This window comes from Canis lupus, chromosome 5 (assembly GCF_048164855.1).
Source record: "Canis lupus baileyi chromosome 5, mCanLup2.hap1, whole genome shotgun sequence".
NCBI lineage: Eukaryota > Metazoa > Chordata > Mammalia > Carnivora > Canidae > Canis > Canis lupus.
This window is the reverse complement of record NC_132842.1, coordinates 40,734,164-40,806,252: the sequence shown is the minus strand read 5'-3', so window position 1 is coordinate 40,806,252 and position 72,089 is coordinate 40,734,164. Positions and strand designations below refer to the sequence as shown.

Sequence of the window (72,089 nt, the reverse complement as noted above, 5' to 3'; positions counted from 1 at the left end):
GAATGAGTTCCCTGCTTTCTTGATGGCTGCCACGTGGGAGCTGATCTGAGCTCTTAGAGGCCACCAGTCCTATCTTGCCACATGGCTCTCATCTCAGAGTGGTAGTTTGCCCCTTCTTGGCCAGCAGCAGAATTGCTCTCTGACTTGGAGTTTCTCAAACTGCTTTATAGATCTCACCTGATTAGGTCAGGCCCACCCAGATTAGCATCCTTTTTGATCGACTCAAAGTCAACTGATTATGTATCTTAACTCCATATGAAAAAAAATCCCTTCTGCCACATAAGAAAAATATAATCATGTGGTGATATCCTGTCTTATTCATGAACTTCCTCATGGGGAGGGGGGATTATATAGGATGTATATGCCAGGCAGTGGAAACCCCAGGTGGGGGAGGGGTGGAGCATCTTAGAATTTTTGCTTGCCACAACTGCCTATCAATTTTTGTCCACAGGCAGGCCCCTAAACCTACGGAGACTATTTCCTAATTTGCAAAATGGGTATATCCTGTATAACCATTCACAAAATAAGTATATTCAGTCTTGTTTATCCCTATCCTTTTATAGTCTCAAAGGATGAGGTACTTGTGGTTTGTGAATTATCAAGTGCTGCGTATACATGAAAGATTGTGTCCATGGAGACCACGTAGCTTTTTGGATGTGATTTTTAAAAATTGGTCTTGCCGGTTCTTCTTGTCCTTTTTACGTAACCAACTTGAAATGTAGAAGTTTTGGAATACATAAAACATCCACAATGGCTGAAAACGTGGAAGGTACAAAAGAGTAGGCAGTAAAATGGGAAACTTTTCTTTCTCTTTCAGTGGAAAATTGATTTTGGATCTTTAAAAAAAATTGAGTGACGTGCAACAGGTATTAGTTTTAGGTGTGCAGCATCTCTGTATGTTATGCTGTGCTCACCACGAGTATAGGTACATCTGCTACCATACAGGGCTAATATCACTGACTGTATTCCCCGTGCTGTGCCTTTTATTCCTGTAAGTTGCTCCTTCTGTAACTGGAAGCCTGTATCTCCCACTCCTCTTCACCCATTTTTGCCCACCCCCTTCCCTCTGGCAACCATCAGCTTCTTCTCTGTAATTAGAGGTCTGGTTCTGCTTTTTATATATTTATTCATTAGTTGTTAAGATTCTGTACACAAGTGAAATCATAGAGTGTTTTTCTCAGTCTGACTTACTGCAAATACCATAATACTCCCTGCGTCCGTCCATGTGGATGCAAGTCCAGGACCTTGTCCTTTTTATGGCTATATAATATTCCATCACATACACACACGTGTATACACACCCTATCTTTTTTTCTCCACTGGTCTATTGGTGACTTGTAGGCTGCTTCTGTATCTTGATGGTTGTAAATAGTCCGGCAATAAACATAGATGTGCATATATCTTTCCAAATTAGTGTTTGCATTTTCTTTGCATAAATACCCAGTAGTGGAATTCCTGGATCACAAGGTATTTCTATTGTTAATTTTTTGAGGGATCTCCAAACTGTTTTCCAGAGACTGCACCAGTTTGCATTCCCACTAGCAGAGTGTGAGATTTCTTTTTTCTTAAAATGGGAGGATTTTTCTTAGCCCTTTTCCTAGCCATCAATTTCCCTTGGCCTAGGCATTATGTGCCATTTCTCCCCAATTTGGGGATCGCCCTTGCTGCTCCATTGCCTTTAGTTTGCTCACTGACTGTTCATTAAACCCAGCTGTGTTCAGAGAAAACCTATCATCCATCCATCCTAATCTGAAAAACAATTGGGTTTTAAAAACGTTAGGGTTTTAGTGGCTGGTGATGTGCTATGCTCTGCAGCTAGTACTATAATTAATAGAGGTTTTCAATTCAAAGGGTTTTTTTTTTTTTTTTTCTTTAGGGAGGCCTGGGTGGCTCCATGGTTAAGCATGCCTACCTTTGGCTCAGGGTGTGATCCCAGGGTCCTGGGATCGAGTCCCACATTGGGCACCCTGCAGGGAGCCTGCTTCTCCCTCTGCCTCTTTCTTTTTGTGTCTCATGAATAAATAAATAAAATCTTAAAAAAATAAAGGTTTCTTTTTAATGTCATAATTTTGAAAAGCATTATAAAAGAGCCATTTTTAAAGGGGAAGCAAGATGACTATAATCCTCTTGAGTAGGCAGTATAGAACTCAGTAACCACTCTATGCCTTGGCTTCCTCATCTAATAAATGGGGATGCTAATATAATATGGCAGTATTTATCCCATAACACTTTTATGAGGATTGAATTTAGCTGATTACTATAAAGAATTGGGCAAAGCACCTGGCGCATATTAAGTTCCCTTGTTTGTAATTATTGTAATTAACATCATCACAGAGTTGGTGTCTATATGTGCCTGTCCCAGGCTTGCCCGTTGAGTCGCTCTCTTTGCTTCTGCATTCCTAGAGGCAGGCACAATTTTCACATCACCAGTCAGGATCCAGCACTCCTCATTTGTCCTTAAGAAAAAAAAAAACCCAAGTAATGATGAAATGTCAAGATGGCTCTTGAAAGTAAAAAGCAGTTGAAGGCACTTGCCTCTGGGCTAGCAGACAAATATAGATAGGCACATCAGAATACTCACACCCCTCCCCTCACAAAGTGTCACCTTTGTGCTGTAGAATCTCTTCTTGATACTTGACAGACCTCGAGCCCAACCACAGTCCTGTTCTCTCAGAGCTCCTGGGCCAAGGGAGCAGGTGTCAGGAGCCACTCCTGAACTCCACCGTCTGTGTGAGCAGCCACTTGGAGCCAAGGCCGTCAAGGCCTGGCTGACCCAGCAGTTGTAGTAGATTAGATTTGAGCTCACTGATTTTTACTCCTCGGAGACCAGGGATAAATTCCAGCCAACATAGGCAAAGCAAAATTTCAAGCCGCCTTTCTTATTCATTTTCTGATTTTTCTCTTGGCTTTCTGTATGTGCTACAAGCAGTGCTGGGCTAAAGCATCCTTTATCTTACTTTCTGGGAAGGAATTCTAATCATTCCGCAACCTTTGTACCTGTGGGCTGAGGTAGAAGATTTTACTGCTTTTTAATATCACTTTAATTGAGAAGCCAGATCATGACTTAAATTATGGTTCTCCTGTCTTCCATTTCCATTTTCTGCCCATAAAATGCTCAGTTAATAGCCAGAGATCATAGGTCTTCCTGAAAGAACAGGAGGAGCTGGCTGTGATAAAGAGGTTATTTCTCCAAGTTGAGGTGATCATTCAAAATCTCATTAAGAATACATTTCTTGAAAATACTTCATAGTTCCTGAGGAAGAATATTTAATAAAGAAAACACACCTCTTCATGGGTGGTGGTGGTATAAGTATGGGTAGGTTATGAGTGAGACATGAGAGGATGATACTCGTGTGCTCAGTAGAACTTCTGCCGATTGCCTGATGACCTTATAGAGACAATATATTTGTGGTAATTAGACACTTCTGTATAACGTACCATGTGCAAATGGCTTCCAAGTCGTGTGTAAAATATATCCAAGAATTTTTCAAAAGGAAAATGCCACCTTTTCTGTATCAGGGTTGATGGTTGGTTTTATTGCATCAAGGGTACACAGAATTGGAGGAATCCTAAACATTAGATCAGGGCGCATTTTTGTCATTTGCTCATCTAGGACCCGTGTTTATTTAATTAGCTCTTTAAAAATAGGCATGAAGGCGCCTGCTTTGCAAATACAGGGAATTGCAAAAGGGCCAGTGTGGCTGGAAGAGTGTTAGAAGATGAAGTCCAAGAGGTGGCCTGGGGGCCCCACCTCTGCAAGACAGAGTTTAACTATGTGAGATGAACAGCCAGTGGTAGGGGAAAGGAGGGCTGCTAAGAGAATTGATTTGGTATAAACTGTTCTCAAATGACCACTGTCACTGTTACTTTGAGAAGAGCCTTAGAATGGGGGAGAGGTGGTTCAGGGTTGACCTAAGGACAGTAGTTACTGGGCTATTCTTAGGATGCAATTGAGAAAAGGTAGTGGTGTGACCTGGGAAGGTTGTGTTGGCAGTGATGAGTGGTGGGTGGTTCTGGACACATTTTGCTTGAAGTTTTACTGAGTTGTTTGGAAGATGGGGAAGTCAAGACTTTGGTAGTCCTTTTAATTTTGTAATCTGTATATGGTCTTGATAGTAACTCCAAAGTATTCATTTTGAGTAACCATAGGTTACATTTCCTTCCAGTGCCAGAGACTGACAGTGTTATTCAGAATGTTTTTCCTTCAGTGCACTAATTAGCTCACTCTAAAGGTTTGCTTAACCAACCAAGAGAATTACAGTTACTTACGTTAGGTTTTCTGTACACAGTCGATTCCAGTAATTCTGATTAGAGAAACAAAAGACTTTGGGTGTTTGTTGGGACTTTTTAAAGATTTTATTTATGAGAGCGTGCATGCACAAGCAGGGGGAGGGGCACAGGGAGAGGGAGAAGCAAACTCCCCGCTGAGCAGGGAGTCCAGTGTGGGGCTTGATCCCTGAACCCTGGGATCATGACCTGAGCTGAAGGCAGATGCTTAACCGACTAAGCCACCTGGGACCCCCAGGACTTTGTTTATGATCGTTTTTCCATCTTTGAGGAAGGCTAAGTATTATTATTATTATTTTAAAAGGTATCACATATGGTATGTGATCTGTGACTCATTTATTTATTTGTGATTTAAAAATATTCCAAATTCATTTAGCCAACATGTAGTAAGTACATAATTTCTGATATGTAGTGTTCATCAGTTGCATATAACACCCAGTGCTCATCACATCACCTCATGCCCTCTGTGACTCATTTTTAAATTTGTCACTTTGTTTTTATGGTTTATCCATGATAATGTGTACAGCTAGAGTTTATTCATTCGTACTGGTGTATAATAATTGTACAAATATATAGCAAATAATTTATTCTTTTTTTTGGCAGTGCTCATTTGAGTTGGATGCAGATAATTGCTGTTAAAAACAATGCTGCTGTGACTGTCTTTGTACATGCTTTGTGATGCATGTGGGCAAGACTTTCTTTTGAATATGACTGGTGGTATAATTGCTAATCATAGAATACATTAAAAAGTTAATCTTTAAAAGTATTGCCAGATTATATTTCAAAAGCAGTTGTACCAATTTATACTGTTGTCAGCAGTGTTTAAGAGATAATTAAGCACTTGTCAACACTTGATTTAGTCAATATTATCAACCTTTGCTCATCTTGTGGGTATAAAATGTCACATTTTTATGCACTTCTTGATTACTAATGAGGTTGATTATTGTTGTATAATCATACGACATTTTCTTTCTTCTTTTATGGAATGCCAGTTACTAAGTCGTGCTCATTTCTCCATTGTATTGTTTATTTTTTTTTATCATTGATTTGTAGAAGCTATTTAGATAAAATAACTCACGATTTTTGTTGCAAACACCTTTTCTCAGTTGTAGTTTGATTTTTTCACATTCTCTTCAGTTGTCTTTTGGTGAAGAAAATTTGTTAATTTTTATGTACCCAAGTTTATATATTTCTTATATAACTAGTGCTTTTAGGGTATTGATTTTGAAATAATTTTTCACTTTGACTTTGTAAATACATTGTGTATATCTTCTAGAAGCTTAAAATTTTGCCTTTTACATCAAGACTTTAGTTCATTTTGGAATTTGTTTTTGTGTATGAAGTGAGGAATACAGTTTCATGTTTTCCTCTCCTATACCGAACCATTTATCCAGCACTATTTAATGAATAGCCCTTCCTTTCCATAATGATCTACAATGCCATGTCTATAACCTATCAGATTTTTTCAGATACATAGATCTATATTTTGGCTCTATAGAGTGTTTTCTTGGTCAATAAATTGTGCCTGTGCCACTTTGTTTCAGTTACTATGGCTTTAATTTAGGAGGTCTTAATATCTAATTGCAGAGTTGATTTTTCTTGCTTATCCATATTCCCCACTAGCTACCTTGTTCTTTCTCAAGCGAAGTCTTGCCTGATCTCAAAGAACTTCAGATTCCATGGAAACTGTACTGAATATATAAATAAATTTGTGGAAAATTGAAATTTTTATAAAATTTAGTTTTTTTAAAAAAAAGGTAGTTAGAAGCTTTGATTGCTGATCCACAGAAATAAAATAGATTTTGTATATTAATCTTATATCTAGCTATTTTATTAATTCTCCTATTTTAAGTAACATGTATATTTTGGATTTTTAAAATTGCAAACAGTTGATATAATGTTAAATTAGTTTCAAATGTACAACATATAGTGATTTAACAATTTTATACATTAAGTGATCATCACTGTGTATTTACCACATTATTAGAACATTATTGACTATCTTCCCTATGCTTTACTTTTCATCCTCATGACTTAGTTTGTAATGAGAAGTTTGTATCTTTTAATACCCTTTCTTTTATTTTGCCCACCTCCCCAACTCCTCCCATCTGGCAACCATTGTTGCTGTGTTGTCTGTATTTGTAGCTCCGACTTTACTTTTGTTTTTCACTTTTTAAAAGATTCTACATAAAAGTGGAATCATGCAATATTTGTCTTTCTCTGCCTGATTTAGTTCACTAAACATAATACCCTCCAGGTCCATCCACGTTGTTGAAAATTGCAGATCTCATCCTTTTTAATGGTTGTGTAATATTCCACTTACGTATGCCTCACCTTTTTTGTTCAATTATCTATTGATGGAAACTTAGATTGCTTCCATAGGTTGGCTGTGGTATATAATGCCACAGTAAACATAGGGGTGCATATATCTTTCTGAATTAGTGTTTTCATTTTATTCAAATAAATACTGAATAGTGGAATTCCTAGATCATAGGTTATTTTGGTTTTTAATTTTTTGAGGAAATTTCATACTATTTTCCACAGTGGCTGTACTGATTTATATTCCTCCAACAGTGTTTGAGGGTTCCCTTTTCTCCACATTCTTGCCAACACTAGTTATTATCTTGTCTTTTTGATTTTAGACATTTTGACAAGTTTAAGGGAATAATTCATTGTGGTTTTGTTTTGCATTTCTCTCATGCTGAGTGCTGTTGAGCATCTTTCTGTGTGTTCACCATTGTATTCATCTTCAGAAAAATGTCTATTCAGGTCATCTGCCCATTTTTTAATTAGACTTTTTTTTTATATTGGGCTGTGTAAGTTCTTTGTATATTTTGTGTATGAACCCCTTAATGGATATATCATTTTCAAATATATTCTCCTACTCAGTAGGTAGCATTTTTATTTTGTTGATGGTTTTCTTCATTGTGTGAAAGCTTTTTATTTTGATGTAGTCTCAAGAGTTTCTTTTTCTTTTGTTTCTTTTGCCCTAGGAGGTCTTATCCTTACAATCTTTGAGTTAATTTTGGTGTTACTTTTCTTGCTTCCTTACATAGAACATATAATACACTCATTTTTTGTCATCCTTCTTTTCTAATATAAGGACACAGATTTTTTTCTGCCATGTACCAGATTCACATAAATTAGTGGTTTTAGTCTATCCTTTATTGGTTACAATTCAGTTCTAAGTATATTCTAATGGTTATTACTCTTTATTCTTTGGATTCATGCATTAGTTGGAAGTGTGTTTAAAAAGTTAAAAATGTGTTTTTTTGTTTATATTTTTTTGCTCTTGATTTCTAATTTAATTGCACTTGGCCACATTGAATTTGATATCCCTTCTTTGAGATTTGTAGAGATTTACCTTTAGTCTGTATTTTATGACCTATATTTTACAGATCTCTTAGGTGTTCTTGAGAACAATGTGTATTCTCAAATTTTTGAGTGCAAGCTTTTATGTATGCCCAGTAAATTAAAAGTGATATTTATATTTTTCAAGTATTTTTTTTGTTTATTTGAATAGCTTTCTTTTTTCAAGGTTGCTATGGTAATTTGAGGTCTTTTGTAGTTTCATACAAATTTTAGGATTGTTTGTACTGGTTCTGTGAAAAAATACGGATGGTATTTTGATACATATTGCATTGAGTGTGTAGATTGTTTTGGATAGTATAGACATTTTAGTAAGAACAACAGCACTCCTTAATCCCCATCACCTATTTAACCCACCCCTACCGACCTCCCCACTGGTAATGATCAGCTCTGTGTAATTAAGACTTTTTTTCCCCCCTTAAGTCTGGCTAGAGATGATTAATATAGTGATTTTTTTTTTCTTCAGAGAACCAGTTCCCAGTTTCACTGATCTGTTCTATGATATTTTTTATTTTTATATCATTTATTTCTGCTCTTACCTTTATTATTTCCTTCCTTCTCCTGGTTTTGGGTTTTATTTGCTGTTCTTTTTCTAGCTCCTTTGAGGAGGTTAGGCATAAGTTTAGGTTATTTATTTGAAAAATGTTTTTGATTCTTGAAGTAGACCTATATTGCTATAATCTTCCTACTCAGAACAGCTTTGGCTTTTGGACCACGTGTTTTCATTTTCACTTATTTCCATGTATATTTTTATTCTTTTATTTCTTGGTTGACCCATTCATTGTTTAGTGGCATGTTATTTAACCTCCATGTATTTGTGTTCTTTCTGGATTTTTTCTTGTAGTTGACTTATAGTTTCATAGTGTTGTGGTCATAAAAGATGCACCATAGGACTAATTTTTAAAATCTGTTCAGGCTTGTTTTGTGGCCTAATATGTAATCTGTTCTGGAGAATGTTCTATAAGCACTTGAAAATAACGTATATTTGGTTGTTTTAGGTTGGAATGTTGTGTGAATATATCTGCTAAATCCATCTGGTCCAGTGTGTCACTCAAAGCCATTGTTTCCTTGTTGATTTGGTGTTTAGATAATCTGTCCATAGATGTAAATGGAATGTGAAAGTCCCCTACTATTACTGTATTATTATTTGTTAGTTCCTTTATGTTTGTTATTAATTGTTTTATGCATTTGGGGACTTCCACGTTGGGGGCATAAATATTTACAATTGGCATACCTTCTTGCTGGAGTCTTCCCTTGATTATTATATGGTGCTCTTCTTTGTCTCTTATTACAGTCTTGGTTTTAAAGCCTAGTTTGTCTCCTATAATGATTGGTACTCTGGCTTTCTTTTAACATCAATTTGCAGGTAAATGTTTCTCTATCCTCTCACTTTTAATCTGTAGGTGTCTTTAGGTCTAAAATGAGTCTCTGGTAGGCAGCATGTAGATGGGTCTTGTTTTTTTTTTAATCCATTGTCACTCTATGTCATTTGATTGGAGTGTTTATTCCACTTACAAGCTAGTTACTGATAGTTACATATTTATTGGCAATTTATTTTTTGTTTTGTGTTTGTTTTTCTGAAGATTTTTTTCTCATCTTTTCTTATCTTTCTCTCTTTTATGATTTGCTATTTGTGTGGTTTGCCTCAAGGGAACCCAAAGTTAGAGAGCCAAGGTCAGTCTCTCAGATATCTTGGTGGATCTGCAAACTTTCACAGTATAAAAGTGGACCTCATTACTGGACTCACTTGTCTAGATGCCTGGAGTCTTTTTCTTAAATTAAAAAAAAATTATTTATTTATTCAAGAGAGACACACAGAGAGAAGCAGAGACATAGGCAGAGGGAGAAGCAGGCTCCCTTGTAGGGAGCCTGATCCTGGACTCAATCCCAGGACCCCATCAAGGTGCCCTTAGATGCCTGACTTCTATTGAATCTCATTTCAGTAATCACTTGATCTCTGGTTAACTCCTGGATATTATTTGGAAGTTCTTCTTAAACATACTTTATTAATTTTTAAAAATTGTCTTCAGTGGGAAGGCTACTCCAAATTACTGAGCACCCATTAGCAGATATGGCAGCATCATCTCTTACCTCCTCATTTTTTTGGTATCATTTTTTTTATTCTTTTCTTTGGGGTTCTCATTAGATATGTTTTAAACCTTCTCACTCTATCCTGAATATCTTCTAAGTTCTCCACCATAGTTTCTATTTCTTTTTCTTTCTGTATTGTAATTTTAGCTGGTTATTTAGTTCGATCTTGTGGTATTTTCCTTCTTCCATCCCTTTTCTAATCTGCTGTAAGAGCATTCTAAATGTCATTTCAAATAATATTTTTCATTCTTTTTCAAAAGTATTCTTCATACTTGTTTTTTGATGTTCAATATTTATTTCTGTAGACATTTTGCACACAGTGATTTTATATTTTGATTCTGGCATGTGAAGTTGATGGTGGTCTGTTTTCTGTTGTTTCTTCTAGTGGTTTATTTCCTTATGTGTTGGTTGATTTTTTTTTTATTGTAAACCATATTTGGTCATCATTAATCTGGGGCAAAGTTGGGAGTCTAAATTGAGAGTTTCTTTCTCAAGGAGGAAATTATTTTTTTATTCTCCTGAAAGTCAGGGTGTGCTATTGGGCAATGATTTTATTCCCAGTCCAAGTGAGTCAATATGTGTCTCAGATTCAATTTCTCTACCTTGCGTCTGGGACAAAGCTTAGATTCTACATCACAGTTCTGAGATAGATTCTTGTCCTCAGTGTAGCCCATGTCTTTGGGATGTAGTTACCGCTCAGCATTCTGATACCAGCACACGGTTTACTCCTTACTTGTAATTTTTCTTAATTTCTAAAACCCCAGCTGTGCAATAAAAATTAGATTTTATCCAGTTGTAGTTATTCTGTCATGCACAAAGCCTTCAGAATACCTAATGTAGCATATTGGAAGAAGCAGAAACTTCGTTCTAAAATTTTAATTTGACATTGAGAGTCCATTATCAAAATAAAATTCATTGGATGAAAATGTTGACTTTGCAAATGATTTAGAAAGCTAAACTTAAATTCAGATTCATTTTCTCCCAGTTATTTAGACCTGGTCTTTGTAAGTATTTAAAAAATGTCACAGATGATACTGGGGGAAAAATGTCACAGACAACAACATGTGGAGTATGGTTCTTTGTAAACTCCTAAATTTGTTCACAGTAGGGCTGCATTCCATTGGTACTCTATTTTTATTTAAACTCTTTTTTGAGTACAGTTCACACATGTTGTCAAATTAGTTTCAGGTGTTCACACAGTGATTCAACATATCCATGTGTTACATTGTGCTCACCAGAAGTGTAGCTATTATCTGTCACCATGCAATGCAATTAGAATATGTTGACTGTATTCCCTATGCTGTAATTTTTGTTCCCATCATGTCCTCTCTTTTAAAAAATTGATTACTAGATCAGTAGATTTTAAACCTACTACATATTGAAAATACCAAGGAGGACTACCAAACAAATTCCTTAAGCCTAATCCATAGCAGCTCAAATTCTTAGGTGATGGTGAACTGGAAAAGTGAGGCACAGGAAATTGCCTTAAAAAAATTTTTTTTTTAGAGATTTATTTATTTAGAGAAAGAGTGAGAGACTGTATGCAAGCGGGGGTTGGTGGAAGGCGCAGAGGGAGATGGAGAGAATCTCAAGCAATCTCCCTGTAAGCACAGAGCCTGATCTCATGACCTTGAGATCACAACCCCAGCCAAAATCAAGAGCTGGGTGCTCAACCTATTTAGCCATCCAGGTGCCCCAGGAATTTTCATTTTGAATAAGGTAATAGGTAATTCTAATATACAAACAAATTTAGGAGCCATAGATGTAGGAAACATCTGCTTTGCTTTTGCTAGTAAAAGATATTTAAGGGTTCTTCTATCTCTGGCATCTTAAGGGTTATTCATTTATCAACTACTTTCCCCTCCTCCCACTCTTCATGTATTTACTGTGAACACGAAAAGGGCTACAAAGGACATAAGATAAATAAAACACATCTTCAAGGAGTTTATAGTCTAGATAGTAGGATTAGGCACACATTCATGTATATTGCATAAGGTATTTGCAATATTGTTAGACAAAGTTCAGTGCTGGAAAGGAAGCAACTATGGGAATTCCTACAGTTGTCATCAGGGCTATTGGCCAGAGGTTGAGACTTGAATAGATATCAGAAGCCTTAAGAGATAAGAAACATAGAAAAACAGAGTCCTTAAAGGCCTTGGGTCAGTTAGAAATTTAGTGAACAAAACAAAAGAGTTTCCTTTTTGCTAGTTGAGCCAGATGTTTGAATTCCCTGGAAATGTATAACAATATACTCTATCTAGGCTTTGTTAGATAGATGTAAAAAATGGCTTTCAGCCTTGAATAGCTGTATGGTAATAGAACCTTCAGGAGCGAAAAGATGCCTTCTTGCCAATAAATATTTACTACTGAGGTTTGGATTTAGGGCAACAATTACCATCTCCGTGTTGATTCTCTGCTAGTAAGTTAATGATTTCCTCACCTGTACTTGGTGTCCCCTAGCTATTTTGGTTCATCATTAGTTGGAAAGAGTAACAACCTGTAGGCCGAATCAATCTTTGACATATAGTTAGAAGAGGAAAAGGACAAGGAAGGAAAATGATGTTGCCTTTGAAATACACAGTCACAGCATACTTGCTATTATAGAATGAAGACTAATGATTCTTGTAGGTTTTAGCTTTACAGTCAGCTTTAGCAAACTCTTTCTTACCTGTTCCATGAAGAGGTTGCCTCTGTCATTTTCTATCATTTCACCCAAGTTATTTCTTTCCTTAACCACAGGTTACAATCATACTTTATTTTTTTCTCCTTCTTTAGCTCTCTCACTAGAATGTACCTATCTGAGACAACAGATAGTGTCTGCCTAGTTCTACCTTTGCATCCCTAGAGCCTAGAAATGTTGAACACAGTGCTTGTTAAATATTTGCTGAATAAATGAAGTGCTGAAGTGCTTTAACACTGTGGAATGCTGAGTGTCTAGTGAAACAAATCCAGATTCATGGCACACGTCCTCATTCTTTTATTTCACTTTGTAAGTAATCTCCTTTGACATTTTTTTGGGTGCCATTTAGGACACATATTTTAGTTACCTCTTTTGTTAAAGCAAAGAAGGCATCTCTTAGCTGGCTTCTGATAGTCTCTGCTTGTAACCCACCCTAAATGTGGATGCTAGACTAATTTTTTTAGAACAGTTTTTTTCTGTCATGCCCCTGAATAACACATGATTATTTGGAGAATACTACAGAATATTCATCAGATCTCTTCCTCTACTTTAATTTCAGCTTTCTTTTCCAATGTTACTCCTCATTCTCCCTTGGTGAAATTTCTACCTCATTCATACTTACAGGCCTGTCTTCTCCAACAGCCTGGCTTCCTCCAAATATATCATGGATGATCTCACTTGATGGCATGGCTCATTCCAGCTGGTATGCTATTCATTTTTCATCCATCTGTTAAAATCCTATCAATTAAAAGACTCAACTGCCAATAAAGGCTTCCACATTAGTCTAGCCCACGGGATTATTCCTTCTTCTTTATTGTCCCAAAGCCCAAATATCCCTTTATTTTTCCCAGTGACATTGTATGCTTATTATCTGATTTTCACATATAAATTTTCTTGTATATATCAAAGTATCTTATAAGTCCCCCCGTTTATATTCTTGTGTATTTCTCTACATCTTTACTCAGTTCCATTGATAGAGTAGACACTCAAAAAGCAATCGCTGAACAAGTAAATAAATTAATAAATCTTGCAAGAACAGTATATCTATATCTGGTATGTTGGATAACACTGGTCTCCTCTTTTGATAGTGATTGGTTGATATTGGATACTTTTTTTTTATACTGGATACTTTGAGCACAGAGTTGAGCATTCTTGGCTCAGCAAGAACAATATCACAATTCCTATATTTGCCCAGGAGATGTAGAGGAAGTGGCATATTGTAGGCAGTAGGTTCATTTGAAGTGCATAAAATTGACTAGTTCGTAGGTAGAAAATGGTTAGATATTGGAAGGTTAATATTATTTAACCTAATATTTCCTGATCTTAATTTTTATATTATTTCAAACTTACTCTTTTTTACCTTGTGAAAATCTTGAAACTCTTGTCAGAATTTATGTCAATGAATTAGTTCACTTATAAGTCTATGATCAAATAGTCAGCATATATCCAGATCATTTAGGTTGTGTAGCTATGGTTAGACATAGCTTGAAATCTATAGATGGATAAGACTGACTACCTACTGCCTTTTCTAAGGAGAATAAATGAAAATAAATATTCTGGTACTAAATGGTAGTGTTATCATATTCTATTGCTAATACACAGGCTAATTTGTGCATTTATTTAAATGTTATGTATAGGACCTTGTAAACTAATAATATGTCATGGATTTCCTTAGAACTAGGAATCTTTGAACAAAAATTAAGTTAATTTTCATATCAGTATTGGGGCTTGTAATAGTAACAGTTTCTAATTATGTTCAGCAAGGTTAACTCTACTAATGTGCTTATGTTTTCTGCTATGTAGTATTATTTGACCATATGGAGTCCTTAATTTGCGTTTAGAGTTTGCTATCCATCTTCTCAATGGTCTACGGAACATCCACAAATAACTAATCACTGAGGGAAGAAGTGTTGGGGTTCAAACCAGGACAAGGCAGTGATGAGTGGCTTCCCTCATATGAAATATTTTGCTTCTGCTGCTCAAGTTATACTTAGGATGTGCAAGCAAATCCATAAGTTGTTCAGCACACTATAATCTACATTTTCTTTGAATCTCCACCTTGAAAACTTCTCTAAAGTTGGGAATTTATATCAAGTGCAATATCTGATACTGAGATTCTGGCTGCCTAGAGGTCCTTTACTGAGAAGAAATCTGTCATGTTGTCTAGAGGAGGTGCCCTGCATTTTGTGAGCTTTATGTCAGTAAGGCTAGTAATTTATTGTAGGGAGGTAAGCATGATTTTAGAGTTTGAACAGAATCAAAAACAAGAACTTAGTTTTCAAATTAGAACAGTTGGGTTTCTAAGTTAGAACAAAACTCTTCCAATATTTCAGCTGATTTTTGGGATGGTGGAGCCACCCCTCAACTGTGGTTCTAACACCCTCCAGGATAAATGCCAAATCTAATTAGTATGTCCTTACGCTTCCTGTCTGTAAAACAGAGATAAAGGTGTATTGCCTTTTCCATCGTACTGATAACCTCTCTTTAGGTAAACTTAACTGAAGAGGAAAGTCAGAGCCACCTAAATAAAATAAGTAATTAAGTAATTTTGATGGAGGGAAGTCTATTTGTAATCTTTCTTTATATTTTAATGTGATTTGTCCTCCCTTTTCCCTCCTTCCATATCTTTCTTCCCTCTTTTCTCCTCTTTTTCGTCCTCAGAACCAAATTAGACTTTTCAATAGAGAGTAAAAGAAACGGTGTTTGGAAAAGGTAATTGTCCGTTGCATTTAGCTGAATTAATGTTTCAGGTATATGGAAAACCCAGGGTGCTATGATGGAAATAACTTGAGAAAGCATATGTGTGAGGCTTAGGAAATTGGTGAGGGGAATAAAAAAACTTAAATAGACATTACTTTATCTTGAAAAAGGAACACAAGCTCATTGAATGTGGCGCCAGATCTGCAGACAGCTGTTCTCTCCACGAGCTGAGCCTGGCCCACACAGAAGCAACTACATCTAAGGGACCTGCAGTCGGGATCAATCTTGGCACCACCTACTCTTGCGTGGGTGTCTTCCAGCATGGGAAAGTGGAAATAATTCCCAATGATCAGGGAAACAGAACCACCCCAAGTTATGTCACCTTCACTGACACTGAACGATTGGTGATGCTGCGAAGAATCAAGTTGCGATGAACCCCACCAACACGGTTTTCAATGCCAAGGGCCTGATTGGACGTAGATTTGATGATGCTGTTGTCCAATCTGATATGAAGCATTGGTCCTTCATGGTGGTGAATGATGCTGTCAGGCCTAAGGTCCAAGTAGAATACAAGGTGGAGACAAAAAGTTTCTATCCAGGGGAGGTGTCCTCTATGGTTCTGACAAAGATGAAGGAAATTGCAGAGGTCTACCTTGGGAAGACTGTTACCAATGCAATTGTCACGGTACCTGCATACTTCAATGACTCTCAGTGTCAAGCTACCGAAGATGCTGGAACTATTGCCGGTCTTAACATACTTTGAATCATCAATGAACCAACTGCTGCTGCTATTGCATCTGGCTTAGACAAGAAAGTTGGAGCTGAAAGGAACATGTTGATCTTTGATTTAGGAGGTGGCACTTTTGATGTAATCCTTACTATTGAAGATGGGATCTTTGAGGTCAAGTCCATAGCTAGAGACACCCACTTAGGTGGAGAAGACTTTGACAACCAAATGGCCAACCATTTTATTGCAGAATTCTAGTGCAAACACAGAAGGGTATCAGCAAAAACAAGAGGGCAGTCCTGCTGTCTCCGTACTGCGTGCAAATGGGCTAAGCACCCTATCTTCCAGCACCCAGGCCAGTATTGAGATGGATTCTCTGAACAAAGGAATCGACTTCTATACCTCTAGTACTCATGCCTGGTTTGAAGAATTAAATGCTGACCTGTTCCATGGCACCCTGGACCCTGTAGAGAAAGCTCTTTGGGATGTCAAGCTGAACAAGTCTCAGATCCATGATATTGTCCTCGTGGGTGGTTCTACCGTATCCCCAAGATTCAGAAACTTCTGCAATATTTCTTCAATGGAAAGGAACTGAATAAGAGTATCAACCCTGATGAGGCTGTTGCTTATGGTGTAGCTGTCCAGGCAGCCATTCTTTCTGGTGACAAATCTGAAAATGTTCAAGATTTGCTGCTATTGGATGTTACCCCACTTTCTCTTGGTATTGAAACTGCTGGAGGAATCATGACTGTGCTCATCAAGCACAATACTACCATTCCTACCAAACAGACACAAATCTTTACTACCTACTCTGACAACCAGCCTGGTGTGCTTATTCAGGTCTATGAAGGTGAGTGTGCTATGACCAAGGATAACAACCCTACTTGGCAAGTTTGAACTCACAGGTATACCTCCTGCTCCTCGCGGCATTCCTCAGATTGAAGTCACTTTTTGATATTGATGCTAATGTTATCCTCGATGTGTCTGTCGTGGATAAGAGCACAGGAAAAGAGAACAAGATTACCATCACTAATGAAAAGGGCTGCTTGAGCAAGGAGGACATTGAGTGCATAGTCCAGAAAGCTGAGAAGTACAAAGTGGAAGATGAGAAGCAGAGAGACGAGGTGTCTTCCAAGAATTCACTTGAATCTTATGCATTCAACATGAAAGCAACTGTTGAAGTTGAAAAGCCTCAGGGCAAAATCAATGACGAAGACAAACAGAAGATTCTTGACAAGTGCAATGAAATCATCAACTGGCTCGATAAGAACCAGACTGCAGAGAAGGAAGAATTTGAACATCAGCAGAAAGAGCTGGAGAAAGTCTGCAACCCCATCATTATGAAGCTATACCAGAGTGCAGGAGGCAAGCCAGGAGGAATGCCTTGAGGCCTTCCCGGTGGTGGAGCTCCTCTCACTGGTGGTGCCTCCTCTGGGCCTACCAATGAAGAGATTGATTAAGCCAACCTGATGACAGGTCTAGCATTGTTACACACATTTGAAGGACCCAAATTTGTAGCAAATTCCATGGTAGTTTTAAAGTCAAGCTGCTCTAGTAAATATACTGGGCATTCTTGATACTTGAATATGGAATATGTGCACAGGGAAAGGAAATAAACATTGCACTTTATAAGCATTGTATTGTTAAGTGGAAAATGCAATGTCTTAAATAAAACTGTATTTAAAATTGGCACCCCCCCCCAAAAAAAAAAAGAAAAAAGAAAAAGGAACACAAGATTGATGCCAGTGTTCTATAGAGGATAGAAACACTAGATGAAAGAGATTTACAGTCTACTCTAGAGGGGCTGGGACAGTAACATGTAAAACCTGGAGATCTAAGAAATCCAAAGTCTTCTTGTTAGATTCTGAACTCATCAAGGACCAAGATGTGTCATGTATTATAATATTTGCTTCTGTTCCAGAGTCTGACACATTAAGAGTGGTGAAAGGTTTTTAAATTAATGAATGGATGGATGAATTAGGGATCTGGCCAAGAAGAAGCTCTGGCAGCTTCTGCAATATGATTTCCGTTATGTATGATGATTTTCTGCTCTTGGATTTGCTGCTTCCATCCTGCAACTCACATTTACCTCTTCATTTTGAACATGAAGCCTTGAAAGACTGCTTTTTCTCCTGGTGTCACTGTCAATTAACCTGTCATAGCAAGGCTGTGTCCAAGGAATAAATGGTGTAGGGTGACCGTGATGTGCCATTTACTGACTGTGATTTTGAGTTTGGGGTGTGTGTGTGTGTGTCTATTATGACTCTAAAATTTTACTCCTTGCTAAAATGTTTATTGTTTAAAAAATTGAAAATAAGCAAAACTTTAAATTACTCATAATCCTATCACCCAGAGACAATCAACCTTATTATTTTGAGTCCTATTCTTACAGGATTCTTATTCATTTACTCCTATTCTTCCTATTCATATAAGTGTAAGAATATATATGAATATATTAACATATATACACTGAAATGATTATATACATAAATTTAAATGATTATATCAGTATGAGTGAACATGTTACAGAATAATTCCTTCATAGTCTTTTTAAAAGTAGGCACGTTCTTCAAAGGAAGTTGGGATCAGGAAAATAATCAAATGTAAACCACATTGCTATAATTAGTAGGAAAAGGGTTAATGTTATTTATTACTAAAACATCACAGACTAGATACAGACTCAAAATCAAACCTAGAATACTACATAGTAGTTGATATAGATGCAAAAAGATAAGCTCACTGTTGGCAAGGATATGGGGAAATGGGAATACCCATATTCGGTTTGTGGGACTAGTGCTACTTTTACTTGTACAAATAATTTGTATATTAAATTTTGATTATGGAAAACTTAAAATATACACAGATGTAGAAAAAATATATTAGTAAGCTTCTTTGTATCTTCATCACCCAGTTTGAAAAATGAAAAAGTCAAAACATTTTAGTTCCTCTATACCCTACTCATTAGTCAACAATGCCCATTATTTTAAAGCAAATATAATATGCAATTTGATTCCCTAATATTATATCTAAAAGGCAAGGATTGCTTAAAAAAACACAACACCATTATCAAATCTAGAAAATTTAATGGTAATTTCTTAATATCCTTAATGTTCAAGTTTCTCAGGTTCTCATTTTGTTTTCTAGTTTGTTTGAGTCAGGCTCCAAATAAGGTCATAGGTTGTGATTAGATGACCTGTCTCAAGTCTCCCCCCAGCCCCCCCTCTTTTTCAAGTCTCTTTTAATCAGTTCATTTGCCATCTCTCTCTCTCTCTCTTTTTTTTTTTCCTTACAGGTTTTTGGTTCAGGAAACCAGATTTTTTTTTTTTTTCTGAAAGGTTCCCATATTTTGAATTTTGCTGATTTCATCTCAAGTTCTTGCTTACATATTTGATTTCTTTGAGGTATATACATTTCCTATGGTAAGGGCAAAAGAGATACTTTTCTCCTACCTTTTCTCTTTATCCTTGAATTTTTTTCTTTTTAATTAATTTTCAGTCTAATGAGTGGTTCCATAGCATCTTAAAGTGGCCAGTGAGATTTTTTTAAGTATCATTATAAATTCATGGATTGATACTACTGTTTGAACTAATTATACTTAATGGTTCTTATTGCATTTATGATCCAAATTGCCCCAATTTTGGCCAATGGTATCTTTGCCTGTTGAATTATGGGTACTTTTGAAATGACACTAAGTCTTTCACAGATTTCCTGATGACAAGATATTCCAAGCTCATCTTAAAGTTTTCTACCACAGATCTGTATTTACCATTTCTCTAAGGAGCCCTGCTTTCTTAAAAAGTGGTGTTTGGAGACCACAATTTAGATACTGGGGATACCTAGTTCATTCTTCTTTCTTTTTAATACACAGAACTAGGAATATTTTTTTTTTTAGATGAAATATATCATGAATTACACTGATAACTTCTAATTCATATTCAGGACTACAGACTTTTTAGGTTATTTATCAATCTTATATCTGTTTCCTTTGTCCATTGCTCAACTTCTGAGCTCTCAAGAACATCAGTATAATCACTTTCTACTTAATCATGCAGTGCATTAATAATAATAATCTAAAATAACCATTCCAACAACTATTGTCGATAACATGATTACTAAAAATAATTTATGTCTTCAATCTTTCGTAACATATATCACACTTGGAAGTTACACTCCAACCCATGGTTTTTATGAGTCACTTGGAACAGTCATTTCCTCTGTTGTTAGGCCATAACTCCAGACATAAACAGCTTCATTTGTTTCATTATGCTTTCAGTGTTCATAGGTTGTATTTTTAGATTGAATTTTATAATTATCCAAGTTCATTTTTTTAATATAAAAATAAATTCACATAAGTCTAGCTTCAGTTCTTCTCTCTTAACTTTGTTTATTACGTCTTAGGAGAAACAATTTAAAAAACTTTATGGTTTCATTTTTTAATTAAAAAAACTAACTAGGTACATTTGTCCTTGCTTTTTTTGCACCTTGAATTTTTTAAAAGATTTTATTTATTTATTCATGAAAGACTCAGAGAGAGAGGCAGAAATACGGGCAGAGGGAGAAGCAGGCTCCCTGCAGGGAGCCCGATGTGGGACTCGATCCCAGGACTCCAAGACCATGCCCTGGGCCGAAGGCAGGTGCTAAACTGCTGAGCCACCTGGGAATCCCGGCACTTTGAATTTTATTGTGGCATTCATTCCATATTAGTATATATGGGTATTCCCCCCTCTTTTTACACAGCTGTGTACTCCTCCATATAGATTTTAGGAAGTCCTCTTTTGATGGGTAATATGATTTCCAGGTTTTTGTTATTACAAATAATGCTACATTTAATATATATGAAATATGAGCCACTTTGGGGCTGACTTAAATGTATATTTCTCCAGATGGAATTGTTGCATCTTGAGAAATTTTCCTCTCTGAGCACATGTGGCATGTAGAAAGTAGGATGGGGTAGGGGAAACGTGCGTGTATCAGGCAATGAGATTAGCACAGTAGATCTAGACCATAGCACAGTGGTACTCAATACCAAATGGCCTTTAATGTCAAGCTGAGGAAGTTCGTCTTTTATTTTAGAGGCAAAGGAAACTGAGGGAAGGTTTTGAGTATGGGAGTAAAATGCTCATATGAGCAGTAATAAGGTGAGTCTGTGGCTTTACCCAAATGACTGGTAAGGAACTGGCTTCCTAGGTGGGTCCTTTACTTAGTAGGTTCTGTATGTTGAGCTTCTCTTTCACAGAGGCTTTGATTTAGTATGTGGTATTTGTGATTTTTCTGTGGAGAAAAATTCTCAAGAGCTTTTGAGTAATCAGTGAGGCCCAGCACTTTGTCAGCTAAAGTGCCCTGAAATCAATGCCACGGTGTTGCCTTGATCATACTAATTTCTTTTCACCATTCAAATTACATACTTATTACTCTCCACAGTCCACTTCACCTGGAAATTGCAGAATTTCCACTTTCTCCTTAGAACTATGAAATGGTCTCTTCTCCAATGTAGGAAAATAATTGAAATTTTCCTTTATTATTTTCATCACTATATTTTGGTACAGATAATCATTTATAAGTTTTTTTTTCTTTTTGGACAGAGCCATGCTAGCTGTGATGTTATGGTCAATTCAGTGTAGGTCCCAAATTCATATTTGGAAAAGCAGCAAATTGATCATTTCAGATTTAGGAATCCATGTTTCTACAAACTCGAGCATCATATATTTTCCTATAATCTTATGAGTCTCATGAACAATACTGACCATTGAACAAAACAGTATCAGTTCTTCTCTAATGTATTCATGGTTTAATTTAATGTCAGTGTTTTCCTCAGGATGTGAGTACTAAGTGGGATAAGGGTGAAGCAAGAAATCTGGAAAAACTGATTCTAAAGATTTGTGGACTAATAAAGGTAATTTTGGAAAAAGAATAGAATGAAGAAAATTTGTCCTCCAAAAAGTAAGATGATTTCTTAGAGTTGCAATTACTTAGGAAGTCTGATACAAATTTAAATGTAGACTAACCTATTGATGAAATTCTTGAAACCCTTTATTCTTTCAGTAGATGTTTGCTGATTACCTACCATTTTCTAGGTTCCAAGAATATGGAAGTGATCAAAATGGGCAAGGTCACAGCTTTCCTAAGGTTTCCATACTAGTGGGGGAAATAATAAATAAGCAAACACATAAATAAATAAACAAATATCATGATAAGTACTATGAGAAAATGAAGTAGTATGATAGGGAATACTTGCATACCTGAGGGATAATTTTCACTGAGAAAGAATAAATACTTGATAATCTTTAGAGTTTTAGATACTTATTAAGTGCAATTCAAAACTCCCTCCATAAGCCTAGTACTTAGTTTATTTACAGTATATATAAGAATTTCATGTATATTAAGGAACACACCTTAAACAACAAGGAGCTGATGATCCATTTAAACAGTGGCGTTAGGCAGCTCTGTATATTACAAGTAGATGAAAAATTTTAACATAAAAAATGAAACCATGAAATGTTAGAAGGGAATATGGATAAGTATGTATGTGATCTTGGGGTGGGGAAGAACTTCATAAAAGCAGTCAAGGAAATCACAAAGGAAAACAATAGAAAACACCTGCAGTAAATGTGACAATGAACATAAAGATCACAAAATAAACCAAGAGTATCCTAACATCTCAACTAATACAACAGTAAGTGACATGGGTAAGTGATTCACATAGGAATACATACACACTCTTTGAACTTAGACTGCAAAAAGAGTCAGCCTTGGTAGAAAGACATTTTATAGATAACAAGAGGAGTGATGTGGTTTTTATGATGGTGGCCAAGAAAAAAAAAAAGATGATATCCAGTGATTCTGATGGCAGGGTGGCATTCACATATTGAAGTACTTTTCATGTCAGTGGTACCCCTTCAACCTGTAATCTTTACATTTTGAGAATGTGTATCAAAAACTTAAGATTTAAAATCACCTTCGAAGTAATTTGACATCTGTTACTCCCTTTTCAAAGGGAGTAATACAAGGTGAGATAAAGATGTAAATTAAAGAACATTGGCCAACCCATGGTTTAAAGCAGAATAAGACAGATAGCAACCTAAATCCTCAACAGTAGGGGAAAGGTACAACAGGAAGATTATGCAACCATGAAAATGGATCTTTTGTTGATATTTAAAGGATGGGGAAATACTTGTGATATGATGATAGGCATAAAAGCAGAATTCTAAACTCTGCAGTAGGTATTTCATGCAAAAAAAATGTCAATTTTGTGTTTAGACAGCCATCCACAGCTCATTGCCTTTGGCTCTCTTTCTCCCTCTTTCTGGAAGAAAATGTAACCAATAGTTGACTTGGTAATGAACTGAAGGTAAGGTTGTAGATAGATTTTATTATTTTCTGTATTTTCCACATGTTTTATAAAGAACATATGTTACATTTCTAATTAGGAAAAAATTGCTGTTACCTAGAAAAATCACTGGCATCCCTTGAAACACAGGTATGCAGGCTTGAAACTGTCTGTGTTGGATATTTACAATAGGACTCTTTTTCCTCTCTATATCTGCCTCTTGCTGGGCCAGCCTTGTGTGGAAGGACGGGAAAGAGTCATTATTATTACTTTATAGAGAACCCAGGAGTTCCATATAGGGCAAAGGAGTGAAAATGAATAAGAGAAAATACTTCAGAAGAATATGAGTCAGGACTGGTCACTGGCCATGTGGCCACTGGCCAAGTCAGTTCATTTTAAAAATACATCTACCCTAATTCCCTGAATTGTTTCGATGCCACCTTATTGCATTAAACTCCTATCAGAGATTAACTTGAGATAATAACTTCTTATGTCTGAGTAAAGAATGATAAGATATGGGTAGAATAAGGGTCTGGCAAATACTCCATACTTTAGTATGATTTAGGACAAAAGCAGTTGGATTGAAAACATTGGAGAGAAAAGGAGTTTTGCTCATGGGAAGGAAAAGGCAGGGTTTTTTAGCATATGGTGCTCTTTGTTAGGTAGGAACCTATTAGGAGTTGAGCTGTGGGAGAGGATCTTTCACCTACATGAATAATCTATGATTCTGGGTAGCTGGACAGAGGGTGGTATGAAGTAGCAATTAGGATCTTAGGTTGTAGGTTCAGACAGACCTGGGTTCACATTCTGGATCAGTGACTGAATTATTTGGATAGTTTTTTTAATACCTCTAAGCTTCACTGTCTTTACTTCTATCATGGGAAAAATACCCACTCCATAGAATAAAGTAGAGTAAGTACCTGCTTCACATGGTATGATAAATAAGGTAATGTCTGGCACATTGCAGCATTCAATAAATGCTAGTGATGTTGATAATGATGTCATTAATGGGGATTGGTAGAGTCATTCCAAAGGAAGGGAAACGTACCAAACACCGGTGGGGTGATGGAGGGAAAACAATTTTCTTCTTTCTCTTCTGGCAGTTGGAAGCTTCTTGTATGTACGTAAAACCCAGAAACCAGATAAGAATGTTGGTAGAAAACATTTCTACCTCTCTCTTAAGTTGGTGGCTGCTGGTACGGCAGAAATGAAGTTTTCCTTGTTACTCATTTGCTATCATACTTCAAAGTAAATGGCTCACTGGTACCCCAGTGACCTGAAAAAATTAACTTATCTTCAAAGCTTGTTGTCATCCAAGGAGAATCTGAGTTAGTTACTAGGGAACCAAGAAAATGGAAATGACATTTTACTGTTAGGTTGCACCTGAATAAGGAGTTTGTGATTGGGCTGTTTGTGAAGTTTGCCCAGTGTACCTCATTATAATGTCATAGAAGCCCAACAGGGATAGCTAAAAAAATTGAGTATGAAGTATTAGGCTTTCTCTAAGTGATACTGAAAAGCAAAATTTTTGTATTTATGCTTCTATGTAAACATCATTAAGACTAGGTTCTGTATTGCCCTGAAAGATACATTTTAGTATCTCCTGCAAAATTAGAGCTGAATTTTATGAGTCTTTTCATGGGTAAATGCTCTGTCAGCAGATGTTAACTGAAGATACATGAAGAGGAGAAAGTCAAGTTGACATTGGCCTTTCATGCTTGCTGATGGTATAAAAACTTCCCAGCCACCAGAGGTAAACTGCATTGCTCCAAAGAACAATGTAAATCTCTGTGTTCTTCAAGCTTGGATAGAATGGTTTTCAAAAAAAACCCATCATGCATCAAGTAGTAAGCTGTTAAGTAGGCCTTTCCCAGCTCCATGCCATCAGGGCCAGGCCAACTTAAACTGCCATGTGTAGTGCTCTTTGCTAGTGATAATGAATGATGATGTAGCTGGATCTCTGTTTCCCAGTGTCCCTACCTCCATACTCTATCTGCATTTTATTGACCACAGTTACCCAGGTGTGGGTAATGACTCACCAGTCATTGATAGCATTGATCTGATGGCAGGCCAGATCACACTCTAGGATTATTGGTCTTTTATAGTAACAAGTGACTTTCACTGAATAGCATATTTTATGTTTAGTTCCTCCTTTCTTTCTTTGTCATGGTTTCCTTGAGATTAGAGACAGCAAGAATTATTGAAACACTGGATAGTGCTTCAGAAGGTTATGGTTGCAGCCATGGGTTCTATAACCATCTGTATCTTTGAACTTGAGCATATTATTTAAATTCTCTGGGCTGGGATTTGTCATTAGTAATGTCATGGGGTTGGATGTAATATTCTTACCTTCTTTTACAAAAATGCAGTGAATTTGATCTATCATATGCTCAGTGGTATGCGATACATAGGGACTTAGAAGGGATGGAAGAGAAGCATAAAACACAGTCCATGCTCATGAGTTGTATATATTCTCCTAAAGGGAAGGAGGGAATAATTAAATGACAAAATGAGCTGTTTTGGGATTATAATGAATGGTTAGCAGTTGAGTGGTCATGGATATGAAACTTTGTGTTAGACATTCATTTAAGGTCTCTTCAGATGATGCTATTAATGAATATGGAGTAGTCATGGTAGGGCTGGGACAAACCATTCTAATGGGAGAAGTTATGCGCAGAAAGAATTTATACAGGTGGGGATATAGAGGGTGGGCATGCAGGACACAGTGACAAAATCTGTTCTTGGCAAAGAAATCAGGAGTAGAGATGATATTGGATAAACACATTGAGTTTGGCTTCTGTCTGGCATTTTTCACTATGTCTTTGCTTATAAGAAATCTGTTTTGTGGGTCAAATCTCATTTTTCCCTTCTCCTACTTCAACAGTTCTAAGGAAGGGTTATCAAGAGTCTGCAATGACATACTCAGAAGCTCTAGATGAGCATGGCAACTCTTTACGTCCCAAGAGCACAGATGATGTATTGTGTGATCACAGTGGTGATTCATGGACTCACAACCTTTCATTTATGATGATACTTGGTGGGTGGGTGAGGGATAGTTCACACTGAGTTCACTACTCAGTCTTGACTGTATTCCTAGCTGCTGTGCTGGCATTCTCCCCATCCTTTTCCATAGAAAAAAAGCATATCAGACTGCAAGTAAGGACAAGTGGTAATGCTTACGAACTACATTAGTTCACGCCATTTTTGTATTCCCTTATAAATTTGGGTAATATAACCATTTTTTAGTTAATAACAATGATAGATCTCATTTTTTTTCGAGTGTTTAGTGTGTGCTAGGTATTATGCTAAGCATTTGAGGAAGATTATATCATTTAAGCATTGTAATAATCTCATAGGGTGGGGAGAGTTACGCTCATCTTTTCCATGTGCCTAATATTGTATCAAGTGTTTTAAATATATCACCTTATTTAATTCTAATCATGGCATTGTAAAATGTTTACTTTTACTATTGTTATCAGCATTTTATAGACAGGGAAATGGACTGAGGAAGAAAAAGACTTGTACAAACAAATGTTTTCCTGGTAGTAAGTAAGAATTGCGATCCAAACTAAGTTTCTATAACTTGAGAGACTGTGCTCTTACGCACAATAATATGACTAAAAGATCATGTGGAACACTTGATCATAACCTGAAAGTATGACTGACCCTGCAGTTGAGGAACACTGATATGGAGAATTGTGTCCTGTGATTTTAAGTTGCACTGAATGTTTCTAATTTGAAATCAGGTAATTGGAGGAGAAAAATAACTGGTAACACTAGAACCTCCAGCCTTGCTGAGCAATAGCATTTGCTATTTGGAATAATGACTAGAATAATGATATTTTTCCCTGATGATGTGGTGTGTGACTGGTCCTCAATTTATTTTGTGCAGAACACAGGTGATGCACTCAGATTTGCTGGGAGCTCATAGGTTGATGTAAAATGATGGGATGATCACTCTCATGTGACTTTCAGGCTCCTCCATCTGGTTAGGGACCCTGAATGAGTAATGTATCTTTTGATTAAACACTTTTATCCTAAATGTTGGGGCATGATGTTCACATGGATGGAATTAGGATTTCAACACCTACCAATGTGTGGACTGTGGGAGGAGAAGGATGGGACATGGCAGGCACCAAGTATCCATTGTGCAATAGGGGGAGTTATAAAATGGATGTTAGGTAATTAAAAAAAAATGTAGGAGGCTTGTCTGACTACATGAACACAAACCTGTACCTGTGAATGAAATGGTATCATTCTTCCCAATTCCCTGCCTAAAAGCAGTACCAATTTGGGACAAAACTGACTTGTTCTTCTATGTTAAGTATTAAATAAATATTAATATAGTACCTATACTATGCAAGACATCATGCTCAGCACTAGGAAAACAGGAAGAAGATGTGGAGAGTTTCCTGGTGACTTTCAGCTACTGGTATGGCCTAGATAAATGTGTAATGACATTGATCATGTATGCTGGTTCTTCTGAAAGGAACAGGACAGAGTGTTAGGACAGCACTTCATGGGAAGTAGAAATGAGAGTCAGGGAAGGCAGCCTCAGGAAGGAATATCTCCATTCAGCCTGAAACTTGAGTAGGAATTGACCAAGCAAAGGAGAGTTGGGTTGGGTAAGAGGCAGAGCAGAGAGGTGTCTTGTGTTGTCATGGTGGTGGAGGTTGTTGGGTAAGAAGGCAGAGGGGGAATACGATGGACAAGAAAGGGAACAGTAGAGATAGGCAGGGTCCACATGATAGAGGGCTTTGTCATTGTGAAGAATATTGGGGGTTTATTCTAAGAGCAATAAGGATCATTGAAATGTTTCAAGCAGGCATTTTGTAAAGCAAATTTCAGCTGGTGATAGAACATGGCAATGCTGATAGTTAGCTCCATCCATTCAACTCCAAAATGAATTATCTTTGGTTGGATTTCCTGGATTGTCTGCCTGAATTAGCTTCCTCCTTCAATTGCAGAAGATCCCATGTTTCAGATGTCACCTGGGTCCATGGGGCATTTTTGAACATAGGGACCTGACTAGTTGAGATGATGGGAATGTGACAAGAGCAAGCCTGAGGACTTGGTCCCCTCATGGTCTGGGTATTTTCCTTTGGTAACTCAGCAGTTTTACAGATGCATTCTGTATTCTAAACAGAGGATGGATGAGTGTGGAATGGCTCAACTAAGCACCAGACCAGCAGGGATTAGTGGCATATTTTGTGGCCTGAAAAGTGTAGCTTAGGCCTATGAGTCATGTTTTAGGGAGTTGTGTGTAGATATTAGCAATCCAGAATTGGGAATAGGAGTCAAGCCAGACTGACTTCTTGTCTGAATGTCTTGCATTAACCTTTATAGACCAGTGGACAGTGGAATAGGCATCACTCAGCTTTTAAATAAACCAGTATAATGCTGACCTTAAGATTAGGGGGTTGGCTGTTTATCTTATAGCTCTTCTCCTGACCGAAGGTTTTGTAATTTGGCCTTCTTGTTCTCTCTTTGTTTCTGGTTATCAGTAGTCTATTGTGACATCATGTAAAAATGTGAAGTCTTGCTACTTACATGAGTTAAGACACCACAAGCTGCTATAACAGATTCTTGGAGTACGGCAGTCTTGATATGAACTTTACCAGTCTCAAAATGATTCTGGGTCTACCACAGAATATTTGGGAATGACCCATACACTCAATTCTATAGAGAAATAGGGATAGTTACTATTTGGAAAAATTATTCTCTCAACTTAGTCAATTATTAATCATATGACAAAAGTCTCTTTTATAGAGGGCCCTCTTCTAGGTGCAAGGTAGAATTAGATAGAAACCAGGTGAGGTTCTGCCTTAAAACCCAGAGGAGAAAGGGAGAGAAAAATCAAGAGAGAGAGAATGTGTTGTTACAACGTGAAAGATTTTCCCTTGAGTATGGATGAGTGGTTAAGTGTCATGAAACTTGGTCAGTACCCCTCCATAGACAAAGGAAAATTTGATTCTGCTTCTTTCGTGTATGCTTCTGTATGAGATGTGAAGAGGTTCTTTCTTACTAATTTAGCATCAAGAGATAGGTGAGTCCGTGGCTCACTATAACCAGTGTCCATTGACAGCTCTATTTGCTTTTCCTGACTTTAAATGGATGCAGACCATATGGTTAAATTATATATTCAATACACCCAATACTTGACTCCCCTTGTTATGGCTTGACAGTATCCTTAAACTTCAGTGGACCAAAAAATCCAATTGCACAATTATTGCTCTGACCAAGAGCAATATAACTACTGTATGAAATAAGGATTAGCTAGGATGACATAAGCAGGACCACATAGCACCCATGAATGCTATTTTTTTTTAGTAAAATTAAACTACTACAAACCCGGGCCACCTGGGTGGCTCAGTGGTTGAGCATCTGCCTTTGGCTCAGGTCATGATCCCGGGGCCTAGGATCGAGTTCCTAATCAGGGTCCCCACAGGGAGCCTGCTTCTCCCTCTGCCTATGTCTCTGTGTCTCCCATGAAGAAATAAATTAAAAAAATAAACTACTATAAACCCTCTACAACCAAACTAATAATTTATATGGAGCATATATATGAATATCGATTCCTCTGCCCTCCCGCCCTGAAGTTTGCAAATTAACTCTTAGTGACAACTGTATGCATGATAATAATCACATTTTATACATTTCCTTGTTTTTTTTCTGATGTCTTCACACTTTTCATAACACACTCTGATATGCATTTAGGACAGCTTGATCTTCACACCCCTGTAAGACTGACTAAATATTCTCCAATTTTATAAATAAAAAGGTAGAGGCACAGAGTAAGATGAGTCACTCAAGGTCCATACAGCTAGTAAGTTTCAGCCCTAGTGCTAGAATCAGGTCTTCTGACTGCACATTTTTAGCATGATGGTAAAAGCATGGAACTAAGATTGTTGCCTGGGATCAAGTCCTAGCTCTAGCACTACCAGCTACAAACTTGCTCAAAGTTTATATCCCCTCAAAAAAAAAGTTTATATCCCCTCAAACGCTTGGTTTTCTCAGTTAGACGATGGAATTAATTATAAAATCTATTTCTTGGGGGATCCCTGGGTGACTCAGTGGTTTAGCGCTTGCCTTTGGCCCAGGGCACAGTCCTGGAGACCCGGGATCGAGTCCCACATCGAGCTCCCTGCATGGATCCTGCTTCTCCCTCTGCCTGTGTCTCTGCCTCTCTCTCTCTCTATGTCTATCATGAATAAATAAAAATAAATAAATAAATAAATAAATAAATAAATAAATAAATAAATAAAATCTATTTCTTGACACATTTGTGAGGATTCAGCAAGTTGATGGGTGTTCAGTGTTTAGTGTTGTGTCCATCACCTAATAAGCACACGAACACAGGTAACACAAGGGCTGAATCCAGGTCTGCATTCCACATAGTTTTGTAGTATGGTCTAGATCTGTAAGTATGGCATGTTGAAGTTTCAGCAAATAAATAGGAAAACAAGTAGGGAAGCAGCACCATCTTAAAACCCTGTCTGCATTCAACAGCAGGCAACTTTCATTCACCAGAGCTGTTTTCCCCAGCAGGGACTGCTGGGTCTGCTTCCTTTTTTTCTTTCTTATTCTTTGCTGGCAAAGGTTTAGCTTTTCACACATCTTACAGAGCAAGCTGTGGTGATTGTTCCAAGTTGGCCCCATTTACCTTTGACTCCAGGGGGGTGAGTGGGGAACTAGACATTACCTGAGCATGCTTGAAAAGCTGGCAGCCTGAGCCTTGAATTGTACTTGCTTCTCATTTCTACCACTTGCCGCTCCACCAAGCTGTTACTTAAAGGGGCTTGGATGTTTTCTGAGTAAAAGTTTGCAGGTAACTGTGGTCAGTATACATGGGGTAACCCGATGCTTGCTTTTAGCACATGACAAGTGTGGGACATACCTTCTTTAAGATTCTGCTCTCTTGAGAGAAGACTTAATGGTAGAAAAGTCATATTGTCCATATTTTAGCTAAACTGATAGAGTGTCTGGCATGTGTTACATCCAAAGTTGAATTTGCAGAAGATTGGGGGCATTTAGTGAGAAAGATTCCTGGGAAAATTGAAAGGAGGGATCCCAATATTGAGAATAAAAGCCCATTTTTCTTTGAGTTTCCTATAGTTCATTAATTGATTTATGCATTTATTTGTTCTTATATTTGACTAATAGTTGTTGATCAAAACACAATGGTGAGCAGGAAGCAATGACAGTACTTGTCTTTAAGAGATTTAGTTCATTAAGAAGGAAGTAGGTTAGTGGTTGCCTAGGATTAGAGTGGTTGGGGGAAATGGAGACTGCTAATGAGTAAAGCATTTCTTTCTGAGATGATGAAGGTGTTTTAAAATTGAATGCGTTAATGGTTGCAAGATTCTGTGAATGAATTAAAAACTATTAAACTTTGCACTTTAAATGGGTGAATTGAACGGTATGCTAATTACATTCTAATAAAGCAGTTACTGGTATAATAGTTGCCAAAAGACCAGTGATGTTTGGTTTACTCCCTCTCTTGCTGTAATCTCTCTCTCTCTGTCTCCCTATTTCACTATTAAAAACCCCTGTGATTATTTTTTTTTTAATTTTTATTTATTTATGATAGTCACACACACACAGAGAGAGGCAGAGACACAGGCAGAGGGAGAAGCAGGCTCCATGCACCGGAAGCCCGACGTGGGATTCGATCCCGGATCTCCAGGATCATGCCCTGGGCCAAAGGCAGACGCCAAACCGCTGCGCCACCCAGGGATCCCAACCCCTGTGATTATATTGGGCCCATTTGGATAATCCAGAATAATCTTCCTGTTTTAAGTTCAGCTGATTAACCTTAATTCCTTATTGCTGTGTAGCATAACATATTTAAAGTTTATAGGACATCTTGGGGGCTCATAACTCTGCATACCACAGAGGGAATGAGCAATTTTTGGAGTGGCTGAAAATGTCTACCCACCGTCCTCCTCTTATAGATGGAAATTTGATATGGGCTCTTACACTCCCTTTCTAATAGATGAAAGGTACCTGAATCATTCTCTTCAATTATTTCATGATTATTTACTCCTCTTTGAATGTTGCCAGAGGTTACTGGAATGTGGAGAAACAGTCAGTAGAGAGACGGAATGATAGAGTTATATGTATTGTGGGAAAGGTAAAGAGGAGGCAGTCCCTATTTGTACTCTGAGGTCCAGAAGAATGTATATATTTCACTTTGGATTAGTAGAGACCTCAGAAGGTGGCCTGTAGCTTGTTTTATGTGCTCTTGCCCAAGGGAGGGCAATCTGTTGGGTTATCTATACCTGAACAGCAAGATGTTGTGGGTTGGGGTACCCAGGAGAGAGCTGGTGACAGTGAAGAGGTTGAACTGGGTTCCTGGGCTAGAGGAATACTCACAAAGTGTAGCTCACAAGAATTTGAATCCCACCTACAAAGGGAAGCCTATCTTGTTGAAAGCCTCACAGATCAACAACCAGCTTGGAGGTGAGGGAACCTTACTCAGAGCTATAACATGGAGGATACGATATAGTCTCCACCCAACACCACAGGGAATAGGCTCCAGTAAGAAGGCAGGTGATGACTAGGCCACACCTTTCCCCTGCAAGTTACATCAAAAGAGCCAGGAATGTTTATTCTACCCTGGGAATGATAAGAGGAGGTGGAGAAGTTATTAGAAAAAAATATCATTAACTGTTTGAATCAATTTAAAGTTGAAAATTACCATAATTAAAATAATTACAATAATGATAGCTAACAATTAGCACTCAGATGCTATACATTACTAGTGCTTTTTATGTATTCAATTAATCCTCCAAGAAATCCCATCAGTTAAGGTAACTTCATTCTATCTGTTTGACAGATGAGGAACTCAAGGCACAGAGAGGATAAGTAGCATGTCCCACATCACACAGATATAAGTGGTAGAACTGGACTTGAACCTAGGAAATGAGGCTTAATATTAACATTTTCATTAATCAAGATAAAAAGCTTCTGCACAGCAAAAGAAACAGTCAACAAAACTAAAAGACAACCTACAGAATGGGAGAAGATATTTGCAAAAGACATATCAGATAAAGGGCAAGTATCCAAGATCTATAAAGAACGTATTAACTCAACAGCAAAGAAACAAACAATCCAATCATGAAATGGGCAAAGGACATGAACAGAAATTTCACCAAAGAAGACACAGACATGGCCAACAAGCACATGAGAAAATGCTCTGCATCACTGGCCATCAGGGAAATACAAATCAAAACCACAATGAGATACCACCTCACACTAGTGAGAATGGTGAAAATTAACAAGACAGGAAACAACAAATGTTGGGGAGGATGCGGAGAAAGGGGAACCCTCTTGCACTGTTGCTGGGAATGTGAACTGGTGCAGCCACTCTGGAAAACCTCAAAGGTGTGGAAGGTCCTCAAAGAGTTAAAAGTAGAGCTACCCTATGACCCAGCAATTGCACTGCTGGGGATTTACCTCAAAGATACAGATGCAGTGAAACGCCGGAAAACCTGCACTCCAATGTCCACAATAGCCAAACTGTGGAAGGAGCCTCGGTGTCCATTGAAAGATGAATGGGTAAAGAAGCTGTGGTCTATGTATACGATGGAATATTCCTCAGCCATTAGAAATGACAAATACCCACCATTTGCTTCGACTTAGATGGAACTGGAGGGTATTATGCTGAGTGAAGTAAGTCAATCGGAGAAGTACAAACATTATATGGTCTCATTCATTTGGGGAATATAAAAAATAGTGAAAGGGAATAAAGGGGAAAGGAGAGAAAATGAGTGAAAATATCAGTGAGGATGACAGAAAATGAGAGACACCTAACTCTGGGAAACGAACAAGACGTAGTAGAAGGGGAGGTGAGTGGGGGGTTGGGGTGACTGGGTGATGGGCACTGAGGGGGGCACTTGACTGGATGAGCACTGGGTGATATGCTATATGCTGGCAAATTGAACTCCAATAAAAATATATATACAAAAAATTAACATTTTCAAAGATTTTGTTTTAAACTTTGTAGTACATTTATGGGTATTAGTATAAAAATGTTTTCCTCAGTCATTTGAGTTCTATTCTTTTTGATTCATTTATACAACAAATATTTATTGAGAGCCAGTGTCTTTAAGGAACAGCTGAAGCAAGATAAGCAAGGGGGAGAGAGTTGTAGGTGATAAAGTAAGAGAGGTAATGGGCCAGACTATTTAATGTCTTGGAGCTTCTGGACTTCAGTTTTACTTACAATAAGATGGGGGAGCCTTGGGAAGGTATATAGCAGAGGAGTGATATGATTTAACTTCCATTTCAAAAGTATTACTCTGGCTGTTATGTTTAAAATAGCCTGCCCTGGGGGTGGAGAGGGTCAAGGATGGCATGCTAACAAGCCAAGTTAGGAAACTGTTGTAATGATCCATGAAAGAAATAGTAATAGTAGGACCCCTGGGTGGCAGAGGAGGGAATGAGACATGGGTTGAGTCTGGATATATTTTGAAGGTAGGGCTGATATGGTTAATTGATAAGTTGATTTTGAGATCTGAGATAAAAGAATGGAGTTACTACTAATTCTTTTTTTTTTTTTTTTTTTTAAGATTTATTTGTTATTTGGGAAGGCAGAAGGAGGGAGAGAGAGACAATACCAACAGACTCCCTACTGAGCATGGAGCTGACATGTGGCTTGATCTCATGACCCTGAGATCATGACCTGAGCCAAAATCATAAGACTAAGCTCGACTAAGCCACAGGCACCCTTGGAGTTACTACTAATTTTAAGAGTAACTTAAAACTTGAAGTGCATCTCATTGGCATCAGAGCCTTTGATAGTTGAGGTTGTACTCATGATAATTCTTGTGAAGTATAGTTTCATAATAATTGGAAAAATGATTCCAGCAAAGTTTTTTGATAAGGGCAAGGGCAAAAATAGAGTAAAGAGGATTTTTTTTAAAACATAGACTTAGGAGTGTGATCCTCATGTGAATGTCATGTTCATGTGTAATACTAGAAAAAGTATGAGAACCTCTGTTCTGTAGCACTATTAGGGGTGAAGCATCTTTCCTAAAACAAAACAAAACATACTTTGGAGTCCTAACTGCCAGTATCTTTCAATGTGACCTTATTTGGAGATAGGATCTCAACAGAGGTAATCAAGCTAAAACAAGGTCATTATGGTAGACCCTAATTTAATATGACTGGTGTCCTTATAAAAAGGGGAAATGTGAACACAGACAAGGACACAGGAAGAATTCCAAGTGAACATGAGGGTCACTAGGTGAGGATTCTATAGCCCAAGAAGCACCACAGATGGACAGTAAACCACCAGAAGTCAGGAGAGAGGCATGAGTCAGATACTCAAAGTCCTCACAAGAAATCAATCCTACCAAAATCTTGGACTTCTGTCCTCTGGAACTGTGAGTCAATAAATTTTTGTTTAAGGCACCCAGTCTGAGGTACTTGGGTGTGAAAGCCCTCACCAGTGAATACAAGGCTTCTGAATGAAGATGTTCAAGAACCACAGTTGAGCTGTGATAGAGGGCTGGAGGAAGAAGTGGGAACTGCCCGTGACTGATCATGCTGAGATGAATGCTGAGCTGCCTTCTTGCTCATGACTAAGTAGGTACTGTCACTATAGCACCTAGTGCAGTGTCAGGCAAACAGTAAACCCTCAGTGAACATTTGGTGCCTGATTAGGAGGTCCAACGTATATGAATACCCAATATATTGCAGGCATTCAACAAATACAATTTTCTTTCTCCCCTGTCAACAAGCTTGGGCATTGAAAACCATTGCAAGCTATACTGGATTTTTGAGACCTTCTAGAGCAAGCCAGAATTGGAAGCAAATGTTTCAATGTCACCCAGTCAGATCTCGTAGCCAACAGGGCCTCTGGTCTTCTCTTACTCCTTGTCATTATATAAAGATGCAAAAGTAGTAGCTTTTAGGAAGTTTTAGAGTTAAGCCTCTATTTCTCATGGACCATAGTAGTGAGAAGAATGGAGAATAGAAATGGGAAGTAAAAATTCTAGCAACATAATTATAGTCCTTTAAAAATTATAATTAAGGGATGGATCTACCTGGGCATGTTCTGTTAAAAAGTTTAGGTTTAGAATTTCTGCCTTTATAAACCCAGGTTTTCTTATGACCTCCAATCAATTAGTACATTCCCTCTTTGTTAACTCATCTGTAAGAGTGAGGAACATTTTAGCCACCTTGATTTCTTGGCCCTGTATTAAAGTAATTTTGAACTTAATTTTATTGAAATAAATGTCTTAGGTACAAACTGTTCTTGACAGTTTTTCAGTCTGCACCTTTTGTCCCTCAGTGGGTCATAACTGTTGAGGATACTCTCTGATGTTCCAGGTGATGATGTAATTGATAACCTTTGTAAAATCTTGATGGTGTTTCTTTGAAGCCTCATGAAGGAAGCATGCAAATGGGGAAAAGTTGCAAATAGCAATAGACCAGAAGGAACAGACTGCCATGTTTCTTTATGATAGCAGCAATAAAATATATGTCAATTCCAGTGGGCTGAATAAATCTCTGCTCCGAGATGGTGGTAGGGTGGCAGCACAGTGTGCAAAAGCCTGTGCCAGCTTTCCCAGTGACCTGATACCTCCTGTTTGAGAGTAACAGTGTGCTAGCATGCAGACAATGATTGGCTGCCCACCTTGTTCATAAATAAAAGCAGCTGGCTGCAACAAAAGTCTAAGTAGCCGAGGCTTCATCATTATTTATGAGGCAAGCCTGGGAGAAGAAGGAGGCTCTTAAAGTGCCTTAGCGAACACCATCCTTCCCTCAAGAAAACAGTGGACTGGAGGGACAATCTGAAGAGGCTGGTGTCACACTCATTTTCATGTTATCATCTTAATCTCACAGATGGTAAATAGTATAAAATCATAGTGCAGGCTTTGCACATTCTCCCTGGAGCAAGTTTATTTGTCATGATTGTTGGTCTAATTGGTTCGTTGGTTTAGAGAAAATGCTTCTCATTATTGACTTCCAGTCATTGAGAATAGACATGGTTAACCAAATAACATTTTTTCCCTTAATTTCACTGATAGAGCTAATAGTTGATACATGATGTCTAGCTTACAACTGACAATCTTGTCTGCTGGGGCATGAGGGGTAAGCCTTCTGTTTCTGGCTATGTATTCCATGTGAAGGAATCTCCACTGGAGTTTAGCTGGCCTCTTCCTTACTCCATTGCTCACTCTTTCCCAGGGGATTGAGGAGTTCGGTTGGAGAGTTTGGGACAAACATCTAAGCATTCATAGCTCAACCTTCTACTGTCTTCTTTGTCTCTGGGAAGACCTTTGCCAGCTGGAAGCATTGTTTCTGTGCTTCTCCTTTCTGCCCTGAGGAGCAGGCCACTAGAGGTAGGGCTCAGTGTTGTCCAGAATTATTAGTAGCTATGAGTCCACAAGTCTGCCTTAAATGAGAGAGTGAAGTATCATCCAACACAATTGTCTTGCAAGCTTAGTAATTTCTCCACTATCATATTTATTGGTAATAATGTTAATATTTTAATTTTTGTTATCTTGGCTCCTGTGATTATTTCCCAAATGTCTCTGAATTTTCATCAAGAAAATGGAGATGTTATTTATTATTACTATTAAAACTCTAATATATAAAAATGATATATATATTTTGGCCATAGGAGATGATAACTCGAAAGAAATTCTATCACTAAGCCCACATCTGGTGTGATACATGTTTATAAAAGAAAATTAGAAAACAAAGATAACAAAATAAATAGAAAACTCCTTTTAAATGCAGATGACTCTCCTTTTTGTAACTTCTTCCTCTCTCTCTTCTCTGTACTTTTTCTCTTTCATTTTTGTACTATCTCAATTGTTCCCCCAGAGAAGTCCATGAGTGAATGGCAAAGAGCTGATGTTGGGGACATTTGTATTGTGCCTCATTCCAAGTCCTTGATTGGTTGTTTCTTTTTTTAAAAGATTTTATTTATTTATTCATGAAAGACACAGAGAGAGAGAGAGAGAGAGGCAGAGAGAGGCAGAGACACAGGCAGAGGGAGAAGCAGGCTCCATGTAGGGAGCCTGACATGGGACTCGATCCTGGGACTCCAGGATCACACCCTGGGCCAAAGGCAAGTGCTAAACTGCTGAGCCACCCAGGGATCCCCGGATTCGCTATTTCTTCTGATGGAGTTAGAAGAGTGAGTGTGTGGCTCGTCTGACAAGAAAGACATACACAGAAGCATTTGTAGTGTGGAAAGCATTAAGAATATATCCCTTATAAGGTTCTCTGTATCCCATAGTCTCTTGCCTCTTAATTCTATTTGGCCCCAGATTTTTGAGGATATTGGGGTTACTTTGCAGTAGCTGTCACCACTGTCAGAATATTTGGAGGCCTTGGTATCTTGAGCTGTATAGCAGAAATCTGTTGGTGTTGTTGTCCAGCTTCATTTAACCTTTATTCTTTTAACAACATCCTAATTCCTCTAGAGGAATAATCTGTTCCCTATTTTTTGACCTAATCTTCAAGTAGAGTTGATAACATTCTAAAACTCCAGGGTGGCTATGTGATCATGCCTGGTCTTTAGAGCATTATCTTCCCCTAGATACATTGATTATTTCAGAGATGGACATGTCACCCAGTAAGAGCCAGTGAAACTTGGAGAAACTTGTGCTCAGACTGCGACCTGTTAGCATATGGGCTTGGAATGGCCGTCAGCCATCTTGCTGCCATAAGGAGCCTGCATATGAAGCATGTGAATGCCGAGTTGAGGATGACATCATCTGAAATCCTGAGTCCAGGCACAGATATACTCCTGGATTTTTTTAGTTAAGTGACCCAGTAAATTTCTATTTTTGCTTGAACCATTTATTTTTGTCTCTTACAACCAAAAAGGTCCTAACAAGGTCTGTGTGAACTAAAGAATTGATGTATCTGCCAGCTGACTAGAAGTGACCAAACTTCTTGGTTTATAGCTGCCTGCATTACTGATTTAGCAATTGTCTGCAATATATGAGAGGTTAAATACACGTTTTTCTGAAGACTTAGCTTTTGAGATTTACAATTGAATTGGGCTAAAATATAATTTTTAGCTATTCAAGCTGGCAGCAAAGACACTTGGTTTGATGCAGCAAGCAGTGCCAATGTCAGAATTAATATAATGATTCCATGTCAAAACAATAACAGGGCAAATCACCTGGAAGGGCAATTCAATCACTTTGGCCTTATCGCCACTGGCAAATGGAGCACTGAGCCACCTGCTTTCCTTTGCTAGATGCAGTTTTGGGTAAAGCTGAGCTGGCAACCAATTTAGGTTTAGGAAATGGCTTTTGGAAATCAGTGCTGTCTTAATGGCAAAACTGCTCTTGTAATGGTTTTCTGAAAGGTAATGGAAGCACCGTGAAGCTTTCTGGTGATGGGGATAATGATGAAGGCCTTTTGGGGAGGAAGTGGTGAGCTTGGTTTAGGAAAGGGGAACTCCTTTATTTATTTCCTCCTTCAATTTGAATATTTATTCAATGCATTTTAAGTGCCAGGCATTGGGTTTTAATAGTGGTCTGTACCGCTGCATTTCTGCTGACATGAAGTCCACGAGGGAGCAAGACAACAAGTACATAAACAAGTGAATCAAGCAATAATGTAATACAGCTAGAATTCAAATAAATGGTTCTGAGTTAAAGAGTTACAGGCAGAGGGCTCTGTTTTGATGGAACGTCTGCCTGATGGAGTGATAGTAAAGCTAAGGCAAGGAGGAGACAGCTATGCCCAGAGTGCAGGACAAGCATCTTAGCCAGCGAGGAAGAGTACATGCAAAGGCTGTAGACAGATAAGAGTGAGGGACATTCTCTGGCCTGAAGGCCAGAGTGGCTGTAGCATAGTGACAGAAAGGGAGCATTCTGTGACATGAGGTTGCAAGACAGTCAAAGGTGCAGTCAGGTGTGTGAAGACTATAGAAAGGTTGAATTTCATGCTAATGGGAAGCCTTGGATGTTTGCTGATGGTGATTGCTTTTTGCTGCTCTGAGAACAAGTATGTAATTTTTTGAGGTGGAAAAACCAATGCTATTTTTGAACAGCTTTGGCTTGTGGGTGACATCTCAACCTTGGACATCCGATTGTTTCCAAATTGAATCTTCAGTGACAGCATAGGGAAAAGACAGACTAAGATTCAAAGTGTCTGCTTTTGTGTCTAGATTCTGCTACTGATTACTGTGCAACTTTATTTTTTTTTCTTTTTTTTTTTATTGGTGTTCAATTTACTAACATACAGAATAACCCCCAGTGCCCGTCACACATTCACTCCCACCCCCCGCCCTCCTCCCCTTCCAACACCCCTAGTTCGTTTCCCAGAGTTAGCAGTCTTTACGTTCTGTCTCCCTTTCTGATATTTCTCACACATTTCTTCCCCCTTCCCTTATATTCCCTTTCACTATTATTTATATTCCCCAAATGAATGAGAACATATAATGTTTGTCCTTCTCCGACTGACTTGCTTCACTCAGCATAATACCCTCCAGTTCCATCCATGTTGAAGCAAATGGTGGGTGTTTGTCATTTCTAATAGCTGAGTAATATTCCATTGTATACATAAACCACATCTTCTTTATCCATTTATCTTTCGTTGGACACCGAGGCTCCTTCCACAGTTTGGCTATCGTGGCCATTGCTGCTATAAACATCGGGGTGCAGGTGTCCCGGCGTTTCACTGCATCTGTATCTTTGGGGTAAATCCCCAGCAGTGCAATTGCTGGGTCGTAGGGCAGGTCTATTTTTAACTGTTTGAGGAACCTCCACACAGTTTTCCAGAGTGGATGTACTGTGCAACTTTAGCAAGTTTATATTCCTCTCTGGACCTCAGTTCCTCATCAGAAATGATAAAGTTGGAATGGATGCTGTATTCATCACTATTGAAAGTGCTAGGAACTTGGGGAAAAAGGACATAAGCGGAAAGGAATATATTTGTTTATTTATCTGAACAATCCAAGGGTGATGGCTCCAGGTATTTTGGATCCAGGAGCTTAGATGAAGTCACCAGGAATCTGATTTCTCCATCTCTCATCTCTATATTGACTTGACTCTGTACGAGGTCCTTTCTATGGATAATGCCCAGTAGCTCCAGGTGAATGTAATTTGTAGGGCTAAAAATCCTTAGGAGAATATTTTTCTCCTAAATTGTGTTAATAAAAGTTCCAGGGCCCATCCTGACTTGGGGCATGAGCCTATGACTGAACTGTGGCCAAGGTGTGGGAAATAAGATCTTGGTTAAAGTCTAGTTCATGTGAACCCCCATGAACCTAGAACAGGGCAGGGTGGTTATTCATATGAAAACAGAAAAAGAGGGGATGGATTTGGTGTAGGCAAACAAGACATATTCATGCATACTCTTTTTGGCTCGAACAATTCTACGAATCCTGTAGTGGAGAACCAGTCCTTTGCACCTTCCCCTCATTCTTGTTGAAATTAGCCATTGTGTCCGTAAGAAACCTCCACTTTTGCCTTAAATGCCAGCATTGCATGTTAATATTGTGTGAACTGTGTAGTTACCAAATAGCTTCTTCACTATGTGCTCTTCGTCTCTAAACTCAGCATGTATCTAGACTACCTGCTATAATTTTTTTTCAATGATTCACAGAACTTTAGGAAGAATTTGCTTTGGGGTACCCATCGACATCCTGGCTGCGCAAATGTACAGAGCCAGAATTTGCTTCCTCATTTATATTGTTCATATTGAATTATTTGTTAAATCGCTAGAAAAATTACTTACTATCTTATTGTTCAGCATTATTCTGGACTTGCCTTGGTTTTAATAGAACTTGGAAAATGCTTAGAAAACCACATGTATACCCCACTGTATTATTTTCTCATAGAGAACATCAAGACAGCTATTTAACATAACCCATCTTTTTCCTCAAAGTAACTCCATTATTTCTACCTTTATTCCTACCTTGGTTCTTGTTACACTTACTGCCATGCCATATATCTTTAGTTCCTGATTTTCCATGAAGTATTGGCATCTGCTAGTCTGCCTTTCTGATTTCCATTTAGTAGAAAAAACCTTTTGCTATTAAATTCTGGCCTATTATTAATTATTTTAAATGCATGACTTTTAAAAAATGAGCTATAATTCCTGTGCCATAACATTTGCCCTTTCAAAGTATATAATTTATCTGTTTTAAAATATATTTGCAAAGTTATACAACCATCGGCATTGTCTAATTCCAGAATATATTCATTACCTTGAAAAGAAAACCTATTAGCAGCCACTCCTCATTCACCCCTCAGAAATGCACCATTTGTATCTCTGGAGTTAGCTCCTTGAGGGCAATGGCAGAGACCTATCCTTTTTTGTGTGTCTCTCACAGAAGCTTTGCCAAATTCTGGGGCCATAGGAGGCATTAATAGAAATGTATTGAATTGATAACTCATTATGTTGATTGCTGTTTCCATTCAAGGCAGGATTAGGAGGCCATGTCCTACAGTGGAAAGAATACCCAGCAGGGAAGCCGTTACAGTTTTTCTTTCTGCTCTGTTACCAACTGTGCCCTTAGGTAACGCTCTTCCATTCTTCAGGCCTAATTTTGCTCCTCTGTAAATGAGGGGCATAGACTCAGTGATTTCTGTGGTGCCTTCCAGTCCAAACTGACATCAGGCACTACTAATTTTGAAATCAAGATTGACTTCCAGCCTAAGACAGTTTGTTGAAAGGAAAGAGCAGGATTTCTTTCCATTTTCATTGGGCTCTTAGAGAATATGTGAAACAACAGAGCTCCCTTCTGGGGACTGTGTTTGGGAATGCAGTGTGGCCTGGCTCGGTCATGTCTGCACTCAGCTGGACCAGGAAGGAATGCAGCAGGAAAAGTGAAAGTGTTTTCTTGCTCTAGGGTCCCATCCTGAGCCTGTACCATGTTGTGGGGAAGTTTATATCTCTTTGCATTCAGAGGCTTCTCTCTGGAAATTATGAGCCAAAATACCATGTTAGAAGTACAAAAGACGTTGAAAGACAAAAATACACAAATTGTACACTGCTCTTTATTCCTAATCTGAAGTCTGAGCATCTTTCCGTTTCCACCTAAAAAACACTTGTGGCCGTACACTTTCAATCATCCTTTGGCTCACCAAGGGTCTAGTGTCTTCGAAAACATCTTACCAAAAAAAAGTGAATCAATCCTATTTTTCATGTTTCCCAAATGAGTGGTTCAACGTCATGGAAATGAGATCGGAATGGTAAACAGACAGCTGTTCTGTATTTCTCCTTCCAGAGAGATGAAGGTCAAAGACACCTTCCTTCTGTGTAACAGATCCCTCCCAAATGGGTTGTAAACAAGAGTGCAGTGCAGCTTCTGCTTCACTGGGAAAGAAGAAAGGCATTTTGGAACAGCCTTTAGAGGTGTTGAACATACATATCTTTGATTCTGTTTTCTCATCTTTTTGTGGTGTCTTTCTTTCACAACATGAAGCCATTGATTGAATGAAGTTAGAATAACTTTTGACATAGCTAACCAAAATAGATAGCAAAGGGACTGGTTGCTAAGCACAGCTCTGCTGGGTTCCCTGGCTGACAGCCTGTATTAGCATGCAGGGCTTTGCAGAAGCAAATCCTTAGTTATTGGCGGCTGGTTGTTTAAAGCTGCTACTGCCTCTCAGGTAATAGTGAGTCGGGAGCACATATAATATTAAAAAGAAATTACTGAAATTATATACCTCCTTAATAGGATATAAGCTACTTGAGGATATGACTTATTCAGGCATATATTCAACTAGCATTATTCTGTACCTACTATTGGGTGTGTGGTAGATCCTGGGGATATAATAACGAAGCTGCAGTTTCTTTCTCCTGGGACTCAAACTTGAGGGAGGGGTGGAGAAGGCTGGAGAAAAATACAGGTATAATGGCACAGGACTTATTAGTGTATCATTGTCCTCAGCCTCTTTTCTTTTCCTGTTCAGTGAAGAGTTTTTTTTACTTTATTTTACCAATGAAAAAATATTAGATAACTTTTTTCTTTTCCCTCTAAGAGTTGTCTTGTATTGATGGACTGTTTTTTTGTTTGTTTGTTTTTGTTTTTTTTTTATCAGTTGGTGATGATAAGCTGGGAAAAAGGAAAGAAGTAGACAATAACAGGAGAAGAGGGGATAGATTGGGAAAGACAAGAGATGCTCATGCTGGGCACCTATACTAGAGCAAAAGGAGTTCGCCTAAAAAAGTGAGGGAAAAGGGCAAGCAGTGCAGAAGCCATGAAATGAGCCAGAATGCCAAAAGAAAAATTGTAAAATGCATTGTTGTGGGTTTTTTTTTGCTGTTGCTTATTGATGGTTTCCAAGAAAAATAATTTTATTAATAACAAAAGTTGTAACTGTTTATTGCTAAAAATTCAAACAGTACCAAAGATGATCCACTAATGAGCAAAAGCTGCCTGTCATCCTACCCTGTTACCTCAAGCCCCTTGCCAGTGTCCTTGGTCAACAAATAACCATCTTAAAACTAATGTTTTTGCAGCTTGGATGCATATACATAGTAATATATATGTTCACATATATACACACAAATATGTCGTATTTTAGAGAAAAGAGGCTATATTATGTGTTTTTGAAATTCTGTAAACTTTTTTTTTAAGATTTTATTTATTTATTCATGAGAAACACACAGAGAGAGAGCCAGAGACACAGGCAGAGAGAGAAGCAGGCTCCATGCAGGGAACCCGATGCGGGACTCGATCCCTGGGACTCCAGGATTAGGCCCTGGGCCAAAGGCAGGCACCAAACTGCTAAGCCACCCAGGGATCCCCCTGTAAACTTTTTTAAAAAAAGATTATATTTATTTATTCATGAGAGACGCACAGAGAGAGGTAGAGACATAGTCAGAGGGAGAACAAGGCTTGCTCTGGGGAGCCTGACGCAGGACTCGGTCCCAGGACCCCAGGATCACGACCTAAGCCAAAGGCAGATGCTCAACCACTGAGCGACCCAGGCACCTCCTTCTGCAACTTTTTAAATGTAATATTATAATATATTTTCAGGCCAGTAGATTTATATCTGTCTCATTTGAAAAAATTAACCCTATGGTATTTTATTTCCTGGAGACGCTCAAATTCATAAAACTATTTCTCTAACTGCTGACTATTCATAATAATATTTCCCAGAACGTCTTTTAACCTATGCCTTTCCATGTTTGTGTAAACATTTTTGTGGAAAAGATTCTTAGAAGTTGATTTGCTGGATCATAAAGTACATTAATTTTTTCATAGACTTTGCCAAATTGTAATCTAAAAATGTGTCACATTACCATATAGAGGATTTAAAAGTTCATATATTTTTTTATATATTCATTAGCTCCCTCTTTTGAGGCAGGAATTACATTGCCATTGATGAATATGCATCAAAAACTCAAATTCTCTTTCTCCACCGCCCCCCCTCTTTAAAGATGGGCACAATAGTCTTAGAAAGCCACACTCTCTGCTTTGTGGAAGAGCAACTCTTATGGGTATGCTCCAAGTCATGTCTTTAATGTGGAAGTATTAAAGCTTTTGACTCTTAGAAATACTTGTAAAGCCAGCTCTAAAGCTGCTGGGAGGATTCTGAGTGGCATAGAAGTTGAGTTCACTTTAGCTGTCAGCATATCTTAGAGCAAAACATATCTACAGTTGCCAACTTCATTCAACAGCCTTCACTGGGGGATGTTCAACCTTCCCATAGAAGATATTAAGCTAATAAGAAGGCTATCCAAGTACATAGGTGTATCTGTCAAGTCAGAGGTAATGGACCATGTGGTCCATAGGTATGATAAAAAGAACAACAAAGTTCTGTATTCTCCATTCTTCAGTATGATCTATTAGCTCTGCAAAATACCTTTTCTGGTTAATTATTGAGTACATTCATTAGCTCTGTCCTAAGGACTTTCAGATACATTACCTTTTTTAACCTTCAAATAACTATATATGCTAAGTATTAATATTCCCTTTAAGAACAAAAAGTAAGCGTTAGAGTTTACAGAAGAGCCACAAGGCTAGGTTGTGGCATAGCCAATATTTGAAACTATATCACCTGATTGCAAATCCCATATTGTTAACCACTATGGCTTACTGTTCCTTAAGTCATGTGGCAGCAAATAATGTCATCTTTCTAAATCTGTTTAGGGTCATTTGATACCTTTTGATAAGATATTTTTCCCATCTTATTTAGATCCTTGCCAATTTAAACCTTTTATGATCTCATGTTGTGACTAAGACAAGAGGAGGCCAACTCATTACCATTTTGGTCTTAATCTCATAAAGAAGTAGTATACTATTGTGTTTAAAGGTATAGAATTAGTTTTTCTGCATTCAAATCACTTACTAATTGTTGACTTGGAGCAAATTTCTGAATGTCACATTTCCTATTTGTAAACCTGGTCCAATAAGTCTGCTTACCTCATTGGATTATTTTGAGAATTAAAATGAAATAATTTATCAAAGCATTTTGGCATATACTAAGTATACATTAAGAGCATTGCATGGCTATCATTACCAAGTTGACACCCATGTGGCTAGTCCTTTTTACAGTTTCTCATTATATTTCATCAGCACCATCTCCTCTTGGTGCTCTTTCTGGCCCTTGGACAAACCAGTTCATCTACATTGTGGTTACTCAATTATCTATATCCTCATCTGAAGTTTCTCTCTCAGATGGAAATATTCCTAATTTCTGTTTTGGCTCATGATCCATATTTCTTGTTCTCCTATTTCAACTTCAGTTAACTAATGATTTTGGTCTACTGTCTAACCAAGCCCCAGATAGCCAAGTGCTCTTAGTCTCAACCTGCCCTGAATCAGTGTTTTTTATAGTCATGACTGAATACTCCAACTTCTTTCCCCATCTGGTCCTCAGCTTGGGTAGACCTTTGCTTTGTCAATTAAAAATCTGGTTCTCGGGATCCCTGGGTGGCGCAGCGGTTTGGCGCCTGCCTTTGGCCCAGGGCGCAATCCTGGAGACCCGGGATCGAATCCCACGTCGGGCTCCCGGTGCATGGAGCCTGTGTCTCTGCCTCTCTCTCTCTCTCTCTCTCTGACTATCATAAATTAAAAAAAAAATTAAAAAAATCTGGTTCTCATGCATTATTTTTGATATACTCCTTGCCTTTCTCAGTTTTGCATCCTTTATTCAATAAATATTTCAGAGATCTTACTACTGTGTATCAGGCACAGTGTGAGGTACTGGGGATAAAATATGAACAAAACTTGACAGAGAGCTTATAGTGTAATGGATAATTATCAGATTGTCAAATAGTCCACAAATTTAAAGTTGCAATTGTAAAAAATAAAAAAATAAAAAAAAATAAAGTTGCAATTGTGATCAGTGTTATAAAGGTGAGCCATGCAGTGTTAGGAAACTTCATACTAGGGGTATTTGATCTTGTCAGGGAGATCAGGAAAGGCTTTTCTGAGGGAATGGTGCCTGAGATGAGGTCCAGGAGATAGTTGGGAATTAATTAGACAAAAAGGGAGAGAAGAGTGGTGCGGCCTGGAAGAAGGAGAGCTATGGTGGAAAGGAGCCTGGGAAGTGTTCATGCCTGAAAGAAGGCCAGTGAGGCTCAAACACAGAGAGCAAAGGAAAACAAGGTGAAGATGTGATGAGGTTGGGAGAGATCACTTTGGGACTTGTAGGCTATGCTAAGGTTTTTGGTCTTTATACTAAGTGGAAATGGAAAGCCATTGAATGGTGGTAAGGATGGCAGTGGGGCAGTAGGGACATGATCAGATTGTCATTTTGCTCAAGTCTATCTGAACAGGACAGTGGATAAAGGGTAGACCGGTTAGAACAAGCAGGAGTAGGCAATGTTGGTAATCTTGACTAGGATAGCTGTTGTAGAGGGAAAGAAATGAGTGATATTAGAGAGAGGAGAGATGAAATGAGCACTTTTGGTGATAGAGATATGATAGATAAGGGTAAGGGTGAACTCCCTGGCATGCACAACTGTTCAGAAAGTGATTCTCTTTACTGCAATGGGAGAAGAATGAAACTGAAGTAACTGAATTTACTCAATTATAAATTACTTATTCCAGGTGAAGCTCATAATCTCTGGGAGTAGAAACTCAACATGTAATAGCTTGAATAAAATGTTTTTATGTAAAGATACAGGGAATAGGATGGAAGCTGTAGTGCATGGCCTTAGAAAAGAAACTGGAAGGTTTTCAGGAGCTAAGATCTCTTTCTCCGGCTCTCAAGGCCCATTTATCTCTGCTTCTGAGACTCCTCCAGTCTTCTCTTTTTCTTGAATAGACATTTCTGTGGTCTCTCTTTGCATATCTAGCTCCAAAATGGAATCCTAATTGATCACTGCCAAAATTCATCCCGAACTGCCTACAGCTTCTGTATCTTACATAAAATCACTGATAGAACTAGAGAGTCAGAGTCTACAGAGAACCATGATTAGTTGTCCAGTGTGGTATCCCTGTTCTTTTTTTTTTTTTAAATTGATTTTAGTTTTTTTTAAAATTTTTATTTATTTATGATAGTCACACACACAGAGAGAGAGAGAGAGGCAGAGACATAGGCAGAGGGAGAAGCAGGCTCCATGCACCGGGACCCCGATGTGGGATTCAATCCTGGGTCTCCAGGATCGCGCCCTGGGCCAAAGGCAGGCGCCAAACTGTTGCGCCACCCAGGGATCCCCCTGTTCTAATCGTCAGGGCTGTGTTAGAGCTGGTGCTGCCCCAAATCTAGGGGTTGTGAACAGAGAACATAGTGGTACATAAGTAAAGCAAAACTCCTTCAGGGCAGGAGAAATGCTATGGTCTTTGACATTTTTTTAGAGTGAGTAACAAACAAGTGGCATCTAGTAGATACTCAACAAATATTATCCTTATTGAGTCATTGGAGATTTTTGAATATTTTTGAAATGTGAAGACACATCAGAATCTCCTGTGGCATTTTTAAAAATTCATAGTTCATGGTCTACTTTCACAGGAACACACCAGTAGGTCTGAAGAGGGCCCCAGGAATATGCCTTTGTACTTAAAAAGTACCCAACATAAAGTTGATACAAGTAATCCATGGACCATACTTTGTTGGACACTATTCTAATGTGCTGGTGAATCATGCCCAGAAATCTCTGTTGTGAATTCTGGACATGGAGCTCCTTTTAGATCTTGGACCTCTCTTTCTCCATTCATATAATGGGCCAAATATTTATCTCTTTCTTATATTCAAAAGGGAATTTGTAGCTTAATAAGATAACTTTGGAAGTAGGCTTTGACCTTTCTTTCCTAGTGCCATAAATATGAAAGATGGTGTTAATATGTATCTGGACAGCCTCTATATTGATTGAACATCAAATTCATCTTCACTACTCACTATTTCCTGATGATGACCCCAAAATGAATCAGACCTTATCAGTGTTTTATTGTCAGCTTTCAGGAACTGTAAATGTAACTCTTAAATCATTGATCCTTATTCAAAGGAAAGTTCTTACAGAGGGAATAGAGGAAAATTCTTGGCAAGTTAAATAGAATGCTATTTGTAACTGCCTCGTTTTTCAAAAACAAGCATTTCTGATTATAAAAGATCCATTTTGATGATTGCCAGCTAACAGGACAGCCTCATTACATGCACTGTTTAGTTACAACAGAGTCTTACTCTAAGGTTAGAGACTTTAGAGAGGGGAAAGCCAGGAAGAGGTGCCCACCAGCTCCTTGAACCTGGTTCCACTTCCTTTCCCCACCTTGCTCTTTGCCCTTAGCTATTGCTGTCTGGTTCTTCTTCTATCACCTCTCTGAAACTTCTCTGTAGGGTTGAAAATGATTCTTGTTTGCCAAGTACAATGATATCTTTTGAACTATTATTAAGTACTACTTCTCTGTACCTGTTATTTCTACAGACTGTTCCTTGAAGTTTTGAGATTCCTACTTAGTTCTTCCTCAACCTCTACCATGCCAGTGGTAACTGTGAAGTAACCTTTGCTGGCTCTTCCTCCTTTTTGCTTTAATGTTTTTCACGATGTTAGCCTTGTTGTTGGTCAGGCCCATCGTGTCCCTATCTTTAGCTGGAATATATTTGTACTCGATTCTCCTATATCTACCTCCTTCCTGGAAATTTGATGTCAAGAGACAGTTCCAGTAACTGCTGCGACTTTCCATTTGTATAGCATATAGACTGCTCACATCTAGCATATAGACTGCTCACATCTAGCAGGTCTCAAACCTGTGAGCTTTTTCTTTTCTTCCCTGATCCTGTTATTCCTTTTAAAAAACCTTTATTTCTACAGGCACCAGCATCCACCAGACACTTTGCAATCACCCTTGATCCCTTGTGCATTTGTGTCACTTTTCCTCCAACCCTCCTGCTACTGTCCTAGTTAAGGCTTTCATGCCTGTATCATCTCTTATAAGGACTGTTGTAATATACTAGTTTCTTTGCTTTTAATCTTCTTACTCTAGTGCAAGAGTCCTATTTTTACACTTCTAAGATACAAACTTGTTTGCATCTACCTAAAATCTGTAATGTTTGGTGTATATTGGCTATATTATGCAAACCCAATTATGTGATAGAGCTTACAAGGATTTTCACATTCTGGTACCAGTCTGCCTTTACAGCCTCATCAGTTATCTCTCTCCCAATATTTTTTGAGTGATAGATATTTTTCATGTAATGCCACTTTTAATATGAACATGGTATTATTAGTCCTGTATTAGGAAAATGGTACCAAGGAAAGTAACTTGTCCAAGACTACTTAAGTAGCACAGGATGAAGAACCAGGTTGGAGCCAAACTTCTCAGTCACCCTACTGCTCCGTCTAAAACCACGCTGAACCTTTACAGGTGAATGTGCTTTTCTTCATGCTGCTTCTTCACCCTCCTTGTCTAACTTCCTTGTTAAGATCCTCTGCGTTAAGCAAGGCTCTGCTTAAAAGGCTATAATGCTTATCAGACTTCTTGCATTATAGTAGGATTAATAGCTCCTTATTTTGAGTTCTCTTGACATCTTGTATATTTTTTTAAAGATAATATATCACTTTGTATAAGATGAGCTTCTTGATACTTGTTTGATAAATTCAAGTGAACTCTGATGGCAGTCATTCTCAAGTTCCCAGTGTCAAGTACATAGTAAGTCCTCAGGAAATATCTTCAGAATGTAGAGGGAGGAGTATTTTCATAATTCATTAAATCGTTATTGTCAAACCTAAACATTTCCAAGTGTAATAGTTTAGGTGTCAATCTACAATCATCACAGCCTCTTGGTATGCTGCTCAAAGTTTGTTAACACTGTGTTGTGAGCAGGCATTTTCAAGAACATTAAGTAAGACTACCTAGAAAGTTATTTCCAATTGAAGCACCCAGGACCCTTGATATAGTCAATTGCCTGAAACAGTCAACTGTGCTGATGAGACATGTCTCTGTTATAAACAACAGAAAACCTGAGGCATTTATTGCCTCATGTTATATAGAACAGAACAGTGGCAGAATGAGGTTTGTTCTGGTGAGAATAAGGTATAGTGTTTTTTTTCTCTTTTTTGGATGATTTTCACAGAGCATCTCCTTTTATGGCTCTAAAGTTACACACCTGCTCATCCATTCTAGGAGAAAGGAGTAGGTTTCTTTCTCCATTAATCAACATGATTCAGTTTGTTTGCATTACTTTAGGTCAAACCTACCCCTAATAGTCAACTGTAGTGGAGGAATGTGATTCCTCCACATGGATCAGATAGTCCTGTGCCACACCCCATCCTAAAGTCTGGAGTGGTACCAGCTATTTTCAAGCAAATGGGCTGTAGGGGGAAGGGTGGGCACTTTAAGAAAAGCCTGAATGCTGACCCAAGTGGAGGGCAAGTGAATTCGGGATAGCCAAAACTAGTGAAATGACCTCCAAATACCATTATGATAATAGATCAGAAAGGGAAAACGTGATGTTGAGGTGATTGCCATGCTTCCTTCAGATGACTCACAACTCATTCCTGTTTCCAAGGAGTAAGACAAACCATCTAATGGATCACTTCTCTATATCATTCTGATATTTTAAAAGGGAGCTGTACTGGATATTGTCTGCTCTTTGTCATGGAAGGATGACCTACCTGTATGGTCAGCTTCAGCAAGTTATCCAGATTCTGGATTGGTTTGGCCAATAGGGAGACCAGAAGACAGAAGGAGGGTAAGATTGGGGAATTTATTCCTTTGACTCTCTCCCTGCTGGGCTACGGGTTGGCTATGTCCCTGCTTCTGTCAGGCAGGCCTCTCTACATACCTACTGTGGATTCTAAATCATTCTTTGCATTTCTTGGTCTTCATGCTGTTGCTATTCCTGGGTTTCTGCACTGTTGATTTCTCTAAACTCTGCCTACACCTTTGTAAATATTCTTTTTATTAAACTTGTCTCAAATTACCCAGTTGGAGTACACCATCTGTTTTCTGCCAAGACCCTTACTGATACAGTGGGTAATCATTTCTCTCCTAGCATATTTTCAATCACGGCAGTAACACATTTCCAAAATAGAACTACCATGATATCAGCCAAAGGTAAATTTTCTTTAATTGGACAAAAACAGCTTCCCCAGTCAATTTTGATCATTTGTGATTCAGTCACCAAGTTAAGGGATTTGCAACTTGAGGACAAAAGCAATGGCCAGGAGGGGCTAGACTTTTTATAGCAGTTGTTAAGGAGGTGCCTCCTTTCAGTTTGCATGTTCATTTGCAAATTGGACAAGATTCCTCTTGACTCATCTAGCTACAAATTATAAATAAAAATGCAAATTTTAGTTTAGTATTTTAGTGTTTCACAATGGTTTTAGCAGGAGTTTTTATTCTCAGTAGTTATTAGTGCAGTTTTTAACTACTAAAGGAAGAATATTAGTGTAGTTGGATAGTCATGAAGTGGTATTGACCACTCTTATTACTCATGGAAATTTTCATCTCTATTGAACTTAATATATAGAACAGATTGCCTAAAATCATATTGACATTCTTGTAAGAAGAGTAAACATTTTATTTCTTTTATTCTAGGATTCAAGTCTTTGATAATGATTCTAGAACTGAAGAAATCAGTGGTTGGTTGGGGCCATTTGATAGAGTGTTGAGTGAATAATCCATGGTTTGCCAGTTTCTTTTTTGGATATAGTTCTCATGTCATTAAAGTTTGTAAGAGTGATTGTGTTAGTATCTTACATTTCTTTCTTTAGTGGGAGAAAACTTGAATTTTTGAATGCTTAAAAATAGTTTGTGAAATAGATTCTTGCTTTGGTCTCAGTTTTTGAGATTTTGGTTTCATACTTCCTGGTAAGCCCCAGTATTCATTTTTTCCCACTCTTCCCCCTTGCTCATTATGTTCTAGACACAGAGGCTCCCCTGTTGTTCCTTAGTCATTAAAGTTGTTCCTTTGCCAGGGTTCTTACAGTGTAACTTTATATCACACTGATATCACTAACTCAAATATAAACCATAGGGCTCATGTGAATCCTTTCCTTCTTACCATATTTATAGTCCTTCTTCACAAGTGGGAAGTGTGGCTTCCATTATCCTTAAGACTTTTACTTAGTGCTTAATCCCCCAAATCTTAGACAAACTCCTTACTCCCTTAGTGTGCTGTCCCATTTGGAATCCCTTCCCAACTTTCTTCAGCTCTGTGGCAGGGCTTTTGACGGAATTGGGAGAAAAGAAATAAGGAAGGGAATAATTTCATCTTTTAAAATGAGACTATAAAAATTACCTACTTTCAGGATGGATTTTAGGATTAAGCAGTAAAGTGCTTTATACTTTAACTGCAAAGTAATATGGGTTTTGGTTATTTGTGCTGTAACATTTAATAAAATATTCACTGAATGAATTAAGAGCCTTAAATTAGTAACAAAAAAATCCCCCAAATGGGGAGTCTGGTATCTTATCCTCAATCCACTACTAGTTCACTCAAAATTTGAGCAATTACTTTGCTAATTATTAATTAATTAAAAAAATAGAATTTAAATAACTTTTATGTTTCAGAAAGTATCCTAAAAATGAAAGCTATAAGAATTAGCAAGATAGGGTCCCTGGGTGGCTCAATTGGTTAAGTGTCTGCCTTTGGCTCAGGTCATGATCCCAAGGTCTTGGGATTGAGTTCCACATTGGGCCCTCTGCTCAATGGAGAGTCTGCTTCTCCCTCTGCCCTTCCCCCCTCCTTGTGACTGCTCTCTCTCTCAAATAAATAAATAAAATATTAAAAATAATTAGCAAGATAGACTTGGTCTCTGCTATCATAACACTGTGGTCTGGCTGAGAAGACAAACAACTAATGAGCAGTAGCAATAAAGTAGGGCAAGTGCTTTGTCACAGTTGAAGAGAAAGGTTTGAGAATACATTATAGGAGTGCTGAATTGCATCTGAGAGAGTGGTCAGGAAGGTTTTCTAGATATGATAATTAAGCTGCAACCTCATCATGAGTGGGAGTCAGCACTTGAAGACAAGGGGGAGAAGTATTTTGGGCAGAAGGAGCACAATGTGGGAAGGTGAGAGGGAGCATGGAATTACATGAAGTACAATGTGATGCATGAAAAAAGAATGGGGAACATGGAAAAGATGTTGTTGAAGAAGTCATCAGGGAGTCTTGTGAGTCTACTATGGACTGTGAGGATCATTTAGAGTGTGATGGAAAATTATCAAAGAATGTAACAGTGGAGTGATGCACTTAGCACTTGAGAAGCATTGCTCTAGCCTCCTGACTGAAAAGGATGCACAAATTGGGACAGGAGGGAAAGATGGAGGGTGGAACAAGAGGTTGGATGCAAGCACTGTCATCCATTGGAGAGATGATGAAGCTGTGACCTGGATGGAGACCATGGGAATGGATGGAAGTGCTTATCCATGAGAGATATGTAGAGGTGGACTCAACAGACATGTACTCTTCATGTGCTCTTCTCTGGTGTTAAGAAATGCTCTTCCCTGAAATAGGAAACATGGCAAGATAAGTAGGCTGAGGTTGGGAGGATGATGAAGGGGAGAAGTTTGTTTTCCCAGCTATAAAATGAGAAGGTTCTATCCACAGCAATGAAATTGTATGATTATCTTGTTTTGTCTTCTTGTGGTCAAAGAGCAATTTTAGAGCTGTAGAGAAATTCTCTATTTCCCCTTTCTTCTTGCTGTTCAGGCATCTAAACAATCTAGCCTTTAGTTACCAATTAAACACAGAAAACAGAAAATGTTTGTATTGCTTAGTATTTAAATTGAAACAAAAGAAAGGGAGTGGGGAGCTGGCATAAGCTGGTAAATATGTTAGCTTTCATAAGCATGAAATAACACAAGATTTATCATTCCACATTTTATAACTTGGGTGATTTTAGATCTTCTGTGGCCAGGCTGACTTTATTGTCCTATAATTCTCAATTCTGTGATTTGCGTTTTCTCTTAGCTTGAGCAACTCTCCCGATTGCTTATGACTTTACAGTTGCTACGGGGAGTCGTTATACACAGATGGCTTTTAGGAGAGGAGTCAATTTGGTAGGCATTTTCCTTGATTACGATGCCTTTTCTCTGCACTGATTGTTAAAAGAGTGAAGATTCTTGCATGTCAAATGGTGAAAATGTTTCCAGGGTCTCAAAAAAAGAAAGGAACATTACATTTGGCAGATGATCTCTGTATGACTATACTCTGATGAAAAGGCCGCCTGGTTCCTTTAATTTATTCAGATAAATTTTTATAAGCAGTGATAAAACCAAACCAACATGAGGTACCAGAGGGAAAAGACTGAGCAGAATTTGCAGTAGAGAGTAGATATTGATTTGAGCATATAATTACATCCACCTTGTTATATGGTTTCATTTTCATCTCTTGCAACCTTGCAAATAAGTACAAAAATCTTATTAGACATACTCTGTACCCATTTTTTTTTAACTTCATGCAACTATCCTTCTAGGAGAACACAGAGAAAGGAAGAAATATCTTTTCTTCTTGAAGGCAATTTTATTTCTTAAATTACCTGCAAATCAACTTTCTATTGCATAGTTGATGCACATTTATTATACAAATATCAGAAAAAAGAATCCTGTGTTTTTCACTTGAATTTGTCTTAGCCTGAGGAAAGGCTTAATTTTTATAAATGGCTGCTGTGTTCAGAGCTACAAGAGATGAAAAGGACCCCATTTATTAGCCCAGTTATTTTTTTATTTATATACTTATATGATCTGCAACAGAAACACCATGTCACTCTTTCTGGGTATATCTTTTCCTAAGAATTAAGAAAACTAAGGTAGGTCATCACAGGTAGCAGCTCCAGTTTTCTTATCAACTGTCTTCAGCAGACTTTGTTGATCAAATGTTGAGAACCCAGAGCAATTCAAAATACATTCTGATTTGGAGAAATCTTCCTGAGATCTAATAAGAACTTAACAATGATAGAACATTTACTATGTGTCAGACATGATGCTAAGTATTTCACATGTATTTTATTTAATCCTTAAGGAAAGCCCATGAAGTAGGGAAAGATGAATTTGTTCCAGATTACAATGCTTGTCCTTAACTTGAGGCTAGTTGAGTCCTCTCCTCACTTGTTGGTGTTATTCCCTCCAGCATGAGCATGAGTCCATCTCATCTAAATTAGAATAGACATTGCCTCCGATTTCAATGAGAAGTAGCTCAGATGAAAAGGTGTCTACTGTCCAACACCTGGAAATCACCAGAGAGATCCTGTGGTTGAGAAAATCATGATGGCAGGGAAGGAGATGAAGTGTTCCATCTCTCTACCTGATGCTGAGCCAACTTAGGAATCTGAGTCTAGAGGAGACCATTTTCGTCTCTCTGACCAGACTCTCTGGTCTTGTCTGCTAACCAATTCCTTTCACTTGGCTCCTCTTTCCTCTTGCTCCCTCCTCAGTGCTGTTCTACTTCAAGTTTGTGAATTTGCACACAGCTGTGCTAGTTTTCCCTCTTCACAAGTGTATGTCTTGGAAAGGGCAGATAAAACCTTTCATCTCCACATCGCTATACATGGTATCCTTCTTCCAAATCTTGTTTAAATCCTGGAGATCATATTTACTTACCTGTGGTTTAATTTTGTGTCTTCTCTGATGAGTGACTTTGTTTTTTACATTTGTTAAGAGATACTACTGAGTGATAAAATGGTTGTGTTTAATTTATTTTCGGTTTTCTAGTTAGTTCCTTATAGAAAGCATGTTTTTTTTTTTCTTCTTGCTTCTATGTTTCTTCCTTGATATCATGGTAACATATAACAATTGCAAAATGCCTTGGAGAATTCATAGTGTGATGGTAATAATGTCATACACTTATACATGCTTTAATATTTTATATTTTGTGAACCTCCCTTTTTCTTTTAATCTGAAGCAATGCTATTTCCAATTTATATATAGGGGAAAGGAATCTGAATGAGAATGTCAGACACAGGAAGTACATCTTATACCCACCTACCCATCCATTGCCCACATTATCCTTCTTGTGTTTACACCTGCTGTGTTGTTTTATGGGTATTTATATGAATGTTTCTCTTCCCCCATTTTCACATTTAGTTTAAAACCCATTTGGTCAGTTGACTCTCATTTCCTTCCTCTGCAAGTCAAGACCCCTTCCCTTGCTCTTCCTGTCACAGTTTTTTTTTTTTTTAACCCCGTGAGAACTTGGATATGGATGTACTTTGTCATATGAGCCTTAAGACTATATCATTTGACTCCACCTTGCCCCCTCTTGTCCTATACTATATGTAAGGTGGTAGTTTTCCGATCTTAGAACATGTAAGAATCACCTGAGGGTGGTGGTTAAACATGCAGATTCCTGGTTTCTATCCCCAGAGGTTCTGAATCAGTAAGATGGGGCCCAAGAATGCATATATTTGACAAAAATCACAGATAAATCTGACCCAAGAGTTCTGTGTGTTATATTTTGGGAAATACTGCTTTAATGGGCCTTAGTTCTGTTCCATGAATGAGCATGCATTCCCTATGAAGTAGGCTCCAGGATATCTTTATATACAAACTAGCCATGTTACTTAATGCTTCTCTGTGCAGGAATAACCTTGAACAATTTGAAGCAACAGGGAAACCACCAAATGTGTAACATAAAACTTACTTATCATGACATTGAAGTTGATTCTCCTCCTATGAAAATCTCCAGCTTGGAGAATGGTGCTATTCTGGGTGTGGTAACTGAGCAAGTATGGAGTAGTCACTGACAATCCAAAGCACCCTGCCAAATGGCAAGAAATCACATTGGACAGGCCAGGGGGTTGTGGGTGTGGGTGTGGGTGTGTCTTCATTCGGTTACAAATGGTGGCTGCGTGACCTTGGCCAAGTCTCTGTACCTCTTTGAGTCTGTTTTCTTATCAGTGTTTGTTAGATTCTCCCATCAAAATAGAGCAGAGGAATGTTTTCAGGTCCTCAAAGAATTTTGACTGCAGCTGCAAGTGTCCACTACTGGATAAAAATTCTTTGAAGCGTCATGTCTTAATTTGAAAAATAAGGTTTTTTTTTTTTTTCTGCCTTTTACTCCATCATATATGGAATGCTTACTGCAGTGTGAAAATAATGTTTGAAATTAAATACATTGAGTAAAAACCAAACCCCATGGCTTCACTTACTGTTGCCTCACATCCCAGGGGTTTCTAGGCTTGAGTTTGAGAATAGACTGGATGATGCCAGAGATTGCTTCCAGTTCTCTGATTTCATGATCTAAGAAAGCTCTTGAAGCAAATTTGCCATTTAATGCACCGACCTCAATTTCCAAATTGGATGTTCTCTGATGTCTCGGGACTAGAAAAGTGTTCTGAAGGAAAAAAAAATACTTACCAAAAAGGTGATTGCATTTTTGATGTAAACGATCCAATGCTAAATTTATTGACCTTATTCACAAAGGATTTTTGTGATTCTCTAAACTCCCTTTGAGCTCTGTATGAATTCATTGGCCTCAAATTGAACTTGTACTTGCAAATAGTTATCAGAGTGTGGGTTTGCAGAAAGAAAATCCAACTTGACGTGAACACCTATACTGGAATTTAAAGCAAGTAAAGTTTGTTGAAGGCACTTTTGTCACCCGCATTAAGTTTATTGATCTTTCTGTGTCTCAACTCACCTCTCTGTGAACTCGTTGGTCACTAATGATCCCTCCAAATTGGACATTTCTTGACCTCTTTGCTCTTAGAGAGAAAGATGATTTGACAAAAATTCTAAGCAGTTAGAATTCTGTTATCTTCTATAATACGACCTCCTAAAGGTTCCACTGTGAACTTAAAATGAACTCTCTTTAATTTTGTGGGAGCAGAAAAGTACACATCACCACAGAGGGACATGTTTTATCTTCAAGAAGCCAGCTGGTCCGGCAGACACATCCCCAGAGTGTAGTAGTAACTAGCTCTGGTCCTAAGCCAGGTCCTGGTGACACTCTAGTCTCTAGAAGGGACTCTATTAAACTGAATTCACAAACAACTGATATATAAAATAACAGGATGCAACTTGTTAACTTATATTAATTTATAAGGGGGTGAGTATGGATTTCTTTTAATCAGTACATTTGTACCTCACCATACAAATGGATACATGAAACCAAAATTGTTATCTACAATCAGCCAGGTGAGCATGTGATTAGAGTAATAGTTTAATTGAAAGATCTTGATAGTTTATAAGAGGTTAAATTATGACAGTGATGTTTCCATCTCTACCGCATCATATGGTAAGCTACCTTCATGATAAGGATGCACTTATCATAGTGGTCACGGTCATGAACTTGGCACACAGGCTGCCTTGGATCAAAGTCTCACTCTGCTACTTGCTAGCTGTGTGACCTCTGATACCCTTCTTATGCTTTGAGCCTCACCTTGTTCTTCTGTAAAATTTCATTCTACTTCATTTTATTCTTTTTGTAGTTCTTGACTTGTGGTAGAAAATCCAATCTTCCTTAGTTCCTGGTTTTTGGAGTGCATCTCAGTGTCACCCCCTGCAGCCACTCAAACTTCAAATTGAAATTTTACTGCCCTACCTATTCTCAGAAAGAAAAGTGGACTGCAAGAAAATTCTTATCTCATAAAAGAACCCAATGACCAACTTTATGAACTGTTTGACTTCTGGAAGAAAAGTGAAGCTTTAGTGCATTTTTTTTTTTTCTAGATGGCCTCCAAATGTGACAATTACTTATATTCAAGGTTTCATACAGGAAGGTTATTTGAAGGAAAAAACCCCGCCAATTTCAACTCAGTGACTGTTGTCAAGACCTCATTAACCTCTCCATGTTTCCTGCGGATGCAACATGAAGCTGTTGGCACTCCAAATTGGAATTTTACTGGTTACTGTTCTTTCAGAGAGACAGAATTTGAAAAGGAGATAAAAATTTTACTTCATTCAGGTTATGTTAGCAGGTCACTTAAATTTGAATAAGGTGATGAAAGTCATTGACAAGCAAGCAAACAAACCTCCTTAAACACTCAGAAATCAAAGAAAGGCCTGCTCTCCACAAATTATACCAAAGGAATAAAGAGCTACAATTTAAAATCCATGAAAATATTATTTGATGTATTGAATATGTTATAATGAATATATTAATTGATTAACTTCTCTTAGGCCCTAACAGAAAACAGTAAACTTTGGGAAGAAAGAAACAGGTCATTAAAATAAATGCCTTTGTTTCCTTAATGCATTCAATGGACATATATCGAATAGTTATTAAGTGTTCACAGTTTGGTAGTCACTAGTGATACAGTGTGAACAAAATGGACTTGTTCTTGTGGGGAGTGCTGCCAGGTGGGGAGAGTGAGGTGGTATAAAAATGATCCCAGGAGCAAATGTGAAATTTCAAATGGAATTGGGGTTATAAAGGCAGCCGTGATACCAAGTGAGTATATAATAGGGATATTTTGACCTAGAGAGGAAGGTCAAGGAGAACTGTCCCCAAGGAAGTGACAAATGAGTAGAGATGTAAAACATGAAACAAAGGCCACTTGTCAAGAACAGTGCAGTGAGTTCATGGGATTAAAATCAGGTGAATAGCACTGAAGTTCAGAGATCTTGGGACTTCATCTGATAGGATCTGTACCACATACACACAAATAACAAAAAGGTGTCCTAAGAAAAGTGTAACATATGCAAAGGAACGAGAAAGGAAAACAAAGAAAGAGAGAAGTTGCAGTGTGTATTTACCATGTATATAGCATGAGTTCTTACAGGAAGATGGGAAAAAATGGCACATAACTAGTTGCAAGAGGCCAATGTCAAAAATTTGAATAAGGTGACGAAAGTCACAAAGCAAAACTGTCCAGCATGCTGCTTTTTGATAAAAGGTTTACTTTGGTTTTCCATGTGATCCTTAGGCAAAGCTATCAAAATCTTTGCATATTCCGTAATATTTGCAAGGACTGAATGATTGGGGAATCATTTCTTCTTAGAAGAGTGGAAATGAGAACGTCAAGCCAGGGGTTGATCAATTGCATTCACTGCTAGTGGCTTTCTGTCTATTGAGCTCCTTGCACAGAGTAAGTCATCACTAATATTTGTTGAATTAAATGACTGAAAAACATAAATTCCATTTTCCCATTTGAATCTCCACTTTTGCCTTTGTAAACTGGTAATAAAACTATGACTGGGCGAATTCCTTCCCTCCCCAACTGCCACTCCGTAGCACTTAACGGCCTGCCCATAGAGCTTACATCTGCTGGGAACATGTTGCAGTCTGGGCAGCCACACTGGGGTGCTGTTTGGGAAAGGACTGGAAGGAGCAGAGGGTGGGCCTACAGACCAAAAGGTGGGCTCAGCTTGTCTGGGGCAGGACTGGAGACAGCTTAAAGGCATCAAATAGGGACAATCACCTTCAGGGGTAACTTCCATTACTCATTTGGTGTGTATCATTCCAGACCATTTAAAACACACGTTTCACATTGGCATATGGATTTCTAAAATGCAACAAAAATACATCATTTTTTTTTTTTACTTATCATGAGTTTGCTCTTTCGTAGCCCAAAGATGTATCTTCTTTTCCTCCATTTAAGTATACTTACATAATTTAAAAATTTTATTAATTTATAACAAGTTTTTAGAAGCTCTTTTTTAGTTAGAAAATTATAAACGAGAAAGCGAAATTCACCTATTTCAAAATGCAAGTCATCATTTTGATGTAAAAGAGCCATTTATGCATGTGGTTAAAAAAATCAAAACAGTAAGAACAGGAATTCATAAAAATGGAATGTCTGCAGCCCCTGGATTCTTTTTCCTAAAGTGAATTACCTTTATCATTTCTTGCCTTATTTACAAAATGAGAAGGAAAAAAAAAACACTTCGTAATGCACATATAACACATACAGATACACAAAACAGCAAAAAGGGGAAAGTACTCTGTACAAGAGACTGTACCTTGATTAAATCCCTTAATAAAATATCCTGGAATCATTTTGCATCCCATGAGTAGCAGTGGTTCAGGTGTTTTTTTTTCTTTTAAATATGGGTTTAAATCTCAGCTCTACTTCTTACCTGGTCTGTGACCTTAGGGGATTTGTTTAACCTTTTAATGCTTTAGTTTTCCTGTCTTTACAATGGGGTTGTAAAAGTACCTCCTTCTCTTACAATGTTACTGTGAAAATGAAGTGAGCTAATCTACACAATATGATTATAATAGTAATTAGTAAGTACTAGGCTTTGTGTGCTGTTAACAAACATATCAACATGTACTATTACATCATTTCATTTGCTATCACTGTATTATGTTTATTATTATCATGTAGAGATTGACATTATTTTGCTTTAAAACTTTCCTTAACAAAGTTTTTTAACAAATGGAGGTGATAGCATGAAGAATCCTCATATACTTATCACTCAGCTTTAGAAACAAACTCTTTTGTGAACTTGTTTTATCTGTTCTCACGACTTTTTTTTTTTTTTTTGTTCTCACGACTTTTTAAATGGGTGTTTTAAAGAGTATCCAAAGCATTTTTACATATATTTTACAGTTTAAAAAAAGATATGTTTTGAAAAAAAAAACCCTCCATGCCATTATCACATTTAATTCCTTAATATTTTCTAAAAGCTGATCCATACTTGAGTTTTTCTGATTGCATCAAAAATGTCTTTTTAAAGTTGATTTATTCAAACCAAATTACACACACAATTCATATATTGCATTTGATTGTTGTGCCTCTTTATGCTCTTTTTGTCTCATACCAGTCTCCCTTTATCCCCTTTCATTTTTGCCACTCACTTCTTGGAGAAATGAAGTCTTTCCTAATGGCTCCCAATCATATATTGCTTGGCTGATTGCTTCCTTATGGTGTCATTTAGCTTGTTTGTCTATTTCGCACATTTCCTGTAGCTTGGTAGTTAGATCTAGAGTCGTAGTTTCTTGGACTTCATAGGCGTCCCAGTCTGTTGTCCCATTGTATGACTCCTCTTTCTCAACCATCTGAGGGTGTTCCTTTGGGTGAATGTGCCATAATTTATTTAGTTGTTCTATGGACAATGCCACAAGGAGCTGCTGTGAGCAAGTACTTCATATACTTGTGTATGAGGGGAAGTGCAAATTCTATTATAAAATGGTAGGCTTCAGATTTTGAGATAAAGCAATCCACAGTTTTTTACTTTCCCCTTACTATTTTTTCTTTTTTAAAAAATTTATGTATGTATAATAGAAAATACAGGTAGAATCAGCTAAAGAGAATGTATAGAAACTAGTTTGCAGGATATTAAAATTAGAAGTCTAGTTCCAACATTTGTAAGCAGTATGTATAAATTACATACATACACGTTAAGGCTTAGATGCAGGTCAGTGTGGTCCATATGTACAATATATGATAGAGAAGGCATTGTAGAATCTTAAATTAGTGTATTTTAGCATAGTTTTATTTTTTCCAGTATGCTGTACTCCCAACATGAGGCTTGAACTCCAGATCAACAACCCCCAGATCAAGAGTTGATTGCATGCTGTACTGACTGAGTGAGCCAGGTGGGACCTCACCTCCTACTAATTATAATCTTTTAATATGCTAATTGAATGGGAATAGAGAAAAGTAAGAATAATAGAAATAAATAAGTTAAAAAACCCCAAACAAACCCATAATTTCATTACTGGGAGCCAACTACTTTTCCTAACATTTTGTTTTTTGTACCTTTTTTTTTCTTTTTTTTTTTTTACGTATTATTAACAGTTTCCATAGTTGTGAACGTACCTGATAAATAATACTGTAAGCTGTTTTTTCACTTGACAGTGTGCTTTCTCTTACATTAGTAAGAATCTTGTGCAAACATAAAATTTAATAAATACATAAAACTATAGAGTGGGTTCATCATAATTAACCATATTACAATTATGAGGTATTCATTATTTGCTAGAGTTCCAGTATTATAAACATTTTTGCTAATATTATGATTCAACAAATATTAATGCCTTCATTGTTAAAACGTATTAAATGACAGATGTAAAACTCTTCCCATGTTTTGGAGTATATTCTTTTTAATCTGAGAAAGAGGAAGAGGAGAAAGGCATAGAGGAGGAAGAAAGGCAAGGGAGGGGTGGAGTAGGAGGAAGCAGATTTGTCTCCTGGTGCAATGATCCTCAAATTTCAGTGTGCATTAAAATACTGATTCTTGGCTCCTGTCCCAGATGCTTATGTAATTGTTCTAGATGGGGTCAAAAACCTGATTTCGTTTTAAGCAAATTTGTGGATGTTTCTGCCATGAATGGTTTGTTGCACACAATTTGGGAAATTTCATTTCCATTCAGGTACTCATATGTTGGTGGTTTCTTGGCTGTGTGCGCATCCTCAAAATAAACTGTTCAAGGACTGGTAATAGATGTTCTATGAGTAACTCACCTTAGCTCTGTTTACCACTTAGATCTCTCCCATTATAAAAGCACTGCTGACTTTCTGCAAAAGACAAGGAGCAAATCTCTGGCTACAAAACAGTTCTGTTTTACGTGGGAGAGGTGAGGACACATCAAAGTGTTTGAAAATCCCCGTTACTGCCAGGCAGCCTTGCTCCAATGGAGGGAGAACTTGGAAGAGAAAGTAGTTTGGCTTGGTCATCCTTTTATCTCTGATGAGGTGACTCCTCCTCTGAAGAGGGTGACTCCTCACTCTGGCTGGGTCTGGTTTTCTGTTTTTATTGCCTCTACACCCTCAGAAGCCCAGTGTTTAGTAATTCTGATTCTTGCAGGTAAGGTTGCTCTCGGGTTCCCTGGAGGCCTTTTATATGATTGGTCAAGATGATTTGTGGTGATGCTGTCCTGTGTACTGAGTTATGCAGTGAGGCTTTCTGCTGATGGAGTATGTGCTTTTGAGCAGGAAATGGCCTTTATAAATCTTTTCTTTAACAAGGGCTTCAAAAATTTGCTTCATTCATGGAAGCTCATAACTGTGTCCTCATATCAATAAACTTCGCACAGGAAAGATTGGTTGCTGAAATCACTCCTCTGTCTTTGGATGCCACTGAGCACAGGACCATCCATCCATCCAGGCAAGGAGGCTTTCATATTTCTCCAGGTAACTCCATGAATTATAAGCAAGGATAAATGAAAGTAGGAATAATCTAACACCAACTATTGCCAGAATTAAAAAGTCTCATGAATGATGGCATACAGGGTAACATACACAACTATATACCCTCTTCTGGTACTACAGATATTTTAGTAGCTGAGCACTTTAAACCGGTGCTATGTGATAGAATCTTCTGTCATGGAAACATTCTATAATCTGCCCTGTCCAATGCTGTGACCACTTGTCACCTGTAGCTATTGAGTGCTTGAAATGTGGCTGGCATGATTTAGAACTAAAATTTTAATATAATTTAATTTCAATTAATTTACATGTAAGTGACTGTGTGTGGTTAATAGCCACCATATTGAGCACTGAACCTTAACCTATTCAGGGAATGTGCTCACTGTTTTGAATTAGAAAAAGGTCAGCCAGATCGAGTTTAAAATAAATTTAGTCTTACTTATTGTTAATGTAACTCCTCTGTCCTCTTATTGCACTCCCCAATTTGAAGACACACTCAGAATTGCAATTAGATAGTTAAGAGTTCAAAAGATGGTTTTTCCATTTAATCAGGTGATAGAATCCATACTGCCTGGTTTTCTGCCTTCCTTTCTCTTGCCCCAAGGTCCCTTCAAAAATTTCACGCCTTTTTGTTTCTTGAGGATCAAGTCACTGAGTAAAACATGCAGATTACAAAACCATGTGGATGGTTTCATGCAATTTTGTTAAGGAAAAACTATGCATAGAAAACTTTCTTTCACAAATGCACTAGTAGTTATCTCTGGCTTTACAGTTGACTTTAATTTTCTTGTTTTGAATTCCTTCTTTTTCTAAATCAATTTTCTACAAGTAATTTATATAATATTTGTGTTATTTTGTTAAAAAAATTTCAGTAAAACTTGAAATTTTAAAATTTTCCCCTCCACAACAAAATTTTTATAATTTCTACTTACTTTTTTTTTTTTTTTTTTCCATTTAGGCTTCCTCTGAAAATGCTCAGAAATCCTTCATGGACTCATATGCTCATGAAATATAAACCAAAAGGAACCGGAAAAGAGATACAAAATACATTTTCTTTTATTCACCCTTTGAGTCATTTTATTATTTTTTAAGCCTTGAAAAGATAGCTGTGTTCTTATTTTCATGTGGGCATGAAAGCAAATATTTCATTATAGCCTCCAAGGGGCCAGGACCAAGTTAATTGCCTTGAACTTCACAGAACTAGCCTGTTCTCTATGGACTGCAAGAAAGATGGCACCATATTTTTCTCTCTTTCCTGATGGCTAAAGACACAGAAAACAAACCCCAGCTTCTGTCCCCACATGTGAAATTAACAAGAGAGTGACTTGAAGCAATGGCATGTTAGAATATTTTGCAAAATCACGGAGAAATAAAGACCCTTTTTCACCAGTGCCAACCAACATCGCCAAGGTTGAGAGTTCTTGGCAGCTGTGTTTCAAACTCATTATGTCCATAAAATGATTTACTGTCCTTTTGTATACAAATGAGCAAACTCACATACTTAATTTTAGATTCTTCGGCACTGATACCATTTCTATTCCAGTCCCACTGCTCGTAATTTAAAACGGGGAAGGCTTATCTGCATTCATTTCTTAGATCATTGCTTTGGCACTTTCAAGATTTTATCCAAGCATGACTTTTATAACCTTGTGGAAATTGCAGTGATAAAGGATGCATCAGCAATTTTCAAACCCATTTCTTTTTGTGGAGCTGTCCCTTAGCCTCCTTTAACAGAGCAGTTGAGAGAACCACAGGTCTTTTTACTGTCTTCATTTCTAAAGAGCTTTGTTTTGGTCAATGAGACATACACTGTGGAAGCCAGGCCAACACAAACTTTGTGGTATTTTTCCACTGCACATTTAACTAACCTTGATTAGATGTGAGGCGAGGGGCTGGTCTGCCATCTTAGCCCCTAAAATTGGTTTCAGAGGAATTGGTTGTAATGGAAATGTCAAGCCCTTTAAATATCAAGCCTTTAAATACCATACAGGCATATGGATGTGCACATAACTTAGCCCATTCTTAGATTGTACTATGTCACATGTTAGAACTAAAGAAGAACGATAAAGGGAAATAAGCTATTGTTCTGGAAGAAATGACTCAAACAATTGGTTATGATGAATGGCTGAGGCCATTTGCTTCATCTTTAGAGTAAGATCTTTTCCCTGAAGGGGTCAAAATGGGATCTGTAGAATATTGGCAGCTATGAAATTATGCACATATCTCATCGTTGCTTCCAATCAACTTCTTCTCATGCCCTAGAGGACTTCTTTCCTTTGAAATTAAGCAATTGTGAGAATAGCTCTTGGTAAATAAGTTCAGGACATTTGCCCTTTTAAAAATAATACAAAAAATCTCCTTATATTGGAGAGAGCAATAAAATCTGCTGTTACATGCCTAGTACATATGAGGTCCTAAATATGTTTATTGAATTGAATTTCGTTTTTCTGATGCCTGAGGACTATGCTATGTGGGGAGCACATGGGCTAAGTATCACTTGTTCTTAGTGAGCTGTGTGATCCTGGGCAAGTCACTTCAGTTCTTTGGACTACAGCAAGTTAGTAATTGAAACTATCTACATTGTGAGGGGGTTGTGAGGGACATGATCACCAAAAGGTCTGAAAATGTGAGATGCAAAGGAAAAAAATGAAACTGATGGTCAGAGACAGCCATTTGAATGAAGAGCAAAGTTGAGATGATAACACGTTCAAGTATGATTAAATCAATTACATTTAAAGGAGATATGTAGCAGGAGAAGCCACATATGACTTTATTAGAAATAAGGCCTCTGGGAGTCCTGAAGCTATGCAGGGTCTATAATTCAGTGGAATAGCAGAGATGAACTTGCTAACTGTTGACCAGAGAAAAGGTCTTATGTCAAAGGTGTCCTGGAAACTCTGTCAGACAAATAAGATCTTAGACAAATATTAAACCTTAGTCTTAGAATACAAAAACAGAAAAATACTGACAGAATGACGGATTTAATAGGGAGAAAGTCTTTAAAGTCACCTCACATAATGAGCTGGCTCCATTTCCAGGTTGGAGATACTTTGTTACCTAATAGAGACTTTTTTTTTTAAGAGACTTTTTTATAGGTAAAATAACAGAGCACGGGATGTTCAATCACTTTTGCAATACAAGTAAGCTTGATCTTCTCAACTTGGTTAGGACAAAAAAGAAACTAGCCTTTATCGGGCAACTACTGCAATGACCCAGCTATATTTCATTTATTATCTTGTTTAATTGAAGTACATTAGTTAGTTTAATGAGGACTCATTCTAAGTAGTTAACTGGTAAGGGAGGAGGCAGGATCACTTGGCTTACTCTATGGCCCATGCATGTTCTAGAGCACCCGTGTTTTCCCAAACTGTTCTGGTAAAAGGCTTTATGATCAAATAGCTTGGGTAAAATTATTTCCATGCTAGTCCCTTTTTAGATACTTTCAATACCTACCAATAATAGGTCAAATGTTCAGCAAAGTCATGTGGTTGAGGTTCTTAAAAATAGGTTTAATTTTCTTTTTACTATTTATAATTATAAATACCTATTTCCTGTGTTTCTCAAGAAACTCATTTGAAGGAGAGATGGTTGTGCATCATGGAACACAATTTGAGAAATGCTTGCCTCTTTTTCCCTTGGGTATCACCTTGTTTAGTGTAAAATTCTTACCTTCCAAATGTAACAGTGAATGAATCAAAGGACCTTTATCTGCTTTGTTGTTTTCTTTCATAGCAATATACATTTGTTCATGATTAGTAACTTTGCCATATCCTTTTGCTATAGTAAATACTCTGGCATATTGGAAATTAAATAAAAAATTGGAGTCCAAATTCCTACCCCCTATAGAATCTTCCCAGTCATGGCATCCATCAACTGGTACGTGAATACTTCTATGAAGTGTTCAATTGAATACTTCTATTCTAGTAAGCTCATTAGTTGACAGCCTGTTCAAGGCAGTCTGAATCACTTTGTGTGCATCTAAGACTTGCAAATGGAAAGAGACATCCAATCAGTTGGTCATATGGATGCTTGCTTTGAGTAGCAATAGAGAATCAGGTATTTTCCAATATACACATATTTGAAACCTTAAATACAAAGATCCATGAGGCATTGTTGATTGAATATGCCACTTTTTTCATCTGGCTCTGATAATATCTAGCTTGAGCAGATTTATATACTTTTTAAGTTTTTAAGATGGCAGTTAGTCAGTGCTGTGTCTAAAAACTGGGTACCCTTGGATACGTCACTTACTCCCTTGAAGCCTAAATCACACTTGGGGCTAATAATTGTATGCTCTTAGGGCTAATTTTGAAAGGAAGTGAGTTAGTATCTATAAAATATTGAAAAAGTGTATAATACCTAGTAAAGCCTTTATTTCTAGCCTGCCTAAAGAGGGTTCTTCTACCTTAGATTCCTTCTTTGATTTTCACTATTCATAATACTAGAGACAACATAAACATCGAGTGGCTTTGACATTTTCTCTCAGGCCTTCCCAATTGTTACATAGGGTTCTCCATCTGATGTCATTATAATGAGATCAACTGTGTAAAGATTCCTTTTCCATATTCCCTTGTTTGGTGATGGTATCAGAATTGAAAGTAAAACTCCAACTTAGGCCTAGATTCCCTCAAATCCTTAGGGACAGGGGTCATAAGGAATAATTTGTAGAAAGATAAGAGTAGGGCCTTCTGTGCTGTTCCATTCACATACATGATATTATGGAACTTATCCCAGGTGTGTGTGCAATTAAACTGAGATGGTGTTGAAAATAGTGATGATACTGATGGAGATAATGACTATAATGGTATAAATTGAAAATGTACCATGTGTCAAGACCCATCTAATTGTCTTAAGTCTATTATTTAATCTTTCCCCAAACTCTATGAGTAAGTATTCTTACTGACATCCTTATTGCTGAGAAAGAAGACTTATCACACACCTAATGAATGGCCTAGGTGAGATTAGAGTGCTAATCCTACAACTGAGGCTTTTTTTAAAAATAATAAATTTATTTTTTATTGGTGTTCAATTTGCCAACTACAGAATAACACCCAGTGCTCATCCCGTCAAGTGCCGCCCTCAGTGCCCATCATCCATTCACCCCCATCCCCTGCCCCCTCTCCTTCCACCACCCCTAGTTCGTTTCCCAGAGTTAGGAGTCTTTATGTTCTGTCTCCCTTTCTGATATAACTGAGGCTTTTAACTACTAGAATAGAGGAATAGCACAAAAAGAGATGGATATTGGAATATTGATAATATAATAATGAGGATAACAGTAATATACTAGCAGACATTTACTGAACACTTGTTATGTGCCAGCTAGTATACTAAGTGCCTTATATTTTGTTGTCTAATTTTTTGTAACACTGTGTAATTGTTTCTACTATTATCATCCTTTTACTGAGGAACTGGCTTAAAGACACGTTCTCAAAGTCACATGGCCAGCAAGTTGTAGAGCTAAGATTCGAATCTGGATCCTTTGGATTAGGTTATTTTTGTTATAAAAAGTTTAAGAGTAGAACTTGCAGAGTAGATGTTGGTTAGAAAGTTAGGGTAGGTGTTTAGACTTATCCCGCATCTACATAAAAGTTCTGTTGATCCAGGAACCATTGGTTCCTTTTCTATATCTGAGAAAGGAATTTGTATTTCCAAATACAGCCCAGAGGCTTTGCAGAATCTGGGGAGATGCTTTGCTGATGCAGTGTACAGGGAACTACAAATCAGCATGAGCAAGAGCCTTCCAGATTCCTCAGTCGTTACTTTTCTCTTGGCTTGAGATGAGTGGGGACTGCTTTGAGATGAGTCACACTCCCAGTACAGGATGAGACTTGGCAAATAGTTTTCTAGCCCTTTTCTTCAATTATCAAGGTTAGAGTTCTCTGTCTTTACCCTTTGGGGGAAGCGCCTGATTCACACGTGACCAGCAAAATGAGGCTTTTGACACTAGCCAGAAGTAAACAGCAATTACCTCATTTGTCAAAGCAGTGTCTTTTAGGAGAGAGAAAGTAAATGAAGGAGTGGGCAATGCCTTTAAGTCTAAATCAAAACAGTCCAAAGCTGGAAACCTAGCATAACAACTCAAGGTGGGAACCAGGAGGTGTCTTGCTCAGGCTTCGTCAACATACACAAGGTTAGACGACAATATGCATGCACTGCAGGATGGTTTCTGGCTTCCGATGTGTTTATTAATGCTCTGGAAACAAGCAACAAATGATCATCATCCACATGAGGTATATCCAAGAGCTCTCCCAGTGGCTGAATATAAATGGACTCTCAAGCAGAATTTAAGCTCAGGGCTTCAGTGCTCTTTTAGGGAGTTAACTTCCAAATAAAACAAACCAGTGTACACTTTTCAAGACCAGGACCTGGAGAGGGCTTTGATAAAGATAAGATGTCTAGATATTTGCTTTCTCCTCTTCCCATTATTTCTCCACACACAATAGAGTGCTCCTCTTCTTAGTAATTGGCATGTCCTAGTTCTGGACAGCTGTGTTTCTCCTTGGGTGATTACAACTATTACTAGTGCTTTCCTGCCACCAGCCATG

At 37.8% G+C, this 72,089-nt stretch overlaps 1 long non-coding RNA gene across 3 annotated transcripts; it reads left to right on the top strand.

Annotated features, from left to right (window-relative positions):
* Positions 1–26,223: 26,223 nt before the first annotated feature.
* On the top strand, positions 26,224–66,929 carry LOC140633585 (uncharacterized). Of its 3 annotated transcripts, XR_012031167.1 has the most exons (6): positions 26,224–26,337; positions 33,020–33,855; positions 63,902–63,992; positions 64,883–64,973; positions 65,433–65,529; positions 66,503–66,929. It is a non-coding gene; the product is annotated as an uncharacterized lncRNA (long non-coding RNA). The 3 variants fall into 3 exon arrangements; XR_012031165.1 differs by lacking the exon at positions 64,883–64,973; XR_012031166.1 differs by having other exon boundaries at positions 64,883–65,529.
* The last annotated feature ends 5,160 nt before the right edge of the window (positions 66,930–72,089 follow it).